Raw genomic sequence first — 72089 nt, 5'->3', positions numbered from 1 at the left:
TCCGATGCCTCGCGTAAAGAGAGTGCCACGCTCTTTGCACGTTAAGAACCCTTGCAACAACTCTTTGAGGGGTCCGTAGGTGGCCTGTTGCAAGGCAAAATTTCTGTCCCTATCCAATATACCTCATTTTCCAGTGGCAGTCCAAATTTCCCCGACTATCATCCCAGATGGCCTCTAATATTTCAAGACCTACCTATAGTATTTATTGTGAACTTGTTCTCGTTAAGCAACCAACAATCAATCCATTGACTATACTTTGAATTATGGGTTGGCAATAACTCCAGAGCGTCTTTGTCTTCCACAAGATTGCGTGTAACTATGTCTATAGTTTTGTCGATTTCTGGTTTATAGCTTTTAAATGTTGTAGTTTCATTAATGAAGACTGATCTTGCTTGTAGATCAGAAAAATCTTAAGCTGATTGTAGTTCTACCAAGACCTCTCTGAAATAGTCCTGTCTAGAAAGGTTGATAGGCACAGGACAAAATGCTAGAGCACGATCGTTGTTTTTGGTTGTCGTTTGGCTCCTGGTGGTCAGCAGTTGTTTCGTCTCTTGATATAGGCTGTCCTGATTTTGTCTGTTTAAATAAACTCATCATAGATACCAGGACTAAATTTTGTAGATACGCCAGACGCGCGTTTCGTCTACAAAAGACTTATCAGTGACGCTCGAATCCAAAAAAGGCCAAATAAAGTACGAAGTTGAAGAGCAATGAGGACCAACATTCCTAAAAATTTGCCAAACCAGCTAAGGTAATATATGCCTGAGGTAGGAAAAGCCTTAGTATTTCAGTGTTGGTTTATTCTTGATGTAAGCGGCAGAACTTCTTAGATTTCTTAACACTTTTGTAGGTTTTGCTGTTGGCTTCCTTTTGGTGAATATTTCTGGCTTTCTTTTTCTGTCTAATTTCTTCAGTTTTGTTGTTGCCTTATTTATTGTTTTGATAGGGGACTTTGTAGCTTTCTTTTGTATCTTTATTTCTTCAATCTTTTATGTTCCTTCTCCTTCTTCTGTGTGTAATCTAGTCGCATCAGTTGTCAACATAATCATCATTTTGACATTTATCTCCTTCACTTTTCACCCAGAATGAACAAAACCAACTCAAAAGTCGTCTTTGCAGCTCATTTGTTTCCGTATTTGCACGCACAGCATGAAGTTTTCTCGGGTTTGACTTTCCAACAGTATGGTTCGGACGATTTCTCTTAATCTTGCTTTCTTCCAGGTACAAAAAAGTACGCATGGAGTGGTTGCATTTGTTTCCCTCATTTTCTTTAGTTTTCGTTAGATTGGTTTTTACATAATAATAGAAATCTGTTGCATCTTTGATAACAGCCTGTCTAGGGGTAACAGCATTTGAGGCTGACCGCTTCACTACACCGAATTCGCCATCACAGGGACCTTTTCCGAGTCTTGTCCTAAAGAAATGCTTCTCTACAGGAAATCCAACGTCCTTTTTGCTGTATTTTGCATCACAGAATAGCGTCTTCGACTTGAATTGACTTTGGGGCACCATCTGAGAAGTGAATTATTCTCTCGATATGTAAATGTCTGGTGTCTTGCAAATATTTGTTTGCATCTGCAACAAAATGTTGCACGGCATGGCTGTCATGCTTTCTATCATCGGTAATAAACATAAAACTTTCTCTCCCTGCATTGTGGACATCGATAGTAGGCAACAATGGAAAACAATGACACTTGGCTATGCGACCAGCGGGCACTTTGGGCCTCATGTTGATATATACAGCTGTAGTTTCCCGCGAAGTCCATACAATATACTACCCATTAATCGGGAACATTCTTTGTCAGGTCACAAAACTGTCTATATTGCCATTTAGCAATGTGCAGGTGGGCACTAAAAACCTCTGCTTCCAAAGTAAATTCATTGAGAAAATTGCATACGGAATCCTTATAGATTGCAATATTTTTCTTTGTTTCTTTTTCCCTTATATTCTACTGTCTGATTTTCCCATCGATTCAATTACATCTCTTTGGTTCCGTTTGTCTGAAACCATTTCAGGATTTTATCTTTTAACTGATCCACCCCACAGTTTTCACATTTTCTCTCAATGCAACCTCTTGCATTAAACTTATTTTCACTCTCTTTTGACAAGGTCTCTTTGGATAAGTCATATCTGCTTTGTAAAAGTTTTCTCCTGCAAACTTTATTGACCGCTTCCACCTTTAATTCCGCTCAAGGGTGACTGGGGACACGAAATATGGTCACTTGGTCTTCTCCCGACCGGCAGTTAAACGCTTGCCGAAGTGGGGCGCCGTTTGACTGTGCGGGTTGTATTAAGTTCGCAGTCACGTCCGGTCAGAATGGGGAGGTACAAATGTTTTTAAAAAGACATGTCAAGAAGTAAAATTATCCACATGACCTTCATGGTACGTTATTGTAAAAAAAAAAAAAACATTTTTTTATAAAACGCCTCCACCATGGCTACGACTCCTAATTTTTCGTCAGGTGTTTCATTATCAAATCTTGCTGAATATGTGGACCCTTATTGCTTAATACTAAGCTGGTAACCTCCAGATGGTTCTCAATCCAACACTTGTGTCATCCCTATTTAAAAATGTCTTTCTTAGTTATAACATAAAAATCTATGTAATTCGAAAACAATGTATGCAGTCCAATAATTTTGACTTACCTTCAAAAAACTTATTTTCATTTTCTAGTGCCATTGCAATGTGTTATTGTATGTTATTGTTTACCACCACCATACATAGGTGTTAAAATTTCAGACAAGAAAACATGGGGGAGACTATCCTTTTAAGAATTAGTTATCCTTATACAGTTATATACTGAAATATATAATGCTACTCAAATGTTAAGAACAGAAAATAATTAATTCAATACTTTTTTTATTTAGAATTGAGAAAAAAAAACCTGTTATGATAACCACAGATATAATTTATATATTGCAGAAGTTTTGTATATATCTATATACATTTTATATCTATATATTTTGTGCTATTGTATGTGTGTGTGTGACTTAGCCGACGCACCTCTTCGGTAATACAATTATCTATGAAATACACAAATCTGTCACCGTTGACTCACATTGCAAAACAGTAGCGCTACTAAGCAAGAATTATGTTCATTCTGACATTCCAAAGAGAAATCATTTTCCTTATTGTCACTAAGAGCACATGTTGAACAATGGTTTACAACGTCTGATTGGAATGGTATATGTCCTTTGATGTCAAACTTTAAATGCTGACTTGTCCTATACAGGAATAGAAGTAACTTCTTTGGTTGAAGTTGGATCAAGTCCAAAAGTGTTCAGCTCACGTACAATTTTCTCTAAATTATCAATCCCTTTCATACCATCAGCGATTGTATTGTCAAGACCTTGAAGGCTAGTCTTTTGTGATGAAACACACAATTTTATAATTTTATAAAGGAATGATCTTATTAATGAAGAAAAAAACTGTGATTCACAATATTTATCATAGAGCTGAAAGACGCCTTAACGGTTCCAACTTAGGAATTTTGATTTCTTCTCTGTTAGATAACTTGATTACCTTTGATCCAAAACAAACAATTTTAAAGTAAACAGGTGATGACAAAAATTCTATAAAATGGGAAATATTTGCTATTGTTAATGTGTCTCTATGAATCTCCTCTTTTTTAACAACATCACCAGGTTCACAAAGTGCAGCATGCGGTCTAGCTCAATCGATTTCGGAGATGATTAAACCTGGCATTAGTTTTTTCAGCTCTTCTTTTGCGTATTTATTAGCGGAAATGGATAATATTTGTATTTGTATATCAGAATTATTACTGGCAATATATGCTACAATAAGTTCATCAATCAGTATGTCCTTCTGTATGTAATTGGCTAATTTGTTTTTGATCCGACGGTTATTTATTTTTGTAAACTAAGAGGACAGATTATTCATTGTCTGCACTATTGAAGCAAAATTTTTCATTTTCATTAAAGTAAGGGACTGATTATTCATTTTTACAACTATATTTATGATATTCGAAAACATACAATTTTTAAATAATACATGTATAGTCAAGTCTTTTTACAACCGACCACCACCACACAACCTAAAAAATGCCAACCACTAAGACAAACATTGATATTAGTCAATAAAATGATACATAAGATCAAATTACACAATATTCCACATAATTTTATCAAATTTAAGATTTTTATGACCATCATTTTCATTTGAAAGTTGAGTATCAATAAAAAGGAAAACGTTTCCAGATTCATCACGATTTTCCGGATATCATTCTGTGTGTTTATAATTATAATTACATATATACATTCTAGCAGATAATGCAATTCGTCTCCAATGCTACCAAGATTACAAAGATGACATTTTCTATCATTTCAATTATAATACTTTCGTGCAAAGTCAAGATATAAAAAGGGACAAGTGCCATCCATTCTCTGTTATACAGAACAACAGATGACTTACTTTAAGATGTTTTTAGCCAGACCTGACGGTGCTGTTGGTGTTGACAGAACGTTTAACTTGGGGAACGTTTTTGTTACAGCCCTAGTGTACAAACACTATAGACTGGTAAAAGAAGATACAAAAGACCACCCAATATTTATTGGTCCAATACTCCTACACAAAGATGCATCCTACAAAACCTACTTCACATTTTTCTACCATCTGGCATCTGAGTTCAAAATAAACATTCTGATGCTAAGAATTCCCGACGAACTAGTCTTCGGCTCTGATGACGAAAAGGCGATAACCAATGCAATCAGAAATGCATTTCCATCTGCAACTAAACTTCTGTGTACAAAACATTTGAAAGACAATTTGAAGCATTATCTGCAAAATAAAATAAAGAAAGGAACCAAATCATGGACAGCATTTTTGGGAAGGACGGCGTAGTTAATGCTTATAATACAGTAGACTTTGAAGATAAATCAACTAACTTCAAGGAGCAAATAGAACAATATCCCAAGCTTGGCAAATAACTCACAGAAAATTTGAAACCGCGCATTAAAACATTTTTTAATGAACCAAGGAGAAAGACATATCCTCGAATGAAGTTTTGTATACCTGCAACTGCAGATTCCTCTCCTCTAGGGTAGCCGCAGCTACATCTGCCCTGTTGGGTCTAACTCATTGGACGGCCCCTCTATCTCTGCCTCATCTAGGCGCCCTCCCCCTTGCACTCCTGGTCTTGCCACGTCCCCATACTCTACCACTCGCCCTTGGTGTACATTCTTCACTGTCGCTATCATCAGGCTCATGTGGAGACCTCAACCCAGAGCTTGAGCTATGCGAGTCATGAAATGGTGCATATAAATAGAATAAGAAACTAAATAAACAAACAACTATAAACAAGCCCGTGAAAATTCTGCTTTAGTAAACAAGTTGATTGAAATAAAATAAGAAATTACATCAAAATAGTAATGTGGAAAAAAGAAATTTTATTTGAAATATAGACTACACTGAGTACTGCATTCTTGTACGATGTTGAAATATGTTTTGAAATCATTAAAAGCTGCATGACTACAATATCTATGTAACATCTATTGTTCAATAATAAATATTAACACAATACGTAAAAGTCTCAAAATGTTACTAGAAAATGTAATCAGAACATGTACAAGATTTTTGTTGTTGTCCACACTGGTGGCCTCATTCGCACACGATTCCTGAAAACGTATCGTAACATGCTAAATAAAGGCAGCAGTAGTATACCGCTGTTCAAAACTCATAAATCCATAATATCACAGTAAATGAAGATGAATCCAAGACTTTACCAATAAATATGAATGAAGGAGTTCAAAATATAATTAATGCAATTCACGGAATAAATTTTAGCAATAGGAATCAAGATATTTTAATCGATATTCATAAAATACCTATCTCAGCGTCCATGATTAGAATCTGGGTCAACGTCTTTAAATAAATTCGGCAGTTATCGGAAGCGTCATCGGAATCTGGGTCATTGTATAATTAATTAGTTTACCCTGGCATAACAACACAATCTTTTCGGACAAAAACGCCGATTTTACACAATATTATTCCTTTTTTCGATTAGGAAACATTATTATTCTCTTAGCTTAGTCAATAACCATCAGTTTTCAATGTTTAAAAAAATATGATTTTGATAGATAATATCCCTTTAACAATAAAAAGTGCTCTTCAAACCCCTTAAATAATGCTACAATAGCATTTACAACATGTAATTGCTCCTCACTTGCATATTCCCTTATTAATTTCAACAGATACTGCTCTTCTGAAACCTGCTGGCGAATTGCAGTCAGTGGTAGCTTTTTCTCCTTGGTCTTTGCTACTTTCAAACAAGATATGAAAGTCTAACCATCTTTATCCAATCTTTTCATCTTGTTCTTATTTTCAAACGCAGATAACTTCTTTTCAAACCTGAAAATTTGATTATTTCTCATAGATCCTCTGTAAGCACACATGACCTGTTCATTTAAAACATATATGGTATGCAGGAATGGCAATGTAAACACCTCAATATATTATGATCACATAATCTAAAAAAAAACAAGGTTGAAATATGGTCACTTGGTCTTCTCCCGACCGGCAGTAAAACGCTTGTTGAAGTGGGGCGTCCGTTTGGCTGTGCGGGATGTATCAAGTTCGCAGTCACGTCCGGTCAGAAGGGGGACGTTAAATCCGATGCCTCGTTTTAAGAGAATGCCACGCTCTTTTCACGTTAAAAACCCTTGCAACAACTCTTTGAGGGGTCCGTAGGTGGCCTGTTGCAAGGCAAAATTTCTGTTCCTATCCAATATACCCTCATTTTCCAGTGGCAGTCCAAATTTTCCCGACCATCATCCTGTATGGCCTCTATTACAACAAGCTACCTATTGTATTTATCGTGAACTTGTTCTCGTCCTGAATATGCATGAAATATTTGCCACTGGACGTTAAGCAACCGTCAATCAATCATAATCTAAAAGCAACAAAATTACCATACAGTTTACTTAGGAATGCTCATCAGAATTAATGTTTTAATACATCAAAGTCATGTTTTTTTTCTGTTTACACTATAACTGAAAAAAGAACACATTCGTTTTAATTTGAAGCAAAGACAATACCACAAAGTCAGCTATAAAAGGCCCCCAAATGACAATGTAAAACAATTCAAACGAGAAAACTCACGGCCTTATTTATATAAATAATTGAACGAAAAACAAATATGTAACACATAAACAAACGACAACCACTGAACTACAGGCTCCGAACTCGGGACAGGCACATACATATAATAAGTGGAGGGGTTAAACATGTTAGCGGGATCCCAACCCTCACCATAACCGGGAACAATGGTTTGACAGTACAACATAAGAACGAACTATAAATAGCAGTTGAAAAAGGCTTTACTCATCAGATGTCAAAACTACAAGTGGACGTGGCCGGGTACTTCTACATCCCAACAACAAAAAGACACTAGGAACCGATCTGATAGTACTCGCAGTTAACTGACAGCTAGTTCAAAACCACTAACAACTAATAAAACAAATCATGCATCTAAGACTAAATATGCACATCACTATTAGAGATTTACGGAAAGACCCGGATCCGACTGTTGACTCCGACTCTGACAGCAAAAATTACAGGGGTTGTCTCTAAAATGTTTGACAAAAAAGATAAACATATTCAGCATTCTGGAGTAAACATTTTCCGGTTTAATAGATACAAAAATAAATGGAACATCAAGGCTAGGGATAGAAATCGGTGTGTGTTGCTTTTTTTTGGGGGGGGGGGGGGGGGGGGGGGGGGGGGGGGGGGGTCTACCAAGTTTTGTTCTAGACAACAGATGTGGATAAATATTAGTAAAAAAACGGAATTGTTTGTCAAAATTTGACCTCCCCCTTTTTTAAGAGCACGTAGCATGGTCCGACCTGAGTCGCAATATTGCGTGACGCATGGTTGACATGTTTTACTGCGCAGCGGACAGTTACCTTTTAAAATGTAGAGCTAAAAGTCGTTTTGTTTTCCAGTCGCAAAAGATGAAGGAAAAAACTACAGATGCCCAGGGATCAGACTATAACTCACAAATACCTTTGAGCTAAGAAACAGTGAAAAAAAATTGTGAATGTTCAAACTATATAATATATAAATTAAAAAAAATCATTTTATTTTTTTTTTAATCTACAATCAATCGGAATCGTTTTCAGAAGAACTAACTCCGTTAACTTTCTTCTTTTTTTTTATTCTTTTTTTTTTTGTAATAAATCGGTTATATGCCATCTGGTTTTCGCAGATGATGTGCATCAACGGTCGCTTTTTGGCCTTTCGCTCGTGTTTCTTTGGTGTTTGTGAAGATCCAGCTTCATTTTCAAGAGATGGTTCTTTGTCAACTGTGGCGACCGCATTTGGCGCTTCTATTTCTGCTTCAACTCGGGCTTCTTCTAACTCTTCCACTGAATCTGACAGGTCATGCATCCACGGTTTCCCGGATGATGTCAGCAGTTCTTGTAGTGAAAGCTTTTTCTATGTTGAAAACGGATTTTTAGGCCACCAAATTTAAGCCAATGCACCGCTAAATTTTCCAGAAGAATATGTGTTGTTGGGAGATGAAATCTATCCTAATCGGCATCCCGTCATTACGCCATTTCCGCGACAACAAATTACTAGAAAACCAGATCACCAGAAACGCAAGGGTAGAACATTTAACAGAGTTATTGCAGAATATAGAATTCTTGTTGAACATGCCATTGGTGACCTTAAAAATTATAAAGCGATGGGTACTTTGTGGAGGCACCCAAGACAAAAACTCGAACTGATTGTGGAGACTTGTGCCGGATTTGTTAACAGAAGACATATTTGAATAATTAAATCTTTGTGTCAAATCTTGATAAATTGTTCTCTAAAAAATAATTATTTAGTACTTTTTTTCTATTTTGAGATGACCCCCTTCATTTTACCTGTCAGAGTCGGTGTCAACAGTCGGATCCGAGACTTTCCGTAAATCTCTATTATGCGTATAAACATCCAGTTGCGGAACTAGAAATTTTCATAAATGGAGCTCAATGACTGCCGAAAAGAGGACCTGTTCTAGTCATGTTTCGGTGCTTCTCTTTATAATCAACAACAAAATACCAAAAAGGGGGAGCAGGCATTCTGCCACCACATTCCCTTCATACGCCTCTGCATCCTACAAGATATCAAGGTCGTTGCTTAAAAAATTGTAGGAGTAGCTCTAGATGCTGGTAATATACATAATTGTTAAGGTTCAACTTCCTGGCATTTGAGAATATTTGACAAAAATCAAAATGTCATATATACGTGCATTAACAGCTCAATTGTGTGTTCAGGCAACCTCTGAAATCTTAAAACTGTAGTTCAAAAAATGTCGAAAGAGGGAGCAAGACAAACCATGATCTCTGTGCATTTTATAACAAAATTAATCAACTACCTTGCATTTTGAGGATATTTGACTTAAAATGTTTCAGTTGCAACTCAAAAACTGTACGAGGTGATAGCTAGACAAACCAATCTATAGCTGGACGAACAGACGAACGGGTAGGCGATAAATTAATATACCCTTCGATGAAAGTGGGGTCATGAAATAACCTTGAAATTGCAGTTGATACTTATAAAAAATCAAAACCTCATAGTGCTCAATTTGCTTAAACATTTCTCTTCAGTTTTATAACCATGAATTCTGAGATTTCTAAAACCGTAATAAATTTGAGTTTCTGAATTGAAAGTTATTTTTCAGGGAACCAATGGTTGCTTTCTGTCAAGTTGGGTTTTTTGTTTTGTTCTTGTTTTTACATACTCTAGGCTATTGTTTCACATTTGTCACATCGGATATTTTGTAAATTATTACGTATATACACTTTGCATGTGTTGGTTTATTGTTGAAGGTCGTACGTCGAGCTCTTCGATTGATTCAACGGGTGCATGGATAGTTACAATACATGTGTCAGATCGGCAATTATACAACATATACTGTTATTTTGCGTGGAATCGATTATTTGTTCTAGATAATTTTCTTAGATGTACTGACAGTTGTATTAGATGGGTCTTTTGACCAACCAGAGCTTTATTTTACATCATTTTTCAGTAAATTTGACCTTTATTTTAATAATTGGTTATGATTTTACCTTCAATCGGTCATCTGTTCCAGAAAGTTTTCTTAGAATAACTGCAGGATTACATTATAAACACACTGGGGTAACTGGATAAGGTAGGAACTGACAGCCAGTTGTTATCCTTATTTTACATTTACATTCTGTGGGTTCACGTGCTTAGTTAAAACAATGGTATAAAAATAACAATAAATATTCACACCTCTACTGTGTTGTTATTTCTTTACGAACATTATTACTGTAGTACTTTTGGAAATGTGTACGCCACGGCAGCTATTCGACATGTTATGAAAGCGGCGCTCCTTATATAATAAAGTTATATTTTGCCATGTGATTATGGACTTTCCGAATTGATTTTCTTCTAAGTTCAGTATTTTTGTGATTTTACTTTTTTTTATATATGTCACGTGACATGTATAAGCCAACCGTAACAATGAAAACGAAAATGGTGGGATAAGTTTGCTTGAAATTTCATGAATTTGGAGTTACTTAAGAGATAACAGCTTGCCAGGGTGTTGCGCTTTATTAGCTATGACTTTAAGGAAAGCGGGACTATAGGTTAGAACGTTGTACGTTATGTAAATTTTAATCGGGCAAGCGAAACATGGTTTATGGTAAACTTTAGTTTTATATATGTCATGTGTACTTTGTTTCTCTTTTTCATTTTTAGCCATGGCATTGTCAGTTTATTTCGATTTATGAGTTTGACTGTCCCTTAGGTATCTTTCGTCCCTCTTTATTGGGAACTCGGTAATTTATTTTCATTAATATCCAGATAGCCTACAAAAGGTTTGTTATCTGTAAAAAACAAATCTAAATGTTTCTTGGTTTAATGTAACCTTAGAATTAGTGTTAAATATTACATGCATATTCAGCTGTCAATCTAATCTGGTATATAAATGCATGAATTTACGCCACTGCACTCTTATAAATATGAATATAAATTGGACATCACCCCTATTGTCCTATGTGTAACAATTATTGAAGATCAGGGCGCATACAAGAAAACGTAAATTGAAAACAGAATAATAAATGTATGTACAAAGAAAGTTTGGATGATGTTGCAGGAGCTGCTTTAATGATCAAGATCAAACTGATCTTGTAAACGAAGCCTTTGACCAGAAACATTTAACAGTGAAACCATGAAAATAACATTGGGTATGATTACTAATAAACTCAGCATATGTACCAGGAGTAAATTTTGTATAAAGGATACATCTTTTTGTCCTATTCCACGAAAAGAAAATTGTAAAATGAAGTACTTTTCCGTATAGGTGGGACAAAACAATGAATATACAGTTTTAATAAAAATGAATTTATATATTTCTTCATTTTTTACATCCATTTGGTTTTAATCATGGTTTATTTATCATGAAACATGGTATTTTTATATTTTACTGATATCTGTACCATTTTATTAAACAAACATAAAAGCAGTAGCAAAAAATCCCACGTAGGACTAAACCATGGTTATGTCGTTTACAGTTTATCTTTATCTATAATAATTTCAAGAAAATAACAAAAAACGGCAAAATTTCCATAAAATTAGAAAAAGGACAGCAAGCCAAAAACGGGTTGTCAGATTTATCTAAAAATTTAGAAACAGATGATACATCGTGACGTTATAGACAATTTTACCCCATTTCAGATTTGGTGTAAATGCTTTCGTTTCAGAGATATAAGCCAAAATCTACATTTTACCTTTTCTTCCCTCAAAAACAATATGATATATTAGATAATCGATTTTATACAGTTAAGATATGGCTCAACTTTTTAATCAAACAGTGGTAGCCGACAATGAACAGAGTTGATTCAAAATTTACACAAATTGCCATATTTGAAAATGACTTTCTTTCAGAGCTCACTTCGTCGTTAGAAAACAATGCAGAAGAAAACGTATTACTTGACGATCAATGTAGAATTCTATCAAAGAGTCTAACGCTACGAAGAAATCAAAACACTCGCAAAGTCGACAAGGCTTTGGAGAAAATAAAGGCAATATTATTCATTTTAGACAAGTTTAAAATCAGTGACCAGGCTAACCACGAAATAGTAAGGAAAACCAAAGATCTGCCACGGCTTCATTCAATCGTGTGTTTAACGAGATTACGAATAGTACGTTCGCAATATATCGTACAACAGGCAATATTGTAGGTAGTACGTTCGCAATATATCGTACAACAGGCAATATTCCAGGTGCATATGTCAGTCTGAAGTCAAGAGCTGGGGAAATGTTAGAAATTTGAAACATTGCAATCAAAGACAATAAATATTAAAATATCAGGAGACCACGAGTTACTCGAATCTTAAACCTTTTCATCTACATCTTATTTCAGTATCTTTAACTGAGAGTCAATCTAATTTTGTCGAGGCATATGCCTCAAAACAGAAATTTACAGTTAGTGAAATGGTCATTCACGTTTTACAAGACAAGGGCGTAAAAGAGAAGGTGTTTAAGGATGGCGATTTCACCATGTCCCTGTAACATGACGTATTTGAGGGAGAAGGAACATTTAAGGGAGCCTTAAAATTAGAAATTGATGAATCCATACCTCCTGTTAAGTCTCCGTTAAGACGCATACCTATTGCACTTAAGCCGAAGTTAAAGATAAAACTTCAAAGACTGGAAAAACTAGGAGTTATCAAACCAGTTGATACACCAACAGATTGGGTATCCAGCCTTGTAATTGTAAAGAAACCTAGTGGGAAAATAAGACTATGCATTGACCCAAAGCCATTAAATAAAGCATTAAAGCGGTGTCATTATCCGTTGCCAATTATCGAAGATTTACTTCCAGAATTAAGCAAAGCTAAAGTATATTCCAAGTGTGATGTTAAAAATGGATTTTGGCATGTAAACCTAACAGATGAGTCAAGTTTTTTAACTATTTTGAAACACCGTTCGGAAGGTACCGATGGACAAAGATGCCATTTGGAATTTCGCCTGCCCCCGAATATTTCCAACAATTTTTGGAAACGAATATTTCCAACAATTTTTGGAAAGAGAAATTGAAAATCTACCGGGAGTCCGAACCGTAGCTGATGATATTATTATTTATGGTGAAGGACAGACCATTGAAAATGCAATGCTCGATCACGATAGAAAACTCAAAGCATTATTGGACCGTTGCCACGAACGAAATATCAAAATCAACAGAGACAAACTTGTTCTAAGAGCAACAGAAATGCCTTATATTGGACACTTACTGACAGCAGAAGGAGTTAAGCCAGATCCTGAAAAGATTGCTGCGATTGTAAATATGGAAAAACCGACAAACGTAAAAGGCGTACAGAGACTATTAGGTATGATTAACTACCTAACTAAATTCCTTGAAAACTTAAGTGATATTTGCGAGCCGATAAGAAAACTTACGCACAAAGAAAACGCTTGGAACTGGACTTTTGAACACGACAAAGCATTTGAAATGATTAAAAAAGCAGTGACAAAAACACCCGTTCTCAAGTACTTTGACTCTAAATCCGAAACAACACTACAATGTGACGCTTCAGAAAAGGGACTAGGCGCTTCCCTAATGCAAGACAGTCACCGATTGCTTACGCTAGCCGTGCTTTGACGAAAACTGAACAGAATTATGCACAAATAGAAAAAGAAATCTTGGCAGTTGTTTTCGGTATGGAGAAATTTCATCAATATACGTACGGACGCAAGGTGTACGTTGAAAGTGACCACAAACCGCTCGAAAGTTTGTACAAAAAACCTTTATATCACGCTCCTAAAAGGTTACAGAGAATGTTTCTGAGATTACAACGCTATGATATCGAACTAAAGTACAAGCAGGGTAAATATCTGTACATAGCAGATACATTATCCAGAGCATATTTGAGAAGCACCGATGGCAATGAATCAAAAACACAAGACGAAATACTCTTGGTGCGCTCCGACATAGAAGTCGAAGTTGAACAGATAAATATGACCGACTATTTGGCAATATCGGAAGAAAGACAAAAACTCATAGCACAGTCTACTCAACAAGACAAAACACTACAACAGCTTATCAAAACTATTGAAAATGGCTGGAATAATTCTGAACACCCGAGTGAACTAGATCCATTCTATAATGTACGTGACGAACTTTCTGTACAAAACGGCATTATATTCAAAGGTGATCGATGTATAATACCAAATGCAATGAGAAACTAAATACTGAGCCAGATTCATACTCATATTGGCATTGAAGGATGTTTAAAACGTGCACGAGAATGCGTATACTGGCCTAGAATGAATTCAGAATTGAGAGACTACATCAGTAAATGCGATGTGTGCCAGTCACTTGCTATGAAACAACCGAAAGAAACTTTAAAGTCACACGACGTGCCATCGAGACCGTGGGCTAAGATAGGAACCGATTTATTCACACTATCGGGAAATGACTATTTGATTACTGTATATTATTACAGCAGTTTTTTCGAGGTGGATAGACTTTATGATTGTTCGTCAAAGACAGTAATCAATAAACTTAAACAACATTTCGCTAGACGGGGAATCCCTGAAACAGTTATCTCAGACAATGGACCGCAATATTCGTCCGAACAATTTAAACAGTTCAGCAAGCAATGGGATTTTCAACATAAAACATCTAGTCCGGGACATGCACAATCTAATGGGAAAGTCGAAAACGCAGTGAAAACAGCAAAACGTCTAATGCGAAAAGCGAAAAAATCAAACAGTGACCCGTACAATACACCACAACAAGTGACAAAATACAGTCCGGTACAACAAATGATCAACAGAAGGACACGGAACATTGCTACCAATGAAATCAGCATTATTTGAATCGAAAATTTCAGAAAATGTACGAAGTAACATCATGGATAATAAAAAACGTCAAGAGAAATATTATAATAGATCTGCAAATCTGAGAGACTTAAACGAACTAAAACAAGGTGAAATTGTCAGATTAACACCACAAGATCCACATAAAGAATGGGAAAAAGGAGTGGTCAAGAATAAAAAATCCGAGAGAACATATGAAGTCGAAAAAGAAAATGGACGTACCGTAACACGTAACAGAAAATATTTGCGTAGAACTAATGAACAATTCAATCCGAAATGTCAAACGGAAGAAATCAACATTGATCCGAATGAACAAGAGATATATCATGATGATAACAAAAACAGTAATTCGGACCCTGATCATTCAGTCGTGCCCGATGTTGAAGAGAAATCTCAACCGTGTAGCCGTTATGGAAGACCGATTCAGAAACCAAGCTGGATGAAAGATTACGTTTTAACGGTTGAACATTGTAAATATTAGTTAGAGACTAGAAGTGAGGTTTAGTTAATTTAGTATTTGAACTTTAAATGACAGTGCCTTAGAAAAATCATTTTGAATTTTGAACATATTAATGGACAGTTAAATATAGCAGTTGAAGAATTTTATAATTTTGTTCAGTAATTATTTTGAGTTTAGATTTTCTGCTTATTAGATATAAGCTTCAAGTTGAAAAAAGAAAGGATGTAACATGTATAGTATGTCAGTACTTTAATAATGCACGTGTTATAACTCATGCGCACTAGCACTTCCGCCCAACTGTGCTACACATGTGATTCTTGTAAACAATGTAGATCAACCATGCTGTATATCAAACGTAGTTCACTATAACTTGGTTCTCTCTTAATGATATACTATGGGATATAAACAGTCCCAACTGAGGGACAAGGTGAAAAACTCGAGAAAGTAAGTAGACAGTGTTCGACATCGGTCATCATTTACAGTTGCGATCTGATTTTTCAGTTAAAAAGCATTTGATTGAATTAGATTTCAATTGGGAAGGGTTTTATGGCTTGAACAGGAACATTTTTAAATGCAAATTGTTCTAGGGCATTTTTTCTGAGTCCCAATGAGAATGAAGAGGACACTTTAACGTTCAAGAAACCGTGAAATTGCAAACTCAGGAAATATAAAATTTTAGCTATGTATCTGTCACTTATTCAGGAAACTTTTGTAGTCATCCCTGCATGATTTGTTTGCAAGCCAACAACATCGATTCACCAATAATAACAGCAGATCACTGCCACACCAAGCGAATTGGGCCATCAACTTGTTCAACTAGAGTATACACTGATGTATTGATTGATTGATTGTTGGTTGCTTAACGTCCAGTGGCAAATATTTCATGCATTTTCAGGACGAGAACAAGTTCACAATAAGTACAATAGGTAGGTCTTGTCATACTAGAGGCCGCAACGGATGATGGTTGGGGAATTTTCAACTGCCACTGGAAAATGAGGGTATATTGGATAGGGACATAAATTTTGCCTTACAACAGGCCACCTACGGGCCCTCCAAAGAGTTTTTGTAAGGGTTCTTAACGTGCAAAGAGCGTGGCACTCTCTTTACACGAGACATCCCCATTCTGACCGGACGTGACTGCGAACTTAATACAACCCGCACAGCCAAACGGACGCCCCACTCCGGCAAGCGTTTTACTGCCGGTCGGGAGAAGACCAAAAGACGATATTTCTATTCCCCAGTCACTGTTGGGGGTACACTGATGTAAGCATGGAGTCAACAAACAACAATTTAGCTATTTGGTCATAATCCCAAATACTTTCCCTCCGTCTCAACTCCAATAAGACAAGAAAATGATATGTTCGATAACTCAATTGCAAGTAATTCTTTCCGTGATGATAAAAATGACTTGACCTTTTTCATTGACCGTGATTCCTAGCAATTTCTAGATTATTTAGTTTGTTGTTTTCTTGTACTTTTGTAAAATGAAGACACTTTTATCAATATTAAAGATCGAACAATTGTTAATGGAAAAAAAATGTCAGTGGCTTCGAAATTAAATTGCTTCAATCATTGTGCCAAGAAATACATTCTTAGCATGTTAAATCCTTAATAAATTTGCATCATGTTCTATCTATCTAGATTTTCCTCAGTTCCTATGGTATTGAAGTCAAAAATATTTTTTTATTGTCACATATGTAATGGAAAATAAATTTGTCGTTCATAGTATGAAGTAGTCTCGATTATATTATCATTATTAGTTCTTTGATCCATCTTCATGCTAAACATCTCCAGCATTCTACAACATAAGTGGGGAAAATACCTCAGAGTTTACAAGTACATCATGAAACTCCCCTGGTTAGACGGGATCAAATTCTTCATTATTTAAACTTGCTTTACACCAACTATTAAATGCACATCACTTTTTGTTTGCATCAGTTTGCTCATCATGCTGTCACGTAATAGTTAGCCCCGAAACGCACTTGCGACGTCATCATTGTATAGCGGAATTTTGCCGGTGACGGACATGGTATGAGTATTGCGTATTACATTTATTATAGAAAGTTGCCTCGAGGATTTTATTGATGTGTATAATCAATCCTGAGTTTTTGAGTAGGTCAAGTTTATAAATTAATAATTCTTCAAGAATAGCCCTATGTTGTAAAATCCAAATAACTGCAACATCGTGATTCCAATCTGCTAGCAGAACAGACAAAGCAATTGTAAATAACACTATAAATCCATTAAGGGCCATTCCATGATTTACCATACAGGTTTGGCTCGTATATGGCAGTGTGTTTATCTCAATGTCTCTGTTAACTTTTAGGGCTAGATTGTTATTCATATTTTATATCAAATGGAGTACAAAATACATCCATGCAAGGGCTACAGACCAAACAATTTACGGCGTGTGCCTTTACATTACAGTACAATTAGTTAGTGGGGCCTGCGTAATGTAGATAGAAGTGTTGCTATGTCCATCCCAAATATTTTCTGCAAAATGAAAAAGCTACAGATTAAATATATACAAGACCAAATTCAATTAGACATCAGAAAATCAAATTGCAGGAAAAGAAAATAGCTGTTCGTGACGTTCTAGCTCCTGGAGCTGTTGATAATTTGATTAAACATTATGAAGGCTACCAATCCTCAGACAAATATATAAGAGGTTCAACGCTTACTGGGAAGTTGCTAAGAAGGATTTATTTGGTATGATAAGACAACTGGGAATTCCACATTTCTTTGTTTCACTCTCAGCAGCAGAATATATATTGTGTACCCCTAATATATAGTGCAGAAATTATTATAGAGACAATGGTAGCATTCCATGCCTTACTCCATGCTAATAGTACTATACAAAAGTATTTTCTTATCTATAAGCACAGTAACTTTATGGAGCCTATCCATAAAACATAAAAGAGGACTGAAGAAGAGTGGGCAATTAAGTTAGAATCTTTAATGTAGGATATCATGACAAAGGTATAATTTTAATCTATAAATTGATAATTCCTAAAATAAAATACAAAAAAAAACCCAACAAGATCAAAATAAAACTAATAACAGCCCCCAATTAGAAAGTCAATATTTCTTGATACACAATTTAAAAAATATCACAAATTAAGTCGGTTTTGGCTTGTTCTTCTCCCACTACGTCTTGGAGTTGGTAGTTGCACTGCCTGTGGAGGTTGAAGTTGTGCTCTTTGTGGAGGTGGTGGCTGTGCTCTTTGTGGGGGTGGGGGTAGTATTAAATTTTGAAATGGGAAGGCAGGTGGTGCATTATTTATCCTCATAATGTGTTAACTAGTCTTTAAACCCCAAATTCCAAACTCATTACGGAAATGATAATCAGTTCTACACGATCTAAAAAAAAATATTTAAAATTCTGCAGTTTTAATATTTAAAATTCTGCAGTTTTCTGCATAAAATCTGTCTGTTTGCTAAAGAAATAACATCTTCACTAACAAATTCAGAATTATTTTGGGGTAATCTTCTTTTTCTCCGAATAAACCATAATATTGCCAAAATTATCAAAAACTGAAAAAGAAGGATGATCAAATGTTAATAAATATGAAATGCCCCCTTAAAGATTACACCACCTGCCCTTCATTACATATTTAAGAGATGTTCGTATGATGATATAAAATGTTCATTGGTATACGTTCAGGGCCTAATTCTACATCAACACCCCTATCACATTTACAACATTTGTGTCGTTTCCCCACACAAAGACAAATGAAACCAATAAGAACTGAAAAGAATGAGGATATATCTATCATATATATTTGCATCATCAATTTCAATTTGATATGTATTTAAAGTCATTTTTTACATACATGTAACATTGCGTACAGGAAAACAAATTATGATCTTATTTTGAAAAATCCTATTTTGATATTACCCCTTTTCATCTACACCACACGTGAAATCCATCTCAGTCTGGTCTATACTAATTGATAGGTATTTAGTTTTATTAAAATTTTTCTAAAAAGTTATTTTTTTTTCTAAAAAAAACCCAACAAAATGATAAAATGAAAAACACAATGCTAGCAAGAGTTGCAACGCTTATCAAGATCACAATCTTAGAATTTGATGAATAAGATGTACCTGCAATGCTTGCCACGGTTGAAACGATCCAGGGTACAGCGTCTGTAGTAGTCTGTTCCTGAAATTAAAACAGTAAATACTATAAAAATTACATTTTAATAGAGCATACATTCATACTTAAATGTATAATATCTGTAAACTATTTATCAGCTTTCGATTGGGAGACAAATACAATTATTTAATGTTAGATTTAACATTTAAGTTGTAGCAATATTTTTAAAATTCAAAGTTATTTTTGTTTAATTATAGGATAAATAAGAACACATAGGAAAAGCCAACCAAGGATTGGGGGAGGACAGTCGTCTGGAAAAAACATACATTTAGTCTCTCCATTAGTTGAGTAAGATGTAGACATCTCTGATGTAGGGGTCTCTGCTGTAGAGGTTGCTGATATATCTACATCAGGGGCAGTCACCATCTTCATGATCCTAATACTACTATAGCCGTCATTAGAACTTGTAGACAAAATTTTGCTGAACATTTCCGGCTATAAATATAAAAAAAATAGAACAGTACAGTACAGCGTGTGAACCTTATGATAATGATATATGTATAATTCACTAGTTTTTATATGAAGTACATACTTATAAAATTAGAGTTGTCATCATTATTACCATAATTAAGTATATACAATCTTGCTAACATGTTCACCTCGAGTTTTAAGAGGCACTTGGTTCCAACCAAACCAAGATATACAAGACGTAAAAATTAAAATTCGCTACTCATCTGCAAAGTACACCTTATTAAAGAGATAACCTGACTACAAAGATGCTATATGTATCTGTCCCAAGTCAGAAGCCTGTAATCTTTTATTAATAAGTGTTTTTTAATAAAGTTGAATTGTATGTGTGTATGTTGCCTATACCTTCAACCTTTAAAACAGGGTGGGGGGGGGGGGGGGGGGTTGTACTTACACAGTATGCACTCCCAATCTTTACTATGGTGGATTTGGGCGACGAAATTTTTGTGCTTTGTAAAGAATATTTCTTTTAAAATTTGGATGTGAAATACCTGAACGTATAAGAAGTCTGCATGTTGGGCTATATTTACGAATGATATCCTTATACCGATGATATAATTTAGTAAATGTTTGGACTAGTTTGTGATATCGAAAACCCTGGTGTTTTAATTTTTCAGGAATACACATAAATTTATCTCGTTAAAATCTTAAACTTCGTTACATACAGGAGCGAATCGTACAAGTTAAGATATATAAACACCGTAAGATGGTGACAAAGGAACGTCACTATCTAAAAATGGATAATTAGCGATATGAAATCAGAAATCATCTCTTTTATCATAAATTTTAGTATTAAGCTTTCCGTTAGTCATATAGATATCAAGATCGAGGAAAGGGCAGTGGTCATTGTTAGTATTAGCTTTATCTAAAGTAAGTTCAACAGGATAAATTTCTTTAATTTTAATAAGGAAGTCGTCATTATTGAGAGCCAAAATATCATCCAAATATCTAAAAGTATTATTGAATTTGTTTATCAGATGTTGTTTCGATGGGTCTTTGCTGATTTTTGTCATAAATTGTAACTCATTGAAGTACAAAAACAGGTCCGCAATAAGTGGTGCCCAGTTAGTACCCATATATTTTTTATTACCATCTTTTTTTTTAAAAGATGGACATTTTATGAGTGGGAACTCTTTTTTGTCCAGTGACTTGACTTATATTTGTGAACATTTGTTTTTAATGTTTTCTGTAGCTTTTCAACAAAACCATTTGTTTTTAAATGTGATGAAAAAGGTTGAAATATATATTTATATATATATAAATCATTTATATAGGATTTCTCTATATTTTTCTTTAAATAAACTTTATCTTATAGTTAATAGAAAAATAAAATAAAAAAGTGGGGTCACCGTTCATTTGCGCTCACAATCTGCCTTCGAAAGAAGCATACATTTTTGTAAAGTTGTTTTTTTTTCTGTTGAAGTAATAGGAGAAATAAAGGTAAAGTCGAGAAAAAAAGAAAGAAATTTATTACAGAAATCGCTCAAATTTTACAATAATTTAGTTTAAGTACAGCTTGTATGGTAATTATATTTAAAAATGTAGGTCACCGATGAGTTAAAAGAGATATTTCAATTTTAAAGCCAAAAAATGGCATTTTTCCACCAAAGGGAGATAATTTGAAACTTTTCAATGATGTATACATTTTAAAAGTCATCTGGGGCCAACACGAATTGTTTGTTTTGAATAATTTTTGTACCATATAATAAGTAACAACTACAAAAGGTAACAAACAAAATTTGAAATGAAAAACAAATGTTTATTTTTTTTCTGAAATTTGTATACCCTCGAGCCTCCTTAAGTGATGGATTTGCCTATTAGAACGAACCAAACATGTAACCCAACATCTTGAATGGCTTGAAGGTTCGTGTCGAGTAACTTCGAACCATAAAGCCAAACATTTAAAATATCAAATGCGAAGCCTGTTTGTTTAAATTGTTATCTATTTTAGTAAATGTTTTGAATATATAGTGATATAAAGAATCATATATGTATCTCAAAGTAAAAAAATAAAGTGTTGGTTTTCACAACTGTAACATCCTTATAGATGTTTAATACTTATTTTATATGTAAGTTGATGGTTTAATGGTTTACTCAATATCTATCAGCATTCAATTGGTCATGATCCGACTAAGTTTCTTTCATGCGAACAGTCACAGTGAAAAATTGTCCTGGTAATCAGTCACGTGATGTTGTTATACTATAGTAATCGACTATATCATACACAGTGAACAATTGTCCTAGTAATCAGTCACGTGATGTTGTTATACTATAGTAATCGACTATATGATACACAGTGAACAATTGTCCTGGTAATCAGTCACGTGATGTTGTTTTACTATAGTAATCGACTATATGATACACAGTGAACAACTGTCCTGGTAATCAGTCACATGATGTTGTTATACTATAATAATCGACTATATCATACACAGTGGACAGCTGTCATAGAAATTTGTCACGTGATGTTGTTATACTATAGTAATATAGTATAGGATACACAGTGAACAATTGTCCTAGCAATTAGGCGATGGTCTATTTTTTCATCAACGGCAAATACTCTTCAATATTGGTTTTTGTTACGCCTTTCATTGAAATCTAAACAACCAAGACCTCTTCTACTTAGATTTATTGTTATTTGTAATGGTGTGCTGTTACAACAATGCTGATACAGACATTCTTTCAAATTTTATTGTAGCTTTCATATTCACAACATTTATAATGACTCAAACATAGCATTATTTAGGTGTAAATGAAAAGATCCCATCGAATAGGAAACTACAGTAGATTTTAAGTAGAGAGATATTTCGCAATAAACACGAAACAGGCTTAGAAGATTGAATATAAACAATAACTTTTATTTATAGGTTTTTAGAAATCCTAATGTGTCAGAGGCATCATTCGATTTATCTATGCATTATATGCTGATCTTTGTTTAATTACAGTTATATAGGCAATCAATATATTCATGGTACACGATTCTGGCTGGTTTGGAGTAATTTGTAAAGTGTTAAACTTTTAAGAATTTTTGTTCGTCAATGCTTTGCAACTTCGTACTTTATTTGACCTTTTTAACATTTATTGATTTGAGCGATGAGTCTTTTGCAGACGAAACGCGTGTCTGGCGTAAATATAAAATGTCAATCCTGGTATCTAGGATGAGTTTATTTACTACACAATTTGAAGAATCTTTAGAATTTTAGTATATAATGGTTGTCGCTTTGACACATTCCCCATTTCCTTTCTCAATTTAAAAAAATGGTTAATTCAAGAGTGCTATTCTAATCCCTCTTTGTAAAACTTAAAAAACAATCCATCACATAACTTATACAATCACTCAACAATACAAATTAGGATGCAGAAATAAAAGTGAACTTCACACTAAAAGTTTAAGCATTACATGCACACGGAAGAAATTAAATGCTTAGTAATAGTTTCCCGAGTAGAGAATGTTTGAAATTTTAAACTAAAAATAAACGACCCGTCGATGCGTACTATACAGTTAACCCAGTCCTTTGAGAAAATATTACAATCTAACTTCAGCAAATTTATTTATTTATTTATTTTTTTCATTCATGTTTCACGTGATTAAATTCGTAATGGTAAAAGAAAACTCTAATGTATATCTTGTTAGTAAAACGGACGTTCAAATCAAAACCCATCAAGATTGTAACACAATGGTAACGACTGTACCCCATTTTTGACTTTTCCATCAATTGTTTATGTTTGTTGTATTTACACATCGTTGTAAATATAATTGAATAAAAAAACATCTGTCATAAGGGAGAGGTTAAGCTAGATATAAAACCACGTTCAACCTACCGTTTTCTTCACAAGAAAATGTCTGTACCAAGTCATCATTCAGGACTATCGTATAACTTTGGCAGCAATATATTGACCGAATAGTGATGAACCAGCCTTTTTTGACAACATAAAAAACAAAATATCCCACTTTGGCAACTCGTCAATTGTAGTGGTGGGTGATTGGAATGTTGTTCAAGATTATGAGATGGACACATTATATTATAGAAATGAAAATAACCCCTAGTCAAAAGCTAAGATATATGAGGTTATGCATGACCTTGATTTATTAGACATATGGCGCCTGCAACACCCTTTTGAAAAGAGGTACGCATGGTGGGGTCCAAATCGCAAACAAAGTTGTTTGGACTACTTCATGATTACCTCTGATATAGAAGCATTTGTAATTTCATCAGATATAGGAATAAGTTATAGATCAGATCATTCTCCAGTACTTATTAATTTAAAATTTTCAAGCCAGATTAGAGGGAAGGGTACATGGAAATTTAATAACAGTCTTTTGAAGGAAACTGAGTTTATTGAAAAAGTTAAAGGGGATATCAAAACTGTCATTGAAGAATATGAGTGTGATCCATCTATTGATATTGAGACAGAGGATAAATAGTTTAATATAAGCTATCAGCTTTTATGGGATATGATTAAGATGAAAGTTCGTGGATCTTCAATCTCATTTTCGTCTTTCCGGAAGAAGGAACAAAATAATAAAGAAAAAGAATTATTATACAAGATATCATTATTAGATAAAAAAAAAACTCATAGAGAATAACTAGCCATCAGTACACCAAGAAAGGAAAGGGTTGGAACTAGAATTAAAAGTAATAAGAGAAAAAAATGTTAAAGGGATAATAACAAGATGGCAAGTAGAGGGGGAAAAGGGAAGTAACTCTTTTTGTAATTTGGAAAAAAAACATTATACAGAAAAAATTATTCCCAAACTTATTCTGGAGGACGAATCTGAGATAATGGATACATGTATTATTAGAAATGAACAAAAACAATTTTATAAAAAAAATGTATTCTAGTTCTAACCCATTATTACTTGAAACTCACAGGAGCACATTTCTTCAGCATGACAATCCTTTTATTACAAAACCTACTGAGGAAGAGGTGGAATCATGTGAAGGACCTTTATCAGTACAGGAATGTCTGTCTTCATTTAAACATATGAAAAACTCTAAATCACCTGGTATAGATGGATTCACTGTTGAGTTTTATAAAAAAAATTGGAATGATATTAAATTACCACTAGTAAGATGTTTAAATGAGGCTTTAGAGTATGGAAAGTTCTCTATCACTCAAAGACAGGGACTCATTACCTGTATACCAAAGGAGGGTAAGTCAAAGTTTTATCTTAAGAACTGGCGACCAATCACACTGCTCTGTGTAGACTATAAGATAGCTACAGCCAGTCTAGCAAATAGATTTAAAAAGGTCTTGGTAAACATAATTAGTCAAATACAAAAAGGTTTTCTTAAAGGTAGGTATATTGACGAATGCACTAGATTTATTTATGATTTGATGGAAAAGATGGAAAAAGCCGACATTCCTGGACTTTTACTTTTAGTCGATTTTGAAAAAGCTTTCGACACAGTCGAATGGTCTTTTATATATGAGGCTTTGCAGTTTTATGGCTTTGACCATACATTTATAAATTGGATTAAGTCTTGCTACTGTGATGCTTCTAGTGCAGTGTTAAATAATGGTTATATTTCAGAATTTTTTTCATTAAAAAGGGGGTCCGTCAAGGGGATCCTCTGTTTCCTTACCTATTTATTTTAGTGCTAGAATTACTAAGTGCAGCTATTAAAAATGACCCTGATGTTGCGGGTGTAACAATTAATGACTCTGAATTTCTGTTGAGTCAATACGCTGATGATTCTTCCGTAGTATGTGTAGTACAAAGGCCAATAAAACAATTTTTAAAGTATTTATGTAACAAAATCTAGAGATTTAAATGTATTGTATGATAGTTTTGGAGATTAACTTATAGTTTTGATTACTTTGTAATACTCTTATATCATGTTTTCATCTCTATATATGGCATTATTAAACTAGAGGGTCCAAGGACCCTGTGTCGCTCACCTTAGATTTTTGTTGACAATTGATGCATGACATAACAATAATACTTTTTGTTAAAGGAAACTTTGTGAACCAACTTTTAATCTTTCTTGTGATTGAACTAATTTCAACTAGTTTATTATTTTCAGTTTTGAGGTCTAAAACACACTTTTCAAGTATTGTGTTGTTCTCTAATGGACATACATATCTATATTTTTGTTCTACCGGTATATAAACTCATCATTGATACCAGGACTACATTTTGTATATACGCCAGACGCTATCATTACTGGTCAAGGATCATCAAGGAAACTTTAATTGATTTTGACATGTTCATCATATATAAGTTGTTCAATTGGTTATGACAGCAAAGTTACTGATCATTATGGAGAATGACAACAGATCAACTGTATCAATCTTTTTACTGGACCCAAGATTATCATCTTTTATGAATGGTGACCTGACCTTGGACAAGACGGTGGATACAGAGAACAAAGTTTTTGCTATCCTAAATAGTGACGACCTTTATTAGAAGTTCTAACATGTGCGAAGCTGCTATTTGTTTGTCATTTTTGGGTTGTGACCATGTTTGTCTCCAACTTATTTTTTTTCTTCTTGACTGGAGGTTTTGCTCTTATCAATTTCAAAAATGAATGGGGCGTGAAAAATAATAAAAGACATCAAATTTAATTGTTTAATATGAAAAATTTGAACATATCGAATACTTCAAATAATGCATTATAATATTCATTGTCTTATACATTTTTTTTTATATATGTGCATTAAAACAGTTCATTTACAGGACAATATTTACATTCTATAACAACACATTTTCAAAGTTAATATATGACAGTAAAAACAGTATATATAAAAAGCAACACAGCAATTTAATTATGATATGAATATTGTTTCCATAACTTGACCTTCAAAATGACTTGAAGTTAATTTGTAAAGACTTGTCGAGAAGAATATTCAACAGTTTTTCAACTTAAGAGTCTAGATTCTATATATAATTCATTTCCTTTTGAGCATTTAACAACTATCTGTCAAAGTAATTGTCATTTTTGTTTCCTTTCTATTCATGGTATACTGAGTTATAGTCCATAGTATCTCTGTATTAAACTTTATTCATATCAGTTCTATTGGATTTGCTTTAATGCAAGATTCTAGAGTTTACTCCATATGTTTATTAATTGTTGTATAATGTTAATATAACATCAACTGAAACAATCTATATAATTCTTATTTTCTTCAGCAGTTAGTTTACTGAATTTACTTTACATTGGCTTATTATAAAACAGTCATTAAATGTTCTCAAATAGTCTCTATTAAGCAAATGTTCCCAAATATCTGCTCTATTAAGCAAATGTTCACAAATTTCTGCTCTAATAGGCAAATGCTCACAAATTTCTCCTCTATAAGCAAATGTTTTCCAAATTTCTGCTCTATTAAGCAAATGTTCACAAATTTCTCCTCTATAGGCAAATGTTCCAAATTTCTGCTCTATTAAGCACATGTTCCCAAATTTCTGCTCTATTAAGCAAATGTTCACAAATTTCTGCTCTAATAGGCAAATGTTCACAAATTTCTCCTCTATAAGCAAATGTTCCCAAATTTCTGCTCTATAAGCAAATGTTCACAAATTTCTGCTCTAATAGGCAAATGTTCACAAATTTCTGCTCTAATAGGCAAATGTCACAAATTTCTGCTCTATTAAGCACATGTTCACAAATTCTTCTCTAATAGGCAAATGTCACAAATTTCTTCTCTATTAAGCAAATGTTCACAAATTTGTTCACTATGAAGCAAATGTTTACATGAATTGTTCATTAGTTTCTGTTATAAATGACTTCTACATATTTATCAAATTGTATAAGCAACCACAAAGTTGAGGAGAATGACAAATTAATGCAACATTTGATTTTTTTTCTCAACATTTAACCCTTTGAATAAATTAATGATTACACATTTTGATAAACCTGTACTTAGAATAGGCCATAATTGAAATCATAAGAAATCAAAAATGCTGGATTTATGGATTGTTTTTAATTTGGATAACTCCAAGTAATTTTATTGTAATAAATATGTGGTATTTGTATGTATACAGAAATTAATTTATTATGTCTGATATAACATGAGATCATTTCTTAAACAGAAAAGTTATTGAATACTGGATGAGATATACAGATTAATTTGGCATTAATACAAATAGTAAACTGTACATACTTAATCATGATAAATGTTTAGTATATCATATATATATAGCTCTATTTTTAAGAGCCCAGGTGGTCGTGTGGTCTAGCGGGACGGCTGCAGTGCAGGCGATTTGGTGTCACGATATCACAGTAGCATGGGTTCGAATCCCGGCGAGGGAAGAACCAAAAATTTGCGAAAGCAAATTTACAGATCTAACATTGTTGGGTTGATGTTTAGACGGGTTGTATATATATATATATATATATATATATATATATATATATATATATATATATATATATATATATATATATATATATATATATATATTTTGATAAATAAAAAGTCCTTGGTACAGAAAATATAATTTAAAAGTAAAAAACACAAAAAATCACATCATAAATCGAACATTGTTTCTGTTAGCGCTTTCACCGCATCTCCAGCGGTTCATCAGACAGAATTGTTATCGTTAATAGTAACGACTTGTGACGTTACGTTATAGTAACGACTTGTGACAAAGGTCAAACAAATAGACTAATTGATAGAGTGAGAGTTCATAAACAGCAGATAAAAGACCCGTCAATTCGAAATTCTCCCTGTTCTGAACACTTTGACCGATGTGGAAAGGGAAAATTTAAAATATATCCCTTTTTTAAGATGTGGACCGAAGATAAAATTCCGCGTGAAGCCAAGGAACAATATTTTATTGAACTTTATAAGCCCACACTAAATAGGAAGTGAAATTCGGTCCGTTAATAAAATTCCGTAAGATATATACAACTACCGCATGACGTTACTATAACGTAACGTCACAAGTCGTTACTATAACGTAACGTCACAAGTCGTTACTATTAACGATAACAATTCTGTCTGATGAACCGCTGGAGATGCGGTGAAAGCGCTAACAGAAACAATGTTCGATTTATGATGTGATTTTTTGTGTTTTTTACTTTTAAATTATATATATATATATATATATATATATATAGTGAACAAAAGTATTGTAAATCAATTTGTATCAAGTTATCTATATGAAAAATTACAATGAATATATGTACATAACAGCAAGGATTTAAACATTCATAAACCTTTTGATTATTTAATTATTTTGTAGGAAGAGAAATGAGGCATGGAATTTGTGGTCTTCATAACTCCCTTTTTACATCTATATTAAAGCAATGGCTTTTGATTGTATTCAAAAACAAATATTTCAAGAATTATAAATTTATATACATTTATAACAAGTAAATATCAGGAGTGTTCATATGCGAAGTGCACACAACTCTCAACTGATACAATGAGCATTTAGGTAGTAGAGGTGCTAAAATTTGATGTCTCCAATCATTTAACCGACTTGAAATGAATGGAATTTTACTTTTCTTCCATAGCAAAATGGTTGACCAATCATTAAGGGCCTTTCTGCTTTATGGAAGTCAAAGCAACACAGTTTCAAATTTCTTTACCTCTGCTACCGTTAATCCAGTGTACCTATAAAGAAGAAAGCTTTGTAAAGAAGCTTTCTTCTATACAGGTAATACTGGATATCAGGAGTCTTGAAGCCAACTCATTTCTATTCCTACTTATGAAAAGGCAAATCTGTTGGGAGTGGAAACCCATTTTCCTTTTAAACCACTCCTGCACATTTGAGGTTGCATTTTCAGCAACCTCAAATGTGTCATGTTTTTCTGCGGGTTTAATTTTCATTGTTTCAAACAAAGCTGGTTTGGGCATATAAAATAATCATTACACTGAATCATTGTGTTTCAATGGCTACATATATAACTTTATGATCTGACCAATAGGAATCAAGAACATCTGTTTCAAAATTGACCTTACTATCAAAATTTAGGAAAATTAAGTCCAACAATGTACCATAAGATGTAGTAGGTTTAGACACAATTTGTGAACAGCAAAATGAATCTCTCGTGAACTCTAAAAATGAATTGTTTCCAGTGTTTAAATCAATATTAAAGTCTCCCATTATGATCATTTTTGGATGTCTTAAATACACATCAGGAAGAAGATTTGCAAGGAAAGTATCTTTTAGTTGTTGCAATTTGCAGTTTGGTGCTTTGTAAACAAAGACAACCTGAAAAAGACCTTTGCTGGGTGATATTATGTCTGCTATAACAAACTCCAAAGATGGAGTTGAGAAAGTGACTGTATTGTGAAGAATACAATTATTTCGATAATATAATACCAATCCATGAGGTGGTCTTGTATTAAAGTTTGTTTGCTTTTGGTCTAATCGAACTGGTGGTTCAAAACCAGGTACATGAAAATCATTTTCATCTGTTGAAATAAGTCTTGATTCAGCAATACCAATAACATCAGCATCCAAGATGTTAGGGTCTGATTTTCGATCATTAAAATGAGCATGCAATGACCTTGAGTTGTTGAAAACTACTTTAAAATAGTTACTTGATAAATTATACAATGGCTTAAAGCACAGCTGTAGAGTTGCATCTGTCCTAAGTCTGTGTAATTCTTGTCGAACACACTCTGCTACAGCTATTGCTTCTTGATTGAGATCTAATATCTGTAATCCAGTTAAAGATGTTACTCTGCTTAGTGCAACATAGTGAATATGTGGTATTTTCCCTTTACGTTTTGATTTCAGACTAACAACAACTTCTTGTAATGTGTCTCCTTGCGATTTATGAATTGTTTTTCCGGCTGCTGGACGAAGAGGAAATTGAATTCTTTCAAAGGTCTTATATTTATAAGTAAATGACCTTTTAATGTCAAACATTGGAGTCCATGTTTTTTCAACATCTTTTCCATACAAGTGTGAATATTTTCTTCTATTGTTAGCACCAATTCTGGCATCCTCAAACTTTACCCATATGATACTTGGTCTTACAGATTTAGTTTTGCACTCTATCAATTTAAGTTCACAAGTTGAACCATTTGTGAGACCATCAGTGACTTCAATATTAGCTGTAAGATCATATTTCATCCCAATTGCTAATACCACTTCCTTTGCTAGATTGGCTGTATCAGTCTGTTTTTCTGGTAAAGAACTAAGTAATTTTGTTTTTACAGATGCTGGTAAATCCCCACAAACTGTGTCAACTGATTTAACTTTAACTTTTTGTGAGCTTAATTTAGATATGTATTGTAAATTAAAATTATCCACTAAAGCATTTTCAACAAACAAATGAGTAGCATTAGTTCTGTATGTTGGATCACTGATTGAAACAGTTCTTGTATTTAAAACTGCAAAATCATTTTCAGTCTGCTGATTTTGTCTCAACCTATTTAGTAATTGAGCAAATTCCAAATCATCTTTTTGTCTCATTATTTCAGTAAGTTCATGAAAAGAAAATAATAATTTCCAGTAATTAGGAGCTAAAGCTGTTAATCCTTTGCTTAGATCATTGAAAATCCAGCTGTCAAATACAGGTTGGAGTTGGAAAAAGTCACCAATAGCTATGATACTCACTCCACCAAATGAACAGTTGCTTCCCTTGATTTTTTTCAGCCTTCTCTCTAGTAAAGAGAACATTTTGTTTCCAACCATTGAAATTTCATCAATCAAAATCAGAGACAAATTTCTGTATTTCATTCTGAGTGTATTGAGAACATCACATGACAGTGACTGGTCAAGTCCTTTATTTGGTTGTATCTGGAAAGCATTGTGAATAGTCAGACCATTTATATTGTAAGCTGCCTTTCCAGTAGGAGCACAAAGAAGAATTCTTATATCGTCAGGGTCCTCACCTTCAATAGAACATAAGTGTCTATGTAAAGCTTGAAATATTGCTCTGACAACAACAGATTTTCCGCATCCTGCTCCACCTGTCAAAAATGTATAAAATGGTTCATGTTTTGTTTTAACCCATGTGACAACATGTTGGAAAAATTCCCACTGTTTTTTATTCAAGGATCTTATCAATGCAAAATAATCACTCTCACTTATTCTGTTGGCATGATTTGTCAATTCTACTGTTCTTGCTTCAATTCCAACTTCACGAGACATATCATACAGCCTATGTTCTGTTGGTCTATCTGGATTGAAATGAACATACTGTTCAGATTCTGTTGGGCCTATTTCAGCATCTTCCATTTCTACTTGCTGTGTGGCAGGTGCTAATTGATCATTCTCATTACAATCATTTTCTGCCTCTTCTATAGCTTTGTCTAGATCTATTACTTTTCCTTCATATTGCTTAGCTTTCTTTTCTAATAGTCTTGAAACAGTCAAGTACATTTTTTCAAATGTTTCATGTCCACATTGCAAATCTGAAAGTTCGTTTCTCCATGGATAAAATAACATTAAGCGTTCTCTGTAGAAGTTTTCAGAGTCAGTCTTGTAATTGTATTTAACATATCTTATAACCTTGGGTGTTTTTCTTTGGTATATTCTAATACCATTCTTCAGTGTTATGTTTATTTTGGTTTTTTTTTCTTCTATAACATCTGCATTTGCCTCTTCATTTTCACTTTCAGATTCATTTTCTTGCTGTTCTGTTTCATGATCTGAGGATTCTGAGGTTTTATGATACTGCAATTCAAGCTGAGATACAAAGTCTGCTAGACACCAGTTCTCCAGTTGTTTTGGTCTACGCGAGTATCTTTTAATATCATTATCTGATTCTATTTCGGTAGATTCTGGGCCTAGTTTTTCTAGGGCTGATGATTGCTTCAGGAGGAAAGTTCTTTTGTGTTGTGGAGATGTGTTAATGAAGACAACTTGTCTTGTAGCTTTTGTTAAAGGCATCTGTAGTGTTAAGTATGTTGCTTCTTGTGCACTTGTTTCAACAGAATTTGAAAAGTAATTCCCAATGTGCCTTACTTGATGCTTCAAGTCTAAATTTCCCTGTCGTGCTTCTTTTGCTACTTGGTCTAGTAATGCACTCATACCTTTTTGTGACTTGCTTATGTATGAAACAATATACACTGCACATGCAAATGCATCTAAAACAAACTGTAAATCATGGTTTGCTTGCCAAGCTATCAACACAGTTTTCATGTAACCATTAACACGGACTTCAGATGGTTTTCTTTTGAGAAAAACTTTTGGACCACTCAAGTTGCTTCTTATGGCCTTAATGTAATTTTCATCATCCATTTGTAACACATCATCTAAAAACATGTCATATGTCATCTGGTCTATATCTTCAGAATTGTGAAGTGTATTAATTTCGTTTTGTATTTCTTTATATAGAGCCTTGTACTTTTCTATGTCATCATTTTCTTTCAATGGCTCTAGAATAACTGTTGCTTTCATAGGTGGAAGGGGGAAACCAAAACGACAAATTGGGTGACCTTTTTTTCTGCATGTTTTAGAATGTTTATGAACTTGCAAATTGACTAAACTAGTATCATTATCTGAAAGTGAACAGGAGACATATTTATCAATAAATGCTACAATATCTTCATTTGAATCACTTTCATATACTGGTGCATTTTCAATCCAAATCAAGATATGAATATGTGGTGAACCTCTCTGTTGAAATTCAACCCTATAAAAAAAATCTGTCAATTTTCCAATAGGATCATGATCACTTTTCAATACCAAGTTAATAAACTGTTGGACACGATAATCAAAATATCTAGAGCATGTCACAGGGTCTTTCTGAACAAGTTTAGATTTTTGATTCCAATCCATTTCTTCCAATTCATTGTCAGTATACTCTTTGCCATCATTTAATTTGCCTAGAATTCGCAACAAATCTTTCCAGTTAGTGTCTGCAGATGAAAGAGAGCCAAACCATGTTGGAAGACCCAATTGTCTGATCATTGCAAACAAATCTTTTTTCCTCTTTTCAAGGTATACTGGAGAGTTTCTTAAACTTCTAAAGATGTAATAACCTTCATCCAATCTGACAAGATCATTTACAGTGTTAGGATTGAGTACATCTTTTGCTGTCCATTTTTTTCCTTCTGATTGACACCTTCTCAGAGCAAGATTGACCTTATCACTTATGTTTTTTAACTGAATTTTCTTCAACTTAAAAAAAATGTTTGGTACAGACTGTGCTACTCTCCTATCCATGGACCTTAGTTCCCATTTGACAATATCAGTATAGTGAACAGAAACAGACCTGTCTTTATTATCTGGCCTTCTTTGACCACAAAATATAGTTGGAAAAGATAAGTACTCTGCATCAGGATCACTGTAGAGACTAATTGGTCGTTGACCTTCACCAGGAGCAAAAGTTAAACCTGCATCACATAGTGGATTGTCGTCTGGAATGTGATCTAACAGTGTATCTGTATTACCAACATGTGTTTCATTTTCATCTACTTCACTGAAATGATCGGAGTCATCTTCTGAATCATTTTCATCTTGGTTATTCTCTTGTTCTGTACTATTTTTTTCATTTGGTATTTCTTCTTCATTTATTTTTGCTATTTCTGTAATCCAATCCTCATTTATTTCTATTCCAGAAGACTTGTACAAGTCACTTGTTCTCATTAAATAATGTAATGCACAAATGACAGCAAATGGTCTCACATTTTCACTAAAATCACACTTTTTGAATTCCAGCTTCTTCTTCAGTTTAACTGATATTGTTCCCGATTTCTCTAATGTATGTGGAAGTGAATTTATTGTAGGTTGAACTTCAACAGGCACATTTACAACATTGCCTTTAACTGATAACTGTCCACCTCGAGGCAACTGTCGAATCTGCATAAAAGGAATTCTTAATGATAACAGTCTCTCTTCTAAGGGATACAAATTTAATTCTTTTGGTTTTTGGGGAAATCCCATCTTATTTGCTATTGCAAAGCGAGGTATTTTTTTTCTTTTAATTGCATTTAGACAAGTGTGGCATATCCATTCTATGTGCTGTACAGATTTAAAATTAGTAAAACAATGAGACATGTTAGCAGGAGTATTCATTTTAATAGTTTTAGCACTAACTACAGAATCACAGAACCAAGTTTGCTGACATGAAGTACATATATAGGTAGGACCTTCATTAATTTTTGTTTTAAAATTTCTTATGCAGGTGTCAAGAGTTATACCATGAGTTCTTTTCTTTTTGAGGTCTTTTTCATGATCTGTAAAAGCAATGTTTTTTCTTTTAGAACTTTTGACTGTCTTTTCATAACATCTGTCTTTATCTAGGTTTTTCTGTCTTAAACTTTGTTTCTTCAAACGCTCATTTTCTAAATTTTCTGGATGTGACCTATATTCTTGTTTTCTGTGGAAGTCTCGTTCGGACTCATGTTTTCTGTAGTTTTCATCTTGTCTGGCAATTTTTTTCTTTTCTGTTTCGTTTCTTTTGAAATTTTCATTCTTTCTAGCCTCTTTTTTAGCAACAAATTCTCTGTGTCTCTCCATCCGTCTTAAATCAGGATTATCTCTATTAGACTTCTTACTTTCTGCTTCAGCCCTTCTATAATTTTTATCCTTTCTTACTTCTCTTTTAGCAACAAGTTCTCTTTGTCTTTCTATCTGTCTTAAATCAGAATTTTCTCTTTGAGACTTCTTACTTTCTGCTTCAGCCCTTCTATAATTTTTATCCTTTCTTACTTCTCTTTTAGCAACAAGTTCTCTTTGTCTTTCTATCTGTCTTAAATCAGAATTTTCTCTTTGAGACTTCTTACTTTCTGCTTCAGCCCTTCTATAATTTTTATCCTTTCTTACTTCTCTTTTAGCAACAAGTTCTCTTTGTCTTTCTATCTGTCTTAAATCAGAATTTTCTCTTTGAGACTTCTTACTTTCTGCTTCAGCCCTTCTATAATTTTTATCCTTTCTAACTTCTCTTTTAGCAGCAAGTTCTCTTATATTGAAATCTACATTCTTTCTAGCCTCTCTTTTTGCAACCAATTCTGTTTTTTTGAAATCTTCATTCTTTCTAGCCTCTCTTTTAGCAGCAAGTTCTGTTTTTTTGAAATCTTCATTCTTTCTAGCCTCTCTTTTAGCAGCAAGTTCTGTTTTTTTGAAATCTTCATTCTTTCTAGTCTCTCTTTTAGCAGCAAGTTCTGTTTTCTTGAAATCTTCATTCTTTCTAGCCTCTCTTTTAGAAGAAAGTTCTCTTTGTCTCTCTTTCTGTCTTATATCAGGATCATCTCTCTGAGACTTCTTTCTATGTGCTTCTGTTTTTCTATAATTCTTATCTTTTCTTCTTTTTTGCATGTAGTATTTCATATAAACAAACTTGGGTACCTTCATATACTGGTAGGAAACTTTTTTTGTTTTATGTTCCTTAGTTTCTGATCGTCAAAGTAATTCTTAATCTGCTTGGTCACATCTTTGTCAGCATCTTTACTACTGATACATACAGGTAAAATTTCATATTGAGAGTCTAAATCAATTTGTAAACTGGTGTAAAAATTATACAAGTAACTGAGGAGGTCATGTAAGTCAGCAAATCCAATCAAAATACTTTTTCCAGAGGAATCTAATGGATTATTCAGTGTACATTCTGAATGAGAATGACTGTCAAAAAAATAGTATGTATGATTATAATAATAAACTGCTGAACATGGCTCCAATCATAATAAGAAATGTGTTGGACTGCTTGATACAATTTTGAATTGCTTCTTGTAATGTGAGAAATCCAGTCAACTCTTGGTACTGTAAAGCTATACCAAACAGAATATTTTGTTTGTTAATTATAAAAGTCCCTTCAGGAATTTCTATTTTGACGGGAATTTCATCAAAATTTAAAAGCATATTTTTAAATAATCCCTGTGTTGTTAATTCTTGAACATGCTTCCTGTAAATTTCATCACCTTTATTCAAAATGTAATCCAGGTTCAGTGTGTTTGAATCAAAATTTAAAGTAGAGAGTGATAAGAAAACTAAGCAATTACAAGTACATTGGTTTCCCCTGCTTTGATCAGCAAATTTTGGGGCATACTGGTCAAAAGTTCCAAATTTAATAAAGTTTGCATTAAAGGAATTGTAATATTTTGATACTCCTTGTTCTGAATCAGTTTTAAATTGTTCATTTTGGTCTTGCAACAGATTAGTTTGGACAATACAATGAGAATCTTTTTTGGCATAACTATTGTTTGATTCATTTGACAGAATATCTGTTTGTATATAGCAAGTTTCTTTTCCACAGTTATTGTTACTGTTTTGATTTGCACAGTTATTGTTACTGTTTTGATTTGCACAGTTATTGTTACTGTTTTGATTCAATTCTTTTGCACAGTTATTGTTACTGTTTTGATTCAATTCAGATTGTTCAAGTTTATTCAATTCAGATATTTCAAGTATATTCAGTTCAGATATTTCAAGTGTATTCAATTCAGATAGTTCAAGTAGTTTCAAGTTACTGTTGTTTATATTTGTGTGGAGGTCAGTATCCCCCATATTATTTGAGTTACTGTTGTTTATATTTGAGTGGAGGTCAGTATCCCCCATGTTATTTGAGATACTGTTGTTGAAGGTGTCAGTATCACCTATGTCAATGTCAGATTTGGTACTGTTAATGGGGCCAGTATCCCCAGTCAAGTCCGTCAGTCTCTGTTTCATTGGGTTTTTCACACCACGTTTAGCCTCAGCTACTCTCCAATTTTTTCTTCTTGGCATCTTTAAAAATCTATAAATACATATGTAAATACTGCACAATTTATATATATCATGATTATCATATGTGTTTTCTGTCATAGAGTTGTCACTTGTTTTTTTATAGATATACCTATAAATGTATCTAGAATACTGATGTGCTTCATTTACACTGTAGTGGAATAAAATAATATATCAAAGTGCAATTATAGTTAACTGCTAAACATGTTGCCTTTGGTTAAGTAAGAAAAAGTTAGGTTTTGACTTTGGTTTAATAAGGAAAAGTTAGGTTTTGCTTTTGGTTAAGGAAGGAAAAGTTAGATTATGCCCTTTTTTTAATAATGATCAATATTAATATGTTGTGTTTTTATTTGCATATGCAAAAAAGGTTTGAGAAATTGATACTACTAGTGCATTCGTCTATATTTAATATAGCAGTATTGTTGAAAATTCCATCTAATTTATTATAACTATCTTTCTAAATTAAGTAAACAGAGTTTCAATTAAATAAGATGATAACACTAATGCACTAATGCTAATAAAGAGTAAAACTTAGTTTAAACCTTTAACAATTCTTCATTCATATGTATGTGTGTACACATAAGTTTGAAGTTGACATCTTAAATAAGCAATACAACATTGTACATATTGGTGTTCAAAACAGTTTTGTTCTTGTAAATTTGTTCAATCTAATTACGTTACACAGAAAATTTTACATTGAAAAATTTCAAAAATGCTAGCTAATTCAAAGTCACTTGACAATGTTGCGTCAAAGTATTCATCAAACTGACATGTATCCATAATCCATAAATCTTGCGAAATCACTTCAAATTTGTCATAATAGCATTGCGTAATGATAGATTTGCAACCTCATACAAAATATCATTGAATTTGATCTATCACATGTAGCTCTTATCAAATTAACTTAATGTAAATTGCTACTTCATTCAAAGTCACTGGACCATGACCAAGGAGCAGGGCCTAAAAATAGTCACCAAACTTGTATTAACTGATAGCAATGCATTTTTGTACACAATATCACTGATCTTTCACTAATAGATCCTACTGAACAAATAAAACAGAAATAGCTTACAGAGAACATGCACATTTGTTTTGGTTGGAGGAGGGCGGAGTGGGTCTTTACAGCCATATAATCTCAAGTATGCTTGTGCAGCTCTCTAAAAAAGTTATATGGGTTTCATTTAACATAAAAATCATGGGGAAAAACAAATTTATTTAAATATTAAATCTTAAAACAGTATATCTAATAAAAAATCTTGAATCAGTATATCTAATGGAAAATGAATCTGATCAGTTTTACAGTTTAAAATTGATAAAAACTTCAACTTTATGAGATTTCGGAAGATTTATAGATTTTGGAAGTGTCTGACTTAAAAAAACTATCGAAACTGCTTAATAAATCAACCACTTAAATATTCAACAAATACATGTTTTATGTAAAAAAAGTATATAATATTACGGAGCTCCAGATAAGCTGTGTATTTGCGTGATAATACAATAAATTTAATTAAAAACCAAATGCAAGTGCCCATTGTAGCGTTCTAAAGCCCGATAAATTGTCAATGAGTTCTTAATGCTTTTAGTAGCTATGGTGTGCTTTATTTACCCTAATCATATTAATCTATTAATTAAATCTATTTTTTTAATATTGAAAATCAAAAAATGTCCTTTCTAAACAGAGAGCGTTGAAAGGGTCCCTGTTGAAATTTTTCATTGCTTGGTACACGTGGTGATGAAAATCTTTTGATTTTCTCTGTCTTTATCCAATTCATGTTAGCCATGTCGTCATAATTCTTTTTGTACTTCTTGAGATTTAACATAAGACTTCTCTTGAATGCACGAGTCATGGTGTGTTACAAGAACAGGATTAGAACTAAATCAGTTGGAAATTGAAAGGCCAAATCACTTATATGAAGTTAGCATCGGAAACCAAAAGTTCTATTAAGGGACACGTTAATCCAGATTTATTTACATAAAATTAGACTAAAACATTGTTTATTTTTAGTTCAAGAATACATGTATACTTAATATACATATTTTATTTTAGTTAATGAGTGAACACACACATTCAATATCGTGATGATGTAAAAACACAATATGATATTTGCTTAAGGGGTGTATTGGAATTAATATTCCAATGGAAAAACTATTTCACTCAATTAAAAAAATCAATTTGTAAGGGTTCCGCGGAACCCAGTGTCTCGCCTACTTTTGAACAAATATATCATGTTATAGAGGGGTATTTGCGAAAAATACCAGTCAAGGGACTGTGAAATTTCCTGAGCCGCAAGGCTAGTATTTTTTACAAATACCCCTCCATAACATGATATATCTGTTTAATTACACCGAATAGATTTGGATTGAAACTCTCTGTACATGTGCAGATAAATACTATTAAGCTGTAATTCATAAACATGTTTATGCATAATTTTGAGTACAATGTATAAGTGGATATTATCATAGAACCGCGGGAATTATACATGTACTAATACGTGTTAGCTCGCTTTCACTATGTAACATCATATCGGAAATCTTTTGGCGGGAAGATGCTCGCGAGGGTAAAAAAGGAATATCCAAAATGGCAACTACCATGGTATTTGAGGCAAATTCACCGGCAGTGGTGAAAAACAGGCAAATTCGTTTGAAATGAGAAAAACATATTAGAATATGTGAAACATACACTGGCTATCAACCAATCAAAATCTTACTTTCTTAAATAAGGTGTAATTATCGCAGGCTCAACAAAAATGAGGAAAAAAATCAACAAAAATATTCCTCTTGATACTATCTTATTATTGTAAGAAACCTCTGTCCAAGTTTGGTAAAAATTTAGGATAGTAAATGAATCTAATAAATGTTTTGAAAACTTTAACTGCAGACTGTATATATGGACTGTATATATGTAATGTTAACTGGAAGAAAATCTAAGTCCATTAAAAAGTAAAATACAGAAAAAATGGAGTTATCTTTTTACAAAATTTACTTCTGGATACTATCTTATGATCATAAATAAACTTCTGTCCAAGTTTGGTACAAACCCAGGATAGTTTAAGAAAGTTATTAAAATTTTAAAAACTTTAACCACAGAGTGAATGTAATTTTTCCCCGCAGAAAAAACTTAGTCCTTTTAAAAGTAAAATACGAAAAAAATGGATTAATTTATTTACAAAATTTACTTCTGGATACTATCTTATGATCATAAAAAAGCTTTTGTCCCAGTTTGGTAGAAATCCAGTATAGTTTAAGAAAGTTATCAAAATTTCAAAAACTTTAACCACAGAGTGAATATTTGTGGACGCCGCCGCCGACAGAATGTAGGATCGCTTAGTCTCGCTTTTTCGACTAAAGTCAAGGCTCGACAAAAATGGTGGGTAAAAACCCCAATTATTGAATTTGCCATTCACTTGTCACGCTTACAAAAAAATGTCAATCCTGTGTCATGCTGAGACGAGAGTAAGACCCACTTTTAATGGTTTCAGAAATTGGCAATGCCATCAGCACAATTTTTTATTTCCCCATTTGCATTCTGAGATGACATGAATGCTATTATGACAAATTTGAAGTGGCAAACTACAAGTGAGATACACTTGCATCATTTATTACATAAGTTGAATGACATTTTATTGATATTATTAGAAATAATTCAGATAATAGAATGAATGTATTTTAAACGCATGTTTCTGTTTCTTGTCATGATTTATTAACTGTGAAAGGACCATAGAATCTGCTATAATTAGCTAGTTTCGAGTCCTGTCAATACATAAGACATCGGGAAATATTCTGTAGATGAATATGTCGGATTGTCCTGATAAATTATCATGAAATTAACGCTTTTGCAAGTCATGCATTATGATATCTAGACTGACCTCACGTCGTCCTTGATTAGAGACAGTGATCAAAATAAATCTGATTTAAACTTTTTAATTTATTTTTCCGTTCCGTTCCGTTCCGCAAAGTACCAATTGCTCTGAGGAATTGGTATTTAACGGAAAAAGACATCTTTAATGTAATTAAAGCAGTATGATAAAAAAAATTGTCTGACACCTCTTTTTGCATGAGTGGTATGTGTTTTAGATAACATTTTCGACTTGATCAATAATAAAAAAATTTAACACAAAGGCAGGTTACACAAAAAGTCTTTCTCCTTCCATCGGTAATTATATTTTTAAAAAAGGGGCCTTCAACAGCCCGTTCCGACGATGATTAGAGACAGTGATCCAGTTGAATCTGATTTAAACTTTTTAATTTATTTTTCCGTTCCGTTCCGTTCCGCAAAGTACCAATTGCTCTGAGGAATTGGTATTTAACGGAAAAAACGGAAACAGACATCTTTAATGTAATTAAAGCAGTATGATAAAAAAAATTGTCTGACACCTCTTTTTGCATGAGTGGTATGTATTTTAGATAGCATTTTCGACTTGATCAATAATAAAAAAATTAACACAAAGGCAGGTTACACAAAAAGTCTTTCTCCTTCCATCGGTAATTATATTTTAAAAAAGGGGCCTTCAACAGCCCGTTCCGACGATGATTAGAGACAGTGATCCAGTTGAATCTGATTTAAACTTTTTAATTTATTTTTCCGTTCCGTTCCGTTCCGCAAAGTACCAATTGCTCTGAGGAATTGGTATTTAACGGAAAAAACGGAAACAGACATCTTTAATGTAATTAAAGCAGTATGATAAAAAAAATTGTCTGACACCTCTTTTTGCATGAGTGGTATGTGTTTTAGATAGCATTTTCGACTTGATCAATAATAAAAAATTTAACACAAAGGCAGGTTACACAAAAAGTCTTTCTCCTTCCATCGGTAATTATATTTTAAAAAAGGGGCCTTCAACAGCCCGTTCCGACGATGATTAGAGACAGTGATCCAGTTGAATCTGATGTAAACTTTTTAATTTATTTTTCCGTTCCGTTCCGTTCCGCAAAGTACCAATTGCTCTGAGGAATTGGTATTTAACGGAAAAAACGGAAACAGACATCTTTAATGTAATTAAAGCAGTATGATAAAAAAAAATTGTCTGACACCTCTTTTTGCATGAGTGGTATGTGTTTTAGATAGCATGTTCGACTTGATCAATAATAAAAAATTTAACACAAAGGCAGGTTACACAAAAAGTCTTTCTCCTTCCATCGGTAATTATATTTTAAAAAAAGAGGCCTTCAACAGCCCGTTCCGACGATGATTAGAGACAGTGATCAAGTTGAATCTGGTGTAAACTTTTTAATTTATTTTTCCGTTCCGTTCCGTTCCGCAAAGTACCAATTGCTCTGAGGAATTGGTATTTAACGGAAAAAACGGAAACAGACATCTTTACATGATGTAATTAAAGCAGTATGATAAAAAAAATTGTCTGACACCTCTTTTTGCATGAGTGGTATGTGTTTTAGATAGCATTTTCGACTTGATCAATAATAAAAAATTTAACACAAAGGCAGGTTACACAAAAAGTCTTTCTCCTTCCATCGGTAATCATATTTTAAAAAAGGGGCCTTCAACAGCCCGTTCCGACGATGATTAGAGACAGTGATCCAGTTGAATCTGATGTAAACTTTTTAATTTATTTTTCCGTTCCGTTCCGTTCCGCAAAGTACCAATTGCTCTGAGGAATTGGTATTTAACGGAAAAAACGGAAACAGACATATTTAATGTAATTAAAGCAGTATGATAAAAAAAAATTGTCTGACACCTCTTTTTGCATGAGTGGTATGTGTTTTAGATAGCATGTTCGACTTGATCAATAATAAAAAATTTAACACAAAGGCAGGTTACACAAAAAGTCTTTCTCCTTCCATCGGTAATTATATTTAAAAAAAGAGGCCTTCAACAGCCCGTCCCGACGATGATTAGAGACAGTGATCAAGTTAAATCTGATGTAAACTTTTTAAGTTTTTTAGATGAAAATAACAAATCTTCCAACAAAATGACTAAAATGTATAAAACCAATGCATGAATATCGCCCAGCAAACATCCATGTAATCTATATTTATTGTAGCATGCTAACATAAGAAATCAGAGCTATTTAAAACGTTTCTCTTGTTAAAATGTTTCTTAGGAGAGGATCTGTTTTTGCCAAACTTTTAACAATTATTTAAGAGTGCTCAACTAAATAGAAATTTGTATAGTGAAAAAGTCTTCTCTATAATGATAACAATTATCTTTGCTGTTTCTGAACACCTCAAATATATGTACACAACTCTTAACATGGGCGATCTAATATTAAACAGAATTTTAATTTAACTAAACAAGTTGTACTATTACACCATTGCTCTTGAGGGGATAGAGCGCTCACGGCGACTTGAACAGCGCCTCATTATATAGATCAAGATCCGAAATCGGCAGCTTTGAATTATGCGTGTTATATTTGTTTATTGCTTTTTTTTCTAGAAACCGGAAACGCTGTTTTTCTCGCTTTTTATTGGTTTACATTTAGTAGTGAGTGCAAGTAAAGGGGTCTCTTATAACTTACTATATTGGATGTGATTTGTTCATTGTTGAATGCCATTAGGCATACGATGTTTTATTGGGGTATACATCTTTATTAGTTCGTCTTTTGATAAAAGTTGTCTCATTTGTAATCATACTCTGTAATAACAACCACAGTTGAGTTGCACGTTTTATTTTTAATAAGGGCAGTTACAATCTTTAGTCTTTAGTAAGTGTCCCAAATGACACTGTAAACACTTGTGTACGTTTCCTCTTTTGTAGTTTCTTCACATATGTAATGTTCACTTATGTACTTAATTGAAATTGTGGCTGCTGCTTAAAAAAAAGGATGGGGAAGGTAACGAAGTCACCTATGCATAAGTATTAACTACATGATAACAGCAAACTACATGATAACAATTGAATGATATTACATCTCTCTTTCTCTCGCAAATGAAACTAATTGAAGAATTTTAAAAGTCTCTAATCGCACTCACAAATTGAATTAAATTGAATTGTCAATATATGAAAATTTCGGATTTCGGAACTAGCAACTTTAAAGTCTATTCTAATGAAAACTAAAAAAAAATGAAACTCGCTCATAAAGTTCTACGCTAATATGAGAAAGCTTAAAAGTCTAATTCACAAAATTTTACAAATCAAGCTTCTCTGGTTTCTGGACAAGCCTTCCTGATTTAGTCATTGTCACATCTGAGCGCATCACTTCCTCGTCGCGTTCTTTACTTACATCTAGCTTATTGTCATTTGCTTCTTTCGGGGCGGTCTCGATTCTATTAGGTAGATTGTCTAATTCGAAATTGTCACTTGTTGTCTCACGGTTAATGTCCTTGGAGGCTGTTTCGGTAGAAGTACGCAAGTGTTTACGATTTCTCCTGTACAAGCGATTGTTTTCTGAATCGGACCTTTGCACAATATAAGATCTCGGTTTGTCGCTGTGCTTGACAATAGTTCCTGGTTTCCATTCCTTCGAGCCGGGTAAAGGTGTCATACGCACGGCACATTTATCATTTATTGTTGGTAATTCTTTCACTCCTCTGCGTTTGTCATAATAAAACTTTTGCTTTTCTTTCTCGCGGTCAAAGTGTCTTTTTACATTCATTGAGTTGTTCATATTAGGCTTCAACACTTCTTTTGACGTAGGCAGAGTATTTCTCGGTCGTCTACCCATTAGAAGTTGGGAAGGCGACAAGTCAATTCCTTCTAATGGTGTAGTACGGTAATCTAATAGGCTCAAATGTTTGTCATCAGATTTTCTCCAGAGATTTTTAACGGTTTGTATTGATCTTTCGGCTTCACCATTTGCACTTTGAAAATGTGGACTCGATGTTTGGTGGTCAATTCCGAGTTCCTTACTGAACTTCTTAAACTCGGACGAACTAAACTGTGGTCCATTATCTGAACGTAATGTAGTTGGTATTCCATGTGTTGCAAATATGGATTTTAGCGCTTCAACTATAGCTGTAGTATTAGTTGAATTCAACGGTAACACATCAATGTACTTAGAATAATAATCCACGGTAAGTATGTAAGCTTTACTCTGAAAGTCAAACAAGTCACATCCAACTAACATATACGGTAGATCCGGGGTCGGAGTAGGTTTAAGCGGTTCAGCTGGCTGCTGATTTTGATATGACGCGCAAAGCGCACAATTTTCAATATATCGCTCATTTTGTCATGCCAAGATGAGATTTGTGTATGAGTTTTAACATGTTGTCACGCAAACTGGGCGGAATCACAATTTTAAGTCCCTTGTAAATAATTCCATCAAGAACAGATAACTGATCACGAGAATCCCAGTACTCTCGGACTTCAAACGAAGTTTCGACTTTAAGATCTGGCCATCCTTTAAGAATTATTTCATTAAGTTCAAACAATTCGGATTTCGTTGCATCCTGTATTTCGGAATATTTGTCCTTGCTGACTGATATCATGCAAATCATGTCCTGGACGATATCTCCTTCTTCAGTATTGTTTTCTACGGACAAAAATGCTCTCGATAAAGCGTCGGATATTTTCATGTCTTTTCCTTTCCGATAACACACTTGAATGTCGTACCATTGTAATTTTAACATCATTTTCTGTATACGAAGCGGTGCTGCTAATAATGGCTTTTTAAAATTTGTTCTAGCGGTTTATGGTCGTTATGTATGATAGTTTTCTTCCCAAAAATATAACAATGAAACTTCTTCGTACTGAACACTATGGAGAGCATCTCCTTCTCAATCTGTGCATAACGTTTTTCAGACTCAGATAAGGAACGAGATGCATAAGCAATAACACGGCCTTCTTGCATTAAAACGGCGCCTAGCCCTTCTTGACTAGCATCACACTTGATTTCAACAGGTTTCTTAACATCGAAAAATGCAAGAACTGGCGTTGTACTTCACAAACGCTTCAATTCATGAAAGCTCTTTTCCTGTTCGTATTCCCATATGAATAAAACATCAAATTTCAATAGTGTCCTCAACGGAGCATCCACTTGACTCAGATTTGGTATAAACTTTGAAAGGTACTGAACAAGTCCTAAGAATCTACGAACACCTTCCTTGTTTTGTGGAGCAGGCATTTCGACTACAGCCTGGATTTTAGCAGGATCCGGTAGGAGTCCTTTGTCGGTGATAACATGGCCCATGTACGCAACTTTAGCTTTTCTCACAAAGCATTTATCAAAATTTAAACGTAAGTTATGTTTAGTAGCACGTTCAACCACTTGTTTCAGAATTTTGTCATGTTCTTCCATGTTTCGGCCTGCAATAAGAATGTCATCTATAATAGCGGTAGCTCCTATTATGCCTTCGAGCATCTGATCCATAATACGCTGGTATATTTCTGGTGCGGACTTGATTCCGAAAGGTAAGCGTAACCATCTATATCGGCCAATCGGAGTATTGAAAGTTGTCAAATATGAAGACGGTTCTTCTAGTTTAATTTGTAGGAATCCAGACTTAGCATCTAGTACCGAAAATACTTTAGCATCTGGTATCAACGGTATTACGTCTTCAATTGTCTTTAACGGATAGTTTTCACGTTGAATCACTTCGTTCAGATCTTTCGGGTCGATACAAATTCTGACTTTGTCCTTTCTAAGTGCGACTACCATGGAACTGACCCACTCTGTCGGTTCTTCAACTTTTGTTATGTAACCGTTTTCTTCCATGTTTCTAAGTTCAGTTATCGCTTTTTCCTTAATAGCGGCAGGAATTCGTCTCGGTGCATGCACTACACCCTTTGCATTTTCAGCTACTGTGAGTCGATATTCACCTGGTAATGTTCCAGATGTTTTTATCAGTCCTGTTCCATATCGACAATTTCAAAAGTTTCATAAATTTCACGATCCTTGAATATAACCGGAAGTCTTATTTTACCGATCTGTTGAATCTTGTGTCCTGTGTACGATTTCAGAATTTTCTTTGAATCGATAATTTCAAACATTTTACTCTTTAATTCTAATTTATTGAGTGATTTCTTGGAAATAATACTACACTTTGCACCGGTGTCAATTCTGACCGGAAGTGCCTTGTCACCGATGTGAACGTCTACAATCCATCTATCTTCTGAGTTTCGCCAAGTCTCAGTTTTTACGGTTGATATGTATAAAAATTCATCTCCACTATCTTGACTATCACAACTGTTCTGATCTACTTCTTGAATCATGTTGATTTTTCTAAGTCTCTTTCTACAAACTTTTAACCAATGATCAGGCTTTTTGCAGTATTTACATGTTGTGCCTTTTACTGGACATCTGTTGTTTCCATGCGTTGTTCCACAATTTCCACATTTTGACTGATGATCATGATGATAGGTATCTTGTCTTCTTTTATCTTGTTTATTGTTATTTTGAGTGTTTACAGGCGGTCTACGGTATTGTTGTTTTGTACCTTTGTGATCTTTCTTTTTGTCGTAAGAGTGTTCACTGACGCGTAGAATTTCTTCGCCACGAATCATTTTGAGTTAGTTTTTGTGATAGTTCAAATTGTTGCCCAATCTCAATAGCTTTTGCTATAGTCAAAAGCCTTTGTCAAGCATTCTCTCTTGAACTTTTGAATGTTTAACGCCACTGATTACTAGATCTATCAAGATATCTTCGGTGTTTCCATAGTCACAGTCCATCAATAATAATCTGAGGTCTTTAACAAAATTATCAAAGTTCTCACCTTCAGTTTGTTTCCTTTGACATGCTTTAAATCTGGCTACACGTTTATTTGTCCTAGGGCGGATGTATGTTTCCAGTTTTCCTAGAATTATGTCGGGGTTGTCTTGCTCATTTTCTTGCCACACAAAAGTTTTGTAGACTTCACGTCCTTGTTGTCCAATCCATAGTCCTAACCAACCTGCGCGGTCAGCAGGCTCTGCCTTAACTAGGGGACCCTTGAATGTAAACTCAACATGTTGTTTGAATCTTTGAAATTCTTGGTACACGTCTGGTGCACCCCAATTTAAGGTAGATGGGGTGTCTAAATTATAATCCATAGAATCTTTTAATAATTTGCCAAAATGTAGTTCATATCCTGCTTGTTTAAAAACATTAATAAAACGAATGGGTCACCAGACTTATTTTCACACTATAGGGTGTGCAAAATTGTCAAGATTTTGTATAGATTATGCATGGAAAACCCATTTTTCCGCCATAAACACAAACAATACCATAGAATTTTGAGATAAAATATGAGAAGATAGCTCCTATATCATGCTTTCAGATAAGAAAAAGAAAAAATGGGGTCACCGGACTCGTTTTCTTGATACATGTAAAAATGGGTAAATTCCTAACACATTCTATTGTAAAAGTAACACTATCTGAATTATCTGCCCTTGCATTTGAGTTGCCTCCCCTTATTTGACAAAGTTGGAAAAAATATAATCAAACATAGGAATTCTTATATTTGTAAAATACAATAAAAAATATGATCAAACATTGCATTTTCTATATTATAATGAAAATTCTTACACATAAATTACCTACTCCTATAAAAATTTGCACATTTCATCAAAGATCTAGACCTTGTTTTCTAGTATTTCAAAATCCAAAATGGAGGAAGACACCCTATCTACCTTAATGATGGGTGTTCGAACTGAAACCCGGTTGCCATACTTGTTACTGATCAATGTCACCTGTTGTACACAAATTGTGCAATAATATTCTCTAAAATATCTTCCGGACGTTACTGCTGACAGGATTAATTGAATTGTTACTTAAATTCCGGCGTGTAATACGTCAAAACATCTGACACCATGTAATAACAACCACAGTTGAGTTGCACGTTTTATTTTTAATAAGGGCAGTTACAAGGATGGGGAAGGTAACGAAGTCACCTATGCATAAGTATTAACTACATGATATAGCATATTAATCTATTGCAATAAAAAATCATAATATCTAATAAAATTTGTAGATTTAGCTAACAAAGTCCTTATATTTGTATAAAGTAACATTCGTTTATAGTGGAACATTGTTTTAACGTTGAATAAGCTACAATTAAAAATTGCTTGCTGGTCACTCTCTGTGATTACCATTATATTACGCTGGTTCATTTCCCAATCAATCTGTCACCAAGGGAAGATAAATAAATCGATTTTCGTTCATAGTCTTTTTCAAAAATGATGAACGGTTCTTTATATTAGTTTCATTTGCGAGAGAAAGAGAGATGTATTATCATTCAATTGTTATCATGTAGTTTGCTGTTATCATAACAGCAAACTACATGATAACAATTGAATGATATTACATACCCATTATGTCTGCTATGTTTATATAGACTACACTGCATTGGCTCTGCGATTCCAGTTTCCTTCTGTCGTCGTCAGGCAAGTATAATATTACATGAACATTCCTTCTGTCATCGTTGATTGAATTTATTTCCAAAAGAAGAATCATGAAATTTATAGTAGGATAAACAAAGAAGATTAACACATACATTTTTATTTATATTCAAACCAAATTAAATCAAAATTCAAATCCCGTGTCTACTCTTACAAAAAAAATTCCTTCTGTCATCGTTGATTGAATTTATTTCCAAAAGAAGAATCATGAAATTTATAGTAGGATAAACAAAGAAGATTAACACATAAATTTTTATTTATATTCAAACCAAATTAAATCAAAATTCAAATCCCGTGTCTACTCTTAAAAAGTTTGCGTACAAGGATCTGACAACTCTCCTTTTTACTTTCTGTCCTGGTAGTTTTTACATCAGCTAATAAAAATTTAAGCTTTCAAATTTTAAAAGTGTGTATTAATCCGACAAATTAAGAGAACCTCAAAAGATCTTTAAACAGAAAGTAAAATTGAGCGTTTTCAGATCCTTATAAGCAACGTATCGACACATTTTATATGATCTTTAGGGACAGACCATTTAACTTGCAGAGGGGGAGGCATGCGCGCATTTTATTTTTATTTTTGGGAAGTGGCGCGACAAATTATTTTTTTTCAAATTTAACATTATTTTTTATGGTAAATATCCTCTGTCAAAAATTTTTTTCTCCCTTTGCTGGCCAAATTATTTATTTTCTCTATTCAGAATCAACATATTTATTTACGAAAAAAAACATTAAATCAATTTTCAATAAGGCTCTCTATAGACACAATATTAACAACATGAATAAACATAATCTACTACTACGGGTTTTTTTTTAACGACCTTGACAAAAGCCCTTGCACGGTTGATATAAACCAAATCAATCTAGCAATACATGTAATGATGAATTATAGTATAAATATTAAATTACATAAACAAATACATGAACAAAACGGATTACATGATAGTGTTTTGAGTTTTATTGTTAAAATATATAATGATTTGTAAGTATACTTGAATGACGATACATTTTTTTGATTTCTTTGGATAGTGAATTCCACACCTTTTGACCACTAAAAGAAAAGTTTGTATAATTCTGTATTTGATTTTGGAACAATACAATTATCTGAAAATGAGAGTCGAGTACTGTATGATTGTTTGCTATTTGTATTGACAAGTATTGGGGTACCAATCCATTGTTTTATTCATACATTAATAAGGACTTGTGGTATAATATTCTATTACATGTATTTACTGGAATTATTCCAGATTCTTTAAAAAGTTCAACAGATGGTTTTTGAAAATCGTGTTCATTTAAAATAATTCTAGCTTCCCTTTTTTTGTAATTTAAGCAAACTGTCGATTAAAAATGTGTTACAGTTGCCCATATTGAACAACAGTAGTCAAAATTTGGAAGAATGTATGCATTATAAAATAAAATTCTTGCATTATGATTTAAATATTTCTTGATCCTTTTTAGTAGAGCTAAAGGAAGAATTTACCTTAAAGTTTTTAATAACATATTTGATATGATCAGACCAAGACAGAGTTGCGTCCACAAAAATACCAAGGACTTGTTCACGCTGACTTTCATTAATATATTGATTATTAATGATCGAAGATATTAAAAGGTTCATTACACATAACAGAAAGTTTGTGTTTTGAACATAAACACATTTTCTTTGTTTTGGATACATTGATTAACATTTTGTTTTCATCACACCAATGAGAAATATTTTCTAACACAGTATTTAGTGTCTGGCTATACAACTTTTGTTTTTACCAGTAACAAAAATAGTACTATCATCAGCCAAAAGATCACTGTTATGATTTAGATTACACAAAGGCAAAAAATTAATGAATAATAAGAATAATATGGGACCTTAAACGAACCCTTGAGGTACACCTGTTTTTACTTTTAATACACCTGAAAAAGTATTTGAAATGTATACAACCTGCTGTCTATCAGTTAGATATGAAGTAAGCCAGTGCAGTGAAGAATAAGAAAATCTGTATTTTTGTAATTTCTGGAGAAGCAGTTTATGATGAAGAACATCAGAAGCTTTACAAAGATCCAGAAATACTGCTCCTACTAATTCGCCTTTATCAATTGCTTTTAACCATTTATCTAACAAAGTTGTCATGGCAGTTTGACAGGAATGGTTCGAACGAAAACCTGATTGCAGGACATACAACAGATTATATGTGTCCGTATAGTTCATTAAATAATTGTTTACGTGTCTCTCAAGTATTTTAGATACTAATTGTAAAAATGCAATTGGTCTGTAATTAAATACATCATTTTTTAACATTTATTTTCAAAAACTGGTATGACTTTATAGCTAGTTTGAATAATGATGGATAAACTGATTTTTTAATGCTTGAATTAAAAATTTGACATAAGGTAACTGAAATAAGATGAGAAGTAATTTTTAAAAACTTTGCACTGATATTATCAAGACTGCTTTTATTACATTACAGATGCCTGTTTCCGTTCGATTCCGTTAAATACCAATTCCTCAGAGCAATTGGTACTTTGCGGAACGGAACGGAACGGAAAAATAAATTAAAAAGTTTAAATCAGATTCAACTGGATCACTGTCTCTAATCATCGTCGGAACGGGCTGTTGAAGGCCCCTTTTTTAAAATATAATTACCGATGGAAGGAGAAAGACTTTTTGTGTAACCTGCCTTTGTGTTAAATTTTTTATTATTGATCAAGTCGAAAATGCTATCTAAAACACATACCACTAATGCAAAAAGAGGTGTCAGACAATTTTTTTTTATCATACTGCTTTAATTACATTACAGATGTCTGTTTCCGTTTTTTCCGTTAAATACCAATTCCTCAGAGCAATTGGTACTTTGCGGAACGGAACGGAACGGAAAAATAAATTAAAAAGTTTACATCAGATTCAACTTGATCACTGTCTCTAATCATCGTTGGAACGGGCTGTTGAAGGCCTCTTTTTTAAAATATAATTACCGATGGAAGGAGAAAGACTTTTTGTGTAACCTGCCTTTGTGTTAAATTTTTTATTATTGATCAAGTCGAAAATGCTATCTAAAACACATACCACTCATGCAAAAAGAGGTGTCAGACAATTTTTTTTATCATACTGCTTTAATTACATTAAAGATGTCTGTTTCCGTTTTTTCCGTTAAATACCAATTCCTCAGAGCAATTTGTACTTTGCGGAACGGAACGGAACGGAAAAATAAATTAAAAAGTTTACATCAGATTCTACTTGATCACTGTCTCTAATCATCGTCGGAACGGGCTGTTGAAGGCCTCTTTTTTTAAATATAATTACCGATGGAAGGAAAAAGACTTTTTGTGTAACCTGCCTTTGTGTTAAATTTTTTATTATTGATCAAGTCGAAAATGCTATCTAAAACACATACCACTAATGCAAAAAGAGGTGTCAGACAATTTTTTTTTATCATACTGCTTTAATTACATTACAGATGTCTGTTTCCGTTTTTTCCGTTAAATACCAATTCCTCAGAGCAATTGGTACTTTGCGGAACGGAAAAATAAATTAAAAAGTTTACATCAGATTCAACTTGATCACTGTCTCTAATCATCGTTGGAACGGGCTGTTGAAGGCCTCTTTTTTAAAATATAATTACCGATGGAAGGAGAAAGACTTTTTGTGTAACCTGCCTTTGTGTTAAATTTTTGATTATTGATCAAGTCGAAAATGCTATCTAAAACACATGCCACTCATGCAAAAAGAGGTGTCAGACAATTTTTTTTATCATACTGCTTTAATTACATTAAAGATGTCTGTTTCCGTTTTTTCCGTTAAATACCAATTCCTCAGAGCAATTGGTACTTTGCGGAACGGAACGGAACGGAAAAATAAATTAAAAAGTTTACATCAGATTCAACTTGATCACTGTCTCTAATCATCGTCGGAACGGGCTGTTGAAGGCCTCTTTTTTAAAATATAATTACCGATGGAAGGAGAAAGACTTTTTGTGTAACCTGCCTTTGTGTTAAATTTTTTATTATTGATCAAGTCGAAAATGCTATCTAAAACACATACCACTCATGCAAAAAGAGGTGTCAGACAATTTTTTTTTATCATACTGCTTTAATTACATTAAAGATGTCTGTTTCCGTTTTTTCCGTTAAATACCAATTCCTCAGAGCAATTGGTACTTTGCGGAACGGAACGGAACGGAAAAATAAATTAAAAAGTTTACATCAGATTCAACTTGATCACTGTCTCTAATCATCGTCGGAACGGGCTGTTGAAGGCCCCTTTTTTAAAATATAATTACCGATGGAAGGAGAAAGACTTTTTGTGTAACCTGCCTTTGTGTTAAATTTTTTATTATTGATCAAGTCGATAATGCTATCTAAAACACATACCACTAATGCAAAAAGAGGTGTCAGACAATTTTTTTTATCATACTGCTTTTATTACATTAAAGATGTCTGTTTCCGTTTTTTCCGTTAAATACCAATTCCTCAGAGCAATTGGTACTTTGCGGAACGGAACGGAACGGAAAAATAAATTAAAAAGTTTACATCAGATTCAACTTGATCACTGTCTCTAATCATCGTCGGAACGGGCTGTTGAAGGCCTCTTTTTTAAAATATAATTACCGATGGAAGGAGAAAGACTTTTTGTGTAACCTGCCTTTGTGTTAATTTTTTTATTAAAGTCGAAAATGCTATCTTAAACACATACCACTCATGCAAAAAGAGGTGTCAGACAATTTTTTTTTTATCATACTGCTTTAATTACATTAAAGATATCTGTTTCCGTTTTTTTCCGTTAAATACCAATTCCTCAGAGCAATTGGTACTTTGCGGAACGGAACGGAACGGAAAAATAAATTAAAAAGTTTACATCAGATTCAACTTGATCACTGTCTCTAATCATCGTCGGAACGGGCTGTTGAAGGCCCCTTTTTTAAAATATAATTACCGATGGAAGAAGAAAGACTTTTTGTGTAACCTGCCTTTGTGTTAAATTTTTTATTATTGATCAAGTCGATAATGCTATCTAAAACACATACCACTCATGCAAAAAGAGGTGTCAGACAATTTTTTTTATCATTACATTAAAGATATCTGTTTCCGTTTTTTCCGTTAAATACCAATTCCTCAGAGCAATTGGTACTTTGCGGAACGAAACGGAACGGAACGGAAAAATAAATTAAAAAGTTTAAATCAGATTCATTTTGATCACTGTCTCTAATCAAGGACGACGTGAGGTCAGTCTAGATATCATAATGCATGACTTGCAAATGCGTTAATTTCATGATAATTTATCAGGACAATCCGACATATTCATCTACAGAATATTTTCCGATGTTATACATTATTACACATTTCACCTTTGAAGATGAGATTAAGTATACATTTGTGTTATTTGTATATGGAAAACCGTAAAACACAGAAATTTTAAAGTTTGTTTTGTTTTAAAGATTTTTCGAAATTTTGATAAATGCCCCCTTTGGATACCTTAAATGTAATTCCTTTCCGTTCCGTTCCGTTCCGTTCCGTTCCGTAAAGTACCAATAGCCTTTTAAAAGAAGTGTATCAATGATTTATTTAAATAAAATTATTTAATGATAATGAGAAAAGATAAAACAATTTGCATAGCAACGAAATCAGCACCATAGCAACAAGCTCAAAAATGAAAAAAATGTGATTTTTTCAAAAGACTGAATTTTTTTTTTGCAACTGTGGAAATGAAATAGGTGTACTTTTTTTAAAGGTCCAGAATAAGATTAGAATTATTACAGAATAAAAAGTAATGATAATCATGTCTTATGGCTCCTCATTCCGTTTCACTTTTGGCTAAAATTTGGTATTTTTTTCCTTATTTTTTCAGTTTTTATCCAGTTAAAACATATATAATCCACAGATAACCTGGAGTAAAAGCATCATATTGAAAAAATACAATTTTTCTCCCCACTATTTTAGAATTAAAAAAAAAAAATCTTTGGAAAAAAGGGGGGGGGGGTAAATTTTTTTTTTTTTTTTTTTTTTTGTGGTAGGGGTCAATTTGTAACAGCATTGTGTATTGCAGGAAAGCTTAACAGAGAAGAGAGTAAATTTCTATCTTATTTTGGGGTGGTAGGGGGATGAGGACAATTTGAAACAGCGCTAGTCGATTATTTTACTTTGAGCGAAGGGGATAAAGTCACCTTGTTTCCTAGCCATGGAGTTGATAACATCATTTATCTGGATTTTCATTTTATGAAAATTTACCATTAAACATAAATTGAAATGGACTGATTTGTTTTATTTGGCATTAGAATATATAGAGATAAATAACTACATTGTATCTGAATATTTGCCTATGAAAACTGGGTTTTGATTTTGACTATTGAGATTATCTTCTACATGTAGTATTTTAAAACATGATAAATAAGTGACATGAAACAGCTAGTTTTGTGTATTTTGGCTTGTGCTTTATATGAAGATATACTTTGAATATACTGGTTGACAATAATAGGTCGTCATATTATAATTGGTGTTTATCATTGTCATTTGTTTAGTTTCTTCTATTACCCATTTGCACATTGGACTTGACCTTCTTTAAATAAGTTTTACTGTGCAAGTAGATCTATAGATGTATTTGTTTATTCCACATATGCTAGAGGTATAGGATTGAGATCTCACAACACATGATTAACCCCACCACATTTTTGCACCTATTGCAGGTCTGAGTAATATCTAGCCTTTGTTATTATTGTGTGTTTTATAATGATATTGGTTCATTAGTCATATTCATATGTTTCAGAGTTTAGTGTAATTTGCTGAACTAGTATATATTGTTGTTTTGGGTGCTTGCTAAACACAGTTTTCATGAGCAGGGTGTTCTCACCTGCTTTGGAAGACACATTAATGGTATAAGGCTGTTTTCTGCTCTCTGGTCGGGGTGTGTCTAAAAAAATTTCCATTTTTCTCCTTAAGATAGACATGGAAAATCATTAGAACTTTATAAGAACCTAAACTACAGCGTCTCAAACATATTACTCTTATACTTCTAGAAATCAACAACACAAAACTTTAGTCAAGTTTGATCTTTTATAATATGAAATTCTATTAACATATACATATGCATGTACAATGTATCACTAAATCAGGTTTTATAAATGACACCAAGAAATGACTCCAGATATATTCAATATAAATATCAAGTTTACTTTAAAAGAATCAAACCACTATACGTTTGTAAATGTATTTGGGCATGTGCACAAATTGAAAATAAAAGTGGTAGCTAGAATATAATTATTGACCCAAAAAATGTTAACTTAATTTATACTAGCATTTCATACAGTACCTGAATTTCATTTTATTTTGTAGTTGTACCCCAGAAGGATGTTTTTTTTCTCACAACAAATGAAATAAATTTTAAGGCAAATTCGCACCCACACCCCAATTATCAAAACTTTCTATTTCTGACAGTAATTAATTTGATATCTCGTTTTTTCAATAACACCATAGCACAAAAATAGTTCCTTCAAAAATGATGATTTATTATAAACAAAACTTACTTACAGGCTCGTAGCAACACATACGCCAACACCCAGTTAAGTACACATCAGAAATTTGACAAAAATAAAAGTACAAATGTATGGTAAATCAAGTAAGAATAAAGCTACTTATACATGTTAAAGTAATAAAGTAATGATTTACAGAATCAGCATGATGATTACGTTGCTGATGCAAGCAATTAAGATGTTCGAGTCCTCAATTCGTCAGACCACAATTAAAACATATATATGCAATGCCTCTTTACAACGTTTCTGAAGATTTCAAAATAGTTGATGAAATAAAATATGACATTTAAAAAAAAACAATGCTCGACGATTCATACCCTTTGAGATTTAAAGTGATTGTTTCCCTTGCTTGGTAAAAATTTTAAAAAATGAGACTCGTTCTGAAAGTTAGTATCAAGCAAAACCCACTACTCATTAGAAATTATTTTTCTCTAAATATTTTTTTTTTTCAAATTCAATCATTTTCAAAACTTTGACTGGTTACTATGGAAATAAAGATTTCTGTGAGGTACTTTTAAGCCCAAGAAAATTGTTATAATGCAGGATTTAGCACCATTTACTCCAAACTCCTGGCTAAATGACTACTTCCCCTGTGTTGAGTACACACCATCTTGGTATAGTTACGCCCCTGACTTATTTAAAAAAAATACATTGCCCCAAACAAATATGCAACACTGCTGCAGCATCCCCTATATTCTTATGGATTTTTCCTTTACAAAAAGTGTTTAAAAAAAACCCTGATTTTATCAAAAATTAATTAACAAATTTCATTGAAATGTTATACATTTATCTGTATGCACATCAACCTTATGTAAATAATTGTGTGACATTTCACAAACATCCTACCCATACTATCAGTAATAGATATTGGTGATTAGACAGATAAATGAAAAATAAAGTGGAGATTAAGATGCAGAACCATAAGCATCATAAGAGAAATACATGAATAAACCACATTTTCAAAAATATTGTCTATAAATAATACTTCATCATACATTTGTTTAAAATTTTACATTCAATCAGACATAGTAATGTTTCTTATCTCCTGATTTTCAATTTCAGCTGAAACAGCTTCTAAATCCTCATCATCTACCACGTCTACAACAACTTTAGCTGCTCTTGTTTCTGTTCTTTTTCCTGCTACAGTTAGTCTTGAGAAAAATGATGTTATTTGAGATGAATCAAGGTATTCATTCACCTGAAATCTTTTTGTACCATCTGGCAACCTAGCCTGCCGAATTTTCACAGCAGCATCACTTGCTGTTACTTTTTCACCTGTTTTTTCTCCATTTTCATACATTTCTGAAAGTAAACTCTTTAAGTCAGAGGAAAATCTAACAGCTTTCTTGTCCTTCTTTAAGGCCCATCCCTTTGACAAAATAGTTAGCGGACTGGACTGAATTCTAGAAGATGCTCCCTCAGAGGTTGTTCTCACATCTGTGGATACATCATTACATAATTGTATCCAACGAATCTTAATTTCATCATATGTGGATTTCCTTTCTAACTTGAATTCATGCCTACCAAGTAACAAATGAATTTCTAGTGAATGGTGCTTCATATACACTTTAGTGCATCCTGTTATTGGGCACTTAAACATGTACGAAGATTCATTTGTTACCTGTGGATTTCCTTCACATAGAGAATCACTTGAAGCTAGATCTGCAGGTTGATTGTCATTTTGGATAGTGTTGCTGCTAGTTTTGATGTTTCCACTTTTCTCGGAACCAGAAAAATCCTCCTCAATGATGATTCCTGTACTCTTTTGCTCACAGGAATATGTCTGCAACTAAAACAAATATAAATGTAATTTAATATGTAAATGAAGTTAAAATACATAAAGATTGTGTCATGGGAAACAGATTTCTTTCAGTCCAGTCAAACTAAGTTTGAACCTCAAACTAATTGCAACAGAAAATGTTTTAGTTCTAATCTACTAATATAGCATTAAGTCCCAAATAAACACAAACAAAAATGTGTCCATGGTACTCGGATGCCCCACTTGCACTATCATTTAATATGTTCAGTGGACCTTGAAATTGGGGTCAATACCTTAATTTGGCATTAAAATTAGAAGGATCATATCATAGGGAACAAGTGTACTAAGTTTCAAGTTGATTGAACTTCAACTTCACCAAAAACTACCGTGACCCAAAACTTTAACCTGAAGCCGCACAAATAGACGAACAGACTAACGAACAAACGGACAGACGGATGCACTAACCAGAAAACATAACGCCCTCTACTATCATTGGATGGGCATAAAAAAGTCCCATAAAACATAACTTGAGGAAAACTCAAATTTGAATTTTATTTTCTTATGGAAATTAACATTGAAAAGGGTGATAGCTCTGCACAAATGAGTCTTTTGTTGTAAGTTTTTGGTTGATTTTCTAAATAATGCTGAAGATTACAACTTAAAAATCTTCTGTTGCATATACTTCAAGGTTAGGGTCAATTTTAAGCTAGATTGACTGGACTCTTTGTTTGTAAATATACAGCGACAGTAAAAGTGACATCCAATCTTGAATTTAATCTGTGTTTGGTATTCTTAAAATATAAGTAAAATTATATAAGATTCATAACATATGGTAATGATGGTTGAGGCAAATTAAAGTTGAATCAGTTCATTTTTGGATATTCTTGTATGTACAGAATGGTAAGGGTAAAACCTAAATATGAAGTATGAATATGTTGATACTTCACATTTGTACAATTACATGTACATGGTAACTATCAACAATTAATATTATAAATAAACTGTTGAGGTCATGATCGTTAAGACTTTTACATATTTTATATATATATATATATATCCATATTATGCGGTATGGGCTTTGCTCCTTGTTGAAGGCTGTACAGTAATCTATAGTTGTTAATTTCTGTGTCATTTGGTCTCTTGTGGAGAGTTGTCTCATTGGCAATTATACCACGTCTTCTTTTTTATATGGCCATGATCTGGTTTGGTTTCACTTATCTTAGACAACTGATAAATGATGATATAAACAGGTATATGATTATATGTGTCTACTTATTTTGGACATATACAAATATTAACATTTGATATTTTTTTTCCTGTTCCAATGTCATAGGCTTTCCAGACAGTTATGCTTCCATCTTCATGCAGCTTCAAGTTACTAATTTGGCTGACACCCTTCCATTTATGGCTCTTTATCTGATGGTTTGACGTGTCTATTTTTGCAACAGCTAACTGACATCCTGTGACAGCCTTCCCACTGCAAATTGCAGCTCTCATGTCGTTTGCAGTTTGAATGTTGCCACCACTAGCTACAAACGTCCTCATCTTGCACCTCATGTGAGCTATCTTACTATCACAATATGACTTTCCTGACTGTCTTTCACTATAATTGTAACTACTGATCCTAACACCTGAAAAATAAAAGGGTTTATATATTTTATGTCTCATATTCTTGCAGTTAAATATGAGCTTAGCATGGAATGGCCTTTAGTTATTTATCAGGTGTATAAATAATTATGTGCCATGAACATCTAAATAATATCATTTCAATCAAAAAATATAACATACAAAAAATGCAATAACATTTACAATCTCCTTTTTACTTATTTTCTTTTGAAAGTATTTACAAAAAAAGAATGTTTGCATTATTTTCTCATTTTCCCCCAAATATACTGAATAAAAATTACTTAGTTTTTGAGGTCATATATAATTTCAGCTCAACAAAGTTCAACCTTAAAATCAATGAACCATAAAATAAAGATCATGTGACAGTCCTATTTTAACACTAGTTATTAGTACAAAATGTACATTATAATATCTTCAACGCAACTACATGCACATTCATAAAGTTGAAGCCAAGTGGTTAGAGATCTTATAACTGAAGTCGTATTTTCAGAAACTGAAATGAAAATAACGTTACGTCATTGGTTGAATTTCAATTGTTTAGAACGTTTTTAACCAATCACAAAATTGTGGTGTACGTTTTTCATATATTACCCATAATGCATTAGATTCTGAAATGGCGAAGTGACCAGGCTAATTGACTTAGATAGAACAGGAAAAAACCCTTTTACCCATATCATTAAACTTTAACTTACAAAATTAATTTCATTCAGTGCCTAATTTCCAGATAAATCTGTTGGAATCTGGAACAGCCGTAAGATGTAATTCATATATACAAATTTTGTTCAATAACACCTAAATACACTTACCTGTTCGTTCACTTATTCCATTCAATGACAACCAGAAGTGACCACAATGGTAGCAACCAGCATTATCTGATCTAACAGACACTTCCTTTAATGACGGTATGACTGATTTCATATGAGAAATTAGGTGTTCCATTATTGATGCAACTGTGAACCAATCCTGCTTCACAGAGTGAAAGCAATGGACAAACGTGTTATGCTGAAAAAAATTGAACATAATTATAATTATTATTGATTATAAAATATTTGAATGTGACTGGTTGTAAATTAAATTATGATTTTATTGTTGTATTCCCAGAACTACTGAAGATTGTATGGTAATAAAATTATCTTGCTGTCCACTAGTTTAATAGAATGGTTCCCTGATGATATATAAATTCAAATTGAAATGTTTGTAGAATGCCTATGATCACTTCCTATAAGCTAACTTTTGTTTGTTCACTTTATTCGTTTAATGATCGTAATTACTTTTTTTAAGCATTTCCTGTAATTGCAATAAATAATTCTGTAGGGTTTATCAGTTTTTGAAGGATTGCAAATAAAAACAAACACAGGATTTCTAAATTTACAGTACTTGTGTTTAATTACAAAAGTTTAAGGAGTAGTGTATTGATTCAGTGGAACATGTATACTTCACAATACTTCACATTTACAAATAGTTTAATTTTTGGTTGTAATGTCTGATTGGCTGACAGTGTTTTGTTTATCATCTCATCGACATAAGTATGTCATGTGACTGGGACGTCATTAACAGTTTTTCAGGACTTTAGTTGGTTTAAATAGAATTAAGAACTCTAAAATTATCAGGAATGACTGTATAATTTTTTTAAAGCTATTCTAAATAACATAAAAAAAGGGTGCACACTTTAAAATATGTGGGTTATTTAGTGTGCACCACATTTTTAATGTTATTTCTTCATAGACAAACAATATTACAGTAATTCCTAAAAAAAGATCACATTAGGTACATGTATAAATAATACCTTCAAGTTTTGATCACAATCTTTGAAAATTGCCACAGCAACATGCCATGAAAGTCCTTTCTGCCCAAAGAAGTCTGTCATCTTTTCTCTATGAAGTGCCGGTAGAAATTTCATAGCCCAGTCTATTACAATTACAGCAGAGTTTTCATTTAGATCATCAAATATTTTGGTTCTAGCTTCATCTTGATTTACAGTTTTTAATAGATGGGCTTTCCAAAGTTCTATTTTGTAGCTACATGCCTCCAAATCTCTTAAATGTTCTTCTTTTTCTTCATTTGTTAGCTCTGTTGATCAATAAGAGATATATAAAATTAAATTTAACATATGATATGTGCTTCACACACACCAAATATTTCATTAAATCCAGTAGCATTTTTATACACTGTCATATGTCCAACATATTTATATTCATTTTGCTTTTATGCTTTTATAACTTATAATAATATATATAATATTTCAGCTTATCTCATTGTTATCTTTAAAAAAAAAACATATATACATCATACATGTATGTCATTGAATGTATATAAATACAAATTTGTATTGCTTGGTCGTATATTTTTTGGTACATAAACATGATAAATTAAATCAGACTGACATTTGTTTTCTCAATTGAACTGTTTTTGCAAATTTATGAGAATAAATTAGTTAAATTTACCAGTATCTACGGTATCAAAAAGTCTCTTGTTTAGGTTTAGCTAGTATAACTTCTTTAGAGTCATGACAGTCAAATTGGATAAGGCTGTTTAGTTTTGCTGATTGATGTTTACTTCATTTTGATTGTCAAGAAGATGTTAATCTAACTTATCAGCACAGACCACTGGCAATCACCATAATTCACAGTAAATCACTCCACACCAGTGATAGTGACTTTTTCCCCCTTGTGTGTAAATGTACTATCGATGTTACTGTAAATTCAGGAATTATTGTGTACATTTATTTTTTAGATTTTGTAATTTAAGATTAAAATTCTATTTTAATTTTTGTGATATTGAAAAAAAATCCTGTTTAATTTAAAAAAAAAATCAGACTGTGATTTTAAATTATTTCAATTATAACCTGGTCACATTTTTGCAATGTAGTAAACACATTTCAGAATTACAGTAATTCATTGTAAGTCATGTGTACTTGAAACTCTTTTTTAACTTTTCACTTACCTGAAGTATTATTCACTCTGTCGATCAACATTTGCAAGACATCAGGTAGCAGGTTACATCTGTCACACACTAGATCATGAAGGTGGTCACACTCTACAGCATACTCTTTCTCCTTTGTATCACTTAATGCCCAGTTAATGCAGTGATCAGCACATCTATCATTCTTCTGTACATGGAGCTTATAGTCTGTTTTCAGGTAGATTTTACTTTTTTTTAGCTTTGACAATATTTCATCTGAATCATCTCTGTCTAATACCTCCATGTTTACCAATTCTTTTGTTACATTAATCAAAAGGTCAAATGCTGTGTTTCCATCTGCAGCAATATTATCAAGTCCACGTAAGTTTGTCTTTTTGGCAGCTGAACATGAAGATAAAATTTTGAACAGTGTTGAAGAAGACAGTGGAGAGAAGTCTTGCTCCTTGCAAATGGTTGTATACATATTGACTAACTCAGAGTTACATGAGGTTCTTATGACTTGTGGAATAGATACAGTCTCTTGTTCTAGTTTCACTGTTCTCATTCCAAATGATGACACCTGTATAAACTGATGATAAAAAAAAAAATCCAAAGCATGTTCCAGTTTAACAGGATCCATTCTCAATCTGTGCAGTTTTTCTTTTGCATCTACACTGAAACTGCCCGGCCCATTACTATAAAACTGAAAATGCCTTCTGGCTTGATCTATACGCCATACTGTAAGTCCAGGTATCAAATTCTGCAGTTGTGTTTTTGAGTATTTATTTGCAATCATTGAGAGCAGCTGTAACTTTTCATTATTTTTATCTGAACTGTTATAAAGCTTTACAATCATTTGAGTCAGCTGACTATCTGTATCTTCATTGTTACTGACTTGTGAAGTTATATGCTTGAAAAGCTTACTGCTTTGGCCTGGTGCTATACATTCAATCAATGCATCAATACCTTGAACTGCTTTTCTTTTATACAGCCTTACTGTCCTGCTGCTTGCATCCTCTATTGGAGTTTTAAGCTGGCTTTTCAAAGGGCTGATTTATCCTTTTCCAAGTATTTGTAAAGCCTCATTTAAACTTTCAATTGATGGCTTGCATAAGGCATCACTCCAGTTTGACACTTGAGAATCAAAATCTTCTATTGTTGATTGAGATTGATCCATATCAAATAACTCAGAATGATGATCACCCTGAAATGTAGAAAAAAAAAACATGTGAACGTATGATCTACTGGAAGTTGTTGAGTGACAGTAATAGATGACTTATAATAAAAATTAAGCTTAAAACTAAATCCAGAAATCCTTGTGTTGTTGTTCATGAGAAGATGTGATGAAAATTTTTAACTTTGCTATAAAGCTATCATGTGCAAGAAATTATACAAGTTTTTCTTACTTTGACCCCTTGTTCTTAAACTGTGTGAACTTTAAATCAAAACCTTTAAACCTTCCTTGTGTGGTTTCAAACCTTGATTTCAATTTCATAGAGATCCAGTAACTTAAACTAAAGTTATTGTCAGGAAATTTAGTTTCTTCCGATGATGCTGATGTTGATGACGACAACGTGATACCAATATACGGCCTTAAAATTATTGATGGTGGTATAAAAACTTTCGATAATAAAGATAGTATTTCTTTATTATCTAATCTTATATGATCTGATTTAATTTCATATATTATAATTTATGGACTCTGAAATATAGCTTATTTTTTCTTAATTTAAACCAAAATTAAATGGTGCTTCTACAGACATAATAATAATTTGGTTATTTGGCCAAATTGTGATATTTGACAGCAGTGTTGTGATTGACACAGAACTGTACTAGATCAAGAAATTGACAGTAATACAGCCTCTTTATGGTTTACTTTTACAAATTTGACTTGGATAGAGAATTATCTCATTGGCACTCATACCACATCTTCTTTAATATATATCTAGTTGATTTTATTTAGATTGTAGGTTGCAAATTATTTTGTTCACCTCCGATACATGTACATGCATGTACATGTAACAATTAAAAGTATTTTTCTCTCATTTTTATATTTGCAAAATGATTACTTTTTTAAGAGCCTTTACTTTAGAACCTATATGGCTAAGAAATTGTACAGCTTAAATAATTTGTGACAAATGATGATAAAGGGCACAATGAAATGGGAACCAAGAAGTTTATATTTTGACCATATATGGTTATATGTCTAAAACTATTTTGACCTCGCAAAGACCAGGAACAGACGTATTGAATATGTCAAAGGCCAAGAGTATATTTGTTTATTTGTTTATTTGTTTCTTTGTACTTTTTTTTTAAATTCCTTTTTATTTTGATTTTTCAGGAATTGATTATTTAAACTGTTTTAATTTTTTTATCCTTTTGTCCATACTTTCAGGAGCTTGCTATTGTGTTATATGAATTAATCCTTCTAAATGGCATATCTGTCATTTCTGACAGCTATTGTTCTTATGTTTACCTTCTGTGTCCTTGGTCTCAGTGAATATGAAGCTTCCTGGTCTAAACTTTCTACATCTTCTTTATCAATACAGTCCTGTAAAATAAAATTTCAAATATTATTATGTGTATACATATTGTTTAAAGTCAAAGAGTAGAAATAAGTAAGCCACCTGACCACTTGTGCCATAGTGTTATGTTGCCCCCCCCCTCCCCCCCCCCCCCTTATTTCATAGACTGCTTGCATTTGAAGAATTCTCAAATCAGAATCAGACTTTTCTAGAAAATTGCAATCATTCATGACTATCTCAGGCTGTAACAAGAGATTTATTTAAAGACCAGGTTTAAAAAAAAACAGATTGTAATACTAGTATTGACCAGGCTTACAAGCAGTACTTATTGGTCACATTATCATAGAGAGGAAATTAGTGTTACAAAAGGTGTTACACACTAAAATGTCTTGTTTACTTTACTAACCAAGCCAAGAAGTCTACACACAAATATTTCCCAACTTCATGTACTACATTATATAGCCAAAAGACCAATAATGGCTATATTCTGACATTTTTTTTTGGTGTCTAACTAAAAATTTTCAAATATGTACCATTCCAAATTAACTTCAGTATTGGCTTTGCTCGTTGTTGAAGGCCATACAGTTACCTGCAATTGTTAATTTCTGTGTCATTTTGGTACCTTGTGGAGAGTTGTCTCAGTGGCAATCATGCCACATATTCTTTTTTTAATTTTTTACTATTCCATGTATTCTAGTGGCTAATGGTGTAGACTGATCATGATATATGGTTGTTTGTTAAAATGTTATTCTACATCAAATAAACATAATCAATGATCAAGGTAAAGGAGGTAATGGTCAGATGATCTGTACCAGACAAAAATGCACATTTTGCAATTCCATACAAAAAATTTAATTCAACCAGTATTTTTAAATTACTACTAGACCATGAAATAAGGTTAAAGTCCTGTATAACACAACAAACAGACAAAATGAATATATTTCATTTGTATTTTGATCATATTGCAATTTAAAAACATTGTTCAATGGTAAGACAAATGTTTATAAACTTACTGGACTGACATTTTCTAGTTCTATCTGCTCCTCATTGTACTTTCCATTTAAGATTATAAAGCATGAACTACATACGCCTGAAATATACATGAAGGCAAACAAATACATTAATGCATCTACATTTATATATGATATAGACAACTGTTGTACATGTATAACAAATTCTGCAGTTGTTTAAATTACAATTCATTTTTCCTTTGGAAACTTTTTGTAACAGTAATGCTAAACATCAGCATTATACATGTGTTGTATACAATACCAACTTCTAAGAGACCCAGAAATATACTATTTCAGCATATTGAAATTGTTAATGGAATAAAATGGGAAAACTTGGACATATATTTAAACAAATCAAATAAAATGGTTTTGTTGTGTGACCTTTAAACTACTTATCTTTGAGTCATTTGAACTCTGGTTGATAGTTGTCTGAATGTTAGTTATACTACACCTCCTTATATTTATTTTGTAGTCAAACAGGAATGTTCTCCTGGGTTTGGGGGTTGCTTCCTAGACTCTTAGAATGTTAAAAATCCATTTCAAAATGTCTTGCTTGTCAATTTAGTACAAACTAACATGATTAACTGTAAACATGTTCTTGTCCTTATATATACATGTCATTTTTGCTACTGGACATCAAACCTCAAACCTGTATGATGTATGATAAGAAGAAATCATGTATTCCAATTCAGACAAAGTACAAAGACCATGCTTAGACTAAATCACTTTAAATGTACATGTACATGCATCACCCATTTTTGCAGTCAACCATTCATACTGGTTTGATTTATAATCAGTTTAATTTATCCAGCAATATAACTTGAATATAATTTACCTGCTCCAACAGGAATAAAGATGCCTTCTCTGATGAATAAATATCTGCTCAATTTGGTTATCACCATTTTAGTCACTTTCTTACTTCCTTTATGCTCTGGATTGGCACAAGATCTTGCTGGTTTCCATAACAACCCTAAATTGTACCTATGTACAGGGCACACCTTCAAGTCTGGTTGAAAGCTACATATATCAGATAATTTTTTTTAAAGAAAAATCAAACTTGGCTTTAACATTGTAAAACAACAACTTAACATCATTTTTTTGTTCATTATGTACTGCTGTAATGACTGTTGATGACAATTTTCATGTTCACAAAAAAATAACAACACCTGTAGTATGATTATCAACCTCATTATGCATGTCAGCAAATGCATAGTAAAAATCATTTACCTTTGTTCATGTGTTCCTGGTCACTAGGCATGCAAATGTAAACATTCTTCCAAATTTGCTTTAGACTCAAAAATATAAATCTCATTCTGTCTATCAAGAATAGTTATTATCCCTACATCCAGGGTCACGTTTTACATACAAGTAGATGAAAACAAAATTGTTTGGCATATTTTAAATTTGTTAAAAATGGATGCTACTGTAGTTATAAACTATATATCATGATGTATACATGTTTCCTATCTTTTCTGAGTATTAATGCTTATCAATATATCAGCTGCTAATTATTTATGTTCTAAATTTGAACCATTCTAAGCCAACATTTGTTTACTATTCATACATGTAACACAGCCTGTAACAGGTATCACTATAAGCATAAACAAAAGTATACCATACTATATATAAAAAAAGGGGGGGGGGGGATTTTTTTTGAGAAGTTCAAAAAATCTTAAGAGCTTTAACTGAAAGGAGATAGTAATAAGCATCAATTATAACGTTTTTTAAAGTGAGAATAATTATTTTCTTACCTGAAAAGTCCACATCTGTATGATATGAGGTGTCCTTCACTTGATACATCTGCCTCCCATTTCGATTGGTGGCCACTTGGCAACTTGCCAGACTTTAAATGATTTTCAATGTTTTTGTTACATTCCGAAAGTTTCACATATTCTTTTTCTCTGGAAAATGTAGCAGAAAACCCACACTTCCCCCCAGTAAACTTCTGCAATGGACAATGTGTCGTCTGTATATCAACATTGGCAGCCATTGAAATACGCCCTCTATGTAAACATTCTTCTAAGGGAGGTAATTGTGATAATTCCACTGATGATTAATTCAATATTCTGAGGTCTTATATTTCATATTTCACGATCATTATCATTACTTTTTTTTCTTTAAACTTAAAAAAGTATTGTTTTTCTTATATATACAGAGTATAACTTTCTTATTAACAGTTGCAAAAAAAATTGGAAATGAACAAAGTGGGTCACATTACTATGCATGTATAGTACTCTGAAATGGACAGTAATGGGAAATTTAGACCAAAAAATTTCACAAACATCATTTTTAAGATTTTTTTTTTTTTTTGTATTTCTAAAAATAATAAAGGAAGTCAATTCCCAAAAATAAAGAACTTTGGAAATTTTTACTTTACCACCCTTTGTTATACGACTGCATGGTCCTTAGGAAGAACTATACTTAATAACGTGTTGTTTTCAATATTTTTTATCAAATGTCTGCAAACGTATATGCCTTCAGAAAATTCCTAGTTTGACGAAAATTTAAATTTGCGGTGCACCTACACCCACAAAATCCAGTATGTGTATCCAACGAATATTTTATAAATTGATAAATGTAAACCCATCCTGAATGAGGACCAATCAGTATGTCTATTGGGATTTCCTCTCTGAAATCAATTTACATTCATTGAAACATTTGCCACTGGACGTTAAGCAACCAACAATCAATCAATTTAAGGCAACAAACAAATATTGTGTATCTGATATATACACAACACAACAGACCCTAATTTTTACCCCAGACAACAAAGGTTTTACTTAAGATTTTAAAATTAACTTGTGCCCCTGCTGTGTATAGTCAGTCACTTCGTTGTAAGATATCAAGCAAGTCTTGTTTGGTTGAATTGTATAATCGAAGTGAGGTTTCCGGTCTTGCGCATGGTGACGTGATTGTTCCTCCGTGATCGAAAACCTTCAGATTGAACTTTACCTTTCTCCACTCCATTTTCTTTGGAAAAGTTTCAAAATATTTATTTGAATCCTGATCCTTAATGTGTGGTAAAACAACACTTAAATGTAACACACACAGAAAAGGACCAAGCATCAGACAAATTTTCACGAGGATAACATATAAAACATCAAAACCAAATTCATGATTTTGGGATAGACAAGTACCGTGCCACGTCTTATCGCAATGCGAATTTACACTCAAAAGTAAGAAAAAACAAACTACGCAACGTTAAAATGTTATACACACAGAAACGAATAATAATATAACAATGGCCATATTACTAACTTGGTACAGGACATTTTTAAAGGAAAAAAATGTTGGGTTGAACCTGGTTTTGAGGCATGCCAATCCTTGCACTATAATGGCAATGTTAAAATATAACATTGCAATAACAACTTTATATTACATGACTACAATACAAATAAATAGGAGAACGTATTTGACAAAGAAACACGTGAATAAAAAAGCATCAAGTTTAAAATTCAAAACGTCAAAAACGCGCATAGTCCACACAAGACTCACCAGTGACGCCCAGATATAAAAGATCGAAAGTGAAAAATTGAAACACAATTTATCGGTGTTGCCAGCGTTGTGAGGGCTCATACAGAAGGAATTACAAATTATCCAGTTTCCCAAACCTTTAAATTCAGTGGAAAATTTTGCTAAGAAATTGATTGCAGTTTAATGTGATGGTGCCCGCGCCATGGTAGGTTAAAAATCTGGGATTGCCACACTTCTTCGTCAGGAATAACCAGCCCTTATTACCTTATTCTGCATGGCCCAAAAACTAGAATTAGCCATTAAAGATGTAGCCAAAAAACAACAATTGTTCAACAAAGCTTAAAATATATACTGTTATAGAAACAGTTACCTATCTTATGATTTTTTAATCAATGTTGAGAAATGTAAACATGCATATGACCTTTTATTTGTTGGCGTGTTCAGTTAGATAAGAGGCCATGCTTAAATCAGAGTACCAAAGAATAGTCTGTATTCTATACAGGTGGGAGATTAGAAGTTTACAAAAATGAGTTACATGATGTACAAAAATTAAGAGTTTCAAGTTTCGCCTTTTAATGACAAACAGGTGGTTTTAAAAAAGAAATGTAAAGAATTATTTAAACATTTGATCGTGAAATATGAAAATAATAATCTGAACGCTGAGGTTACAACTATAATAAGATGAAAACGCATACTTTATAATAAAAATTAGGAATAAATCACGTTTGAGACATATTGACAATGCAATAATTTAAAAGTTGCAATATAGAGGAAAAAGAATCATGACATTCATCAATGTTAACATTTTTTTGACTATGGACACATTCTTGTTTATGAATGAGTCCGTAAGTTTTCTAGTTTCACTCTGAATTGTTTTATTTGTCACTTCGGGGCCTTTGACAATTGACTTTGCTCATTGTTGCAGTGTCCTATAATTGTTGATTTCTATGTCGTGTTGGGCTCTTGTGGAGAAATGTCGCATGTGCAATCATACCACATCTTTTTTTTTCCATTTTTTTTTGTAAATAAGAAAAATTGTAGCATGTAAAATTTTGTTATGATTGTTGGCAAAACAAAATTGAAAATTGCAGAAAGGTAAAAAAGAATATTTTTCCACCAGTAGAAAAAGATATGCGTATAAAAATGAACAGGGTTATGATTGATTGATTGATTGTTGGTTGCTGGTAACGTCCAGTGGCAAATATTTCATTCATATTCAGGACGAGAACAAGTTAACAATATATACAATTGGTAGGTAGTTGTAATAGAGGCCATCTAGGATGATGGTCGGGGAAATTTGGACTGCCACTGGAAAATGAGGGTAAGTTGGATAGGGACAGAAATTTTGCCTTGCAACAGGCCACCTACGGACCCCTCAAAGAGTTGTCGCAAGGGTTCTTTACGTGCAAAGAGCGTGGCACTCTCTTTACACGAGGCATCGGATTTAACGTCCCCCTTCTGACCGGACGTGACTGCGAACTTGATACATCCCGCACAGCCAAACGGACGC

The 72089-nt window shown here is 33.0% G+C and overlaps 2 protein-coding genes across 2 annotated transcripts; both read right to left on the bottom strand.

Annotated features, from left to right (window-relative positions):
• Nucleotides 1-29765: 29765 nt before the first annotated feature.
• On the bottom strand, nt 29766-37511 carry LOC139494147 (uncharacterized). The gene is made up of 3 exons (XM_071282323.1): nt 36835-37511; nt 36148-36410; nt 29766-35851 (listed from the first exon to the last, which is right to left on the bottom strand). The coding sequence occupies exons 1-3, from the start codon at nt 37509-37511 to the stop codon at nt 29766-29768; spliced, it is 7026 nt and encodes a 2341-aa protein (XP_071138424.1).
• Nucleotides 37512-58299: 20788 nt separating this feature from the next.
• LOC139494146 (uncharacterized) lies at nt 58300-64771 on the bottom strand. Its single transcript, XM_071282322.1, has 5 exons — nt 63613-64771; nt 62456-62739; nt 61476-61671; nt 60343-60674; nt 58300-59073 (listed from the first exon to the last, which is right to left on the bottom strand). Exons 1-5 carry the CDS (start codon nt 64424-64426, stop codon nt 58300-58302), a joined length of 2400 nt encoding a protein of 799 aa, XP_071138423.1. The 5' UTR covers nt 64427-64771.
• Nucleotides 64772-72089: the final 7318 nt, after the last annotated feature.

Source organism: Mytilus edulis, chromosome 11 (genome assembly GCF_963676685.1).
Source record: "Mytilus edulis chromosome 11, xbMytEdul2.2, whole genome shotgun sequence".
Classification (NCBI taxonomy): Eukaryota; Metazoa; Mollusca; class Bivalvia; order Mytilida; family Mytilidae; genus Mytilus; species Mytilus edulis.
This window is presented reverse-complemented; position numbering and strand designations above follow the sequence as displayed.

Excerpts from the sequence above, each read along its gene's own strand:
- LOC139494147 (XM_071282323.1), bottom strand. The coding sequence starts at position 37,511 with ATGCCAAGAAGAAAAAATTGGAGAGTAGCTGAGGCTAAACGTGGTGTG. Across the intron at positions 36,411-36,834 it reads AAATTTGGAACTTTTGACCA|TCATTCTCATTCAGAATGTA; the intron begins GTATGCCCCAAA and ends TTTTTTTGACAG. Across the intron at positions 35,852-36,147 it reads ACAAAAAAAGTTTCCTACCA|AACTTGCTGCTAAAAGAGAG; the intron begins GTATATGAAGGT and ends TCAAAAAAACAG.
- LOC139494146 (XM_071282322.1), bottom strand. The coding sequence starts at position 64,426 with ATGATTGTAAAGCTTTATAACAGTTCAGATAAAAATAATGAAAAGTTA. Across the intron at positions 60,675-61,475 it reads TGGAATAAGTGAACGAACAG|GTGTTAGGATCAGTAGTTAC; the intron begins GTAAGTGTATTT and ends TTTATTTTTCAG. Across the intron at positions 59,074-60,342 it reads CAGGAAAAAAAATATCAAAT|TTGCAGACATATTCCTGTGA; the intron begins GTTAATATTTGT and ends TATTTGTTTTAG.